The sequence below is a fragment of the Benincasa hispida genome, chromosome 11 (genome assembly GCF_027475165.1).
Source record: "Benincasa hispida cultivar pf3 chromosome 11, pf3_genome.v1.1, whole genome shotgun sequence".
Lineage (NCBI taxonomy): Eukaryota > Viridiplantae > Streptophyta > Magnoliopsida > Cucurbitales > Cucurbitaceae > Benincasa > Benincasa hispida.
In genome coordinates, this window is record NC_143488.1 from 16,004,251 (window position 1) to 16,076,339 (window position 72,089).

The following is a 72,089-nucleotide window of genomic DNA, read 5'->3' on the forward strand; positions in this document are numbered from 1 at the left end:
GCATGATAGCCTGCAATATATTAAGAAGATTGGAGTGGAATTGAGGCATGCAAATATAGAGTTTTGCCGGAAAAATCGTGTTGAAGAAATTGTTCTTCAAGTGGTGGTAATAGTGAGCTCTTCTCCAATTTCCCTTCATTCAAACTTATTTTGAGTTCCACAACTCAATCTAAAGCTCTAAGAGAATAGTGGGGAAGATCTTGAGGTGGTCTACAACAAGATTTAGAGAAGTTTATAGTATCAAGAGTTGAAGAAGTTCTACAAAGGTATTGCTTGAAATCCTCTTGTTTTAATATGAGCATGCTTTAGTTACTTCCAAAATTAGGGAATTAGAGTGTTTATTGATCCTTGTTGCTTCTACTGTTGTTAATACATTCCAACATATAGATACTTCAAGAATATTCTAGAATATTTAGCTTCTACTACAACACTCCCCGTCAATGCTAACTATTCTAGCTCTTTCCATCATCTCCAGCTATTGGTGGAACTCTACATTCTTGGATGCTCTCAGCCTTCTGGCACTATGTCACAACTTCAATTCCTTCTTAATGCATCTACTTCTTCTTCCTCAATCGTCGATTCGATGTTTATTATGCTTCTTCGCATGTTGTTAGTTCTTTAGATACTTTGCTAATGTTGCATTTACATTCCTGAAATTTGGTATTCTTTGTCTTATTGATCTTCGTAATTGTGATTCTCATCATGTACACCACTTTGCCAAGGACTTTGTATATTCTAAATTGCTCTTCTTCGTCTTCATTGTTTTCTTCTTCTTCTTCTATTGGAGCTTGTTGCACTTGAATTATCTCTTCTTTTAATCCTTCTTTGAAAGACCTCTCATCCTTGAGTGCCTTTTATGATTCGAGTGCCCAACAAGATGATGCTTTATATCAAATGCAATATTTGATGTATAACATTGTTAATTGATAGAATCGTCGTACTCTGTTGTTAGGTGACTTTTCTTATTCTCGTAGGTGCCCTTTGCTCACATGACATAGATGGAGTCCATTCCTTGTTCTTATTAATAACATACCACACTTATTTGAGATCTCAATACACCTTGACACCATCAAGTTTAAACACTACAAAGTTTCCTTTTGATGTTAATTAAGATACTAATACCAAATTCTTCTTCATTCTTGGCATATAACACATGTTATTTAGTCCCGCTTGATTGGAATTGGAATGAGAGCTATTGACAACTTCGAGTTGTTTGCAATTACGAAAATTAAACTTCCTTTGTACTCTAATGTGTTATGCAGCTTCTCTTATCTCCTATCCTATGGTTAGAGTAATTTGAATGGACAATCCAATCATTTTCATAATTTATCTCTTTCTCAACTACATTGGATGTGGACTGGGGGTTAGTGAAGGAAATCTCAATAGAGATCTCCATGAGTGGAAGAAAGATCTTTTCAAGTCCATTGTGAAAGAATAAAGGCATTCACAAACATACATAACAGTTATGCATCTTAGAACATATTACAGCATGCTTTCTTAATCAAATACAAAAGGAATGAGAGACATACCTTTGAAGAACTTTTCTTCTAGAATTCTCTCGCTGTCCTTCAGATCACTAACAGTCTCCTCCTTGAATAAGCACCATTAGACACTACCACTCGGCAACCTTGGTATTCTCAGAGTAAGAATCCAGAAGGTGTAGGCTATGTGTGAATTTTGTAGAGGGAAGGAGGAAGAAAACGACCGAACTACACAATTAAGTAAGTGGGAGAATGTCTATCGCATAGACAGAAAATACTTGATCATTTAGTAAATCTCGCTCTTGTGAGAATCGTCTAAACGATCGCCTAGTCTCTCGCTCAATCGTTTACACAATCGCTTAGTAAATCTCGCTATGTGCGATCGTTTAATACATCTCGCTAGATCGTTTACACGATCATTTAGTAAATCTCTCGTTGTCGTTTAGTTTCTCATGCAGGCTATCGTGTAGTCTCTCGTGAATAAATAGTTAGTTATTCACTAATTAAACGAACATCTTGTAAAATGAAAACTCTTTTCATTTTATTCTTCAGTTATCAAAACTGAACATAACCTCCCATTTCATGCACGATTAAAGGAGAAACCAAACGATAGTAAACTAATTTATTATATTATACTTATAATCTATAGTTTTAATATCACATCATATGTAATATTTAAACCATAGTTCATTTCTCCTTTATTTAATATAAATCATTTTTATATCTAATTCCTTCAATAATGTATCTTATACATCAAATCAATTATATCTGAACCAATTTAGTTATATCATATACAATCAAATTCTCTCTTGTTAATTTGAACACTTCAAACTAACCTAAAAACTTATTCTCAACTTAAATCCATTAATCTACCAAGGGGACCTTATAGACCTGTAGCTTGAAGCTCCAACTATACGTGAATAACTGAGTAAATTCTTTAATCATGAAATCCACCATTCGTTAACTGTCGGGCATTCCACTAAAGTCGACAACTGCACTCTTCTCACTACATATATATTTCTGTGTCCATTGGATATAACCAATCAATAGTACGTTAACGATTCATAGATCATTCGTAAGTACAGCTGGACCAATTTACCATTTTGCCCCTGTAGTTACATTTAACTCCTTAAGTACCACTGATTCCTCTAATGAACAATACATCATAGTCTTACTACGAGTGAACACCTCTCGGGCCATGAGAAAGTGTGTGGTGCCGCATCGTTCAAGCCCCGGAATCAGCCCTTAAGGGAGCAATCTATCTACTTACCCCTGCATTGAGGAAAGAGTGAATTTCATCTTGTGTAACTGAGTTCCTAGCTCTTCAATCAGACGAATCCCAAAAATGGTTGGTTTGAGTCAGCAATCTGGACACTCACACCCATGCAAATCAAAGGACCACTCTCATAATCAGGAGTTTCCAATTCACTCAGAATTAAGGTCATGTTACCCATGGTCATCCTAGTGAAATGAAAGTCTCTGTCATGAACCGCGTTATATAACGAGCCTAAACATTTCGTGGTCCAGTCTTATAAAAACTCTTAAGTATAGGATACCCCCGCTCACATGTCGCCATATGAATGATCAGGATCAGACCATCTATAGCACTTTACAACACTTGTAACATCTACAAAGAAGGTCGTATCCGTAGTGTCACAAGGATAAAGTTTTCCTCCTTTATCCATATACTACAAACCATTTATGTTATCATTTATGGCATGATCCACTTATATGTCTCCATATACATGCTTAAGTTACAATGATAACTAGAGATCTTAGTTTATTGGTTTGTGGTAAATGCAACCAAAATATCTCATATTTCATATACAATAGTGAAAAAAATATCTCATATTATTACATCACAAGCGTTTGTTCATATAAATGTTTACAAACTACAAGGCCCAACGAGATTTAAGGCATCAACCCCAACAGTTAGGATATGTTGTCAAAGAACATGCGTCTGCATCTCACTCTTCTTCACAAATGCTCTCAGCCTAGAAGGTGACCGCTTGCTTTCTATTGCCCTTTTCTTTCTATGACAGTCTCTTGCATAATGAATTATCTTTCAACAAGTATAACATTTACCCCGTTTTCTATGCTTGTATTTTCGATTAATTTTACTAACTCTTCCTACTTGAGAGCATTTTTGTGATTCTTCATCTTCTTTCGATCCTACTTTTTTTTAATATATATTTTGAATTACCTTTTCTTTGGTCATTAAATAACGATTCTTCATTATTTCTTTTTAATGTGATATCTGGCATTGGCTTGGCCAATGCTTCTTGACTAGCGAACATATTTTTTAGGTCAATCAGAGAAGGTTGGACTGACCAATCTCGAATAGAAGCAATAAAGCTTTTATATATATATATATATATATATTTAAGTCCATGGATAATAATTCTCCTCATTGTCAATACTGAAACAGTGGAAGTAAGATCTAATTTAGAGCAACTGACATGAGCTCATTCCATAGAAACTGCAATTTCGCATCATTTTTCTTTGAGAAAAGTGACACAAACGTGTCCCATGCTGTAACAACCCAAATTTGTACGTATACACTACAGAAAATTAAATGTCAAATGTTAAGCAGGACGAAATTTTATTTAAAGGGGTAGTAAATGTAATACCCTAACCCTCATTTAGAAAGCAGGAAAAACAAATAAAATATATAATTAAGAATAAAAATATATAAACTTAAAAGGAAAGTCGGGTGGAAATTGAGAATTGGAAAAAAATAAGAAATTTATTAATTATCCAAAAATAAAAAATAAGGAGGCAGAATCAGGGAAGATTAATTAGAAGTTGGACACTAGCAAATTCAGGAGACAAAGGGCAGTAGATAACCTTTTGTTTGGGCACTGTTCATTGGGAGAATTGGAGGCGAATTAATTGACCATATACATTTAAAATTTTAAAGAGTTAAAACGGAGAAGTGGAATCCACAAGCAGTGAAGGCAACCCATGCGTGAAAACTAGCGAGATTGAAGAGAAAATTGGAGAGAGCGAGATTCTCAACTAGACAGTGGGAGAGAGTGGGAGCGAGAGCGAGGGCGAGAGGGAGACCAACGAGTGCGAGAGCGAGAGTCACGAGAGCCAAACCAGCAAGAAAGCTGGAGAGAGCAAGATTCTGAGAACAGAGAGAGCGAGATTTGGACAGAAGCGTGGATTATGCATTGAATTTGGCCACGATCTTATAGATTATACAGAAGAACCCTAAAATTGAATATAAACAGAGGTTGAAGACGTAAGAGCAAACGTTAGCCAAAATTAGGTGTCTTATTAAGAGAAATTCTTAAACCTAAGTAATTTTAAAGAATCCATTTGTAGGATGAGTTGTCACATAGAGAAGAGCTGGAAATAGCTATAAATAGGAGGCTTTGGGCTGGAAGTTAAACTCATTCTCAAACAAAATCTCAGTAACAAAGAATCGTGTGAAAGAGTAAGTGTGAGTGAGGAAGTTCTGTGAGGTTAGAAGAAATAAAGCTCAGGTGAGGTGCTGCCCAAATTTTCTTCTAGTTTAAGAGGGAAAGCTCTACTGATCAAACCATAAGGAATAATAAGGAATAATTAGGATCGCAGTCAAGGTAAGTAGTTATCTCACTAGTGTTTCATGGTAGTGTACATGTTGCATAATTATGTTACTGTTATGTTGCATTACATGTTTAAAATACGTTTATCGACAAGGGACCCCATGCATTATGTTTGTTCATAAGATTAAATTTTAATTAGATAAAGGTTATGCTTCTAGAGCTAGCAGGGTATGCATGGTTGCACTCCTCTAGACCAATTCTATGTCAAGATTATTCTAGGGCTAGCAGGGCATGTATGGTTACACCCCTCTAGACCCAATTCTATGTCAAATTTATGCTAGGGACTAACAGGGTATATATGGTTGCACCCCTCTTGTCCAATCTTACGTTTATATTAATGGTTGATGTTAGATGCGACTCAGGACATGTTGCATATGATTGTGCATTTGGTCACTACCTTATGTGAGAACTACTTACTGGGTATATTATATACTCATCCTAATTTTACAGACTTTGTAGGTAAGGACATAACGTAGGTGGCAGAATTGGATGTCGCTCAAATGGCCAACCATCAAACTCACTATTATAGGCATATGCATTTTTGTATCACTAGTGTTTTATGGATCCTGATGTTTTGTAAAATAAACCTTTTATATAGTTTTCTACCTAATTAATAAAATCCTAGATATGATTTTTTGAGATTTTTACCAAAACTCATCTCATAATAGAAAAGTCTAAGCATGCATGTCGTAGCGGTCGGACCATAATATGTAAGGATCCGGTCGTTATAGTTTGGTATCAGAGCATTTGAGCCAATTAGGCTCTACTAATTTGAAGAGTCGTGGTGTTTGATGGTTTGTCCCGTTAAATGATGCCCACAGTTATGCCAAATACGCTGGTAAGTGGAATTTTCAAACAAGTAATTTAGTAAACATAAGGTATGAGTTTAAAAAAATTAAAATTAGATTGCTTCCTTATTATGAAAATAAAATGTGTGTAATAGATACCACCACAAAGGGCTCCAACACGATGAGGTAGACCTCGAAGTGAATCCACAAGGGATCAAAATAAAGGACATGGACAAACACCTTACGTGTTACTTACACTTAAAGCGTTACAAATACTAATACAAAATTTGAGTAATGGAAACACAACCTCATCCACCACACCAATAACCAACAATACAAATGACTCGAAGATCATTCGAGAATGCATGAAGTTCAATCCTTCAACATTTGATGGATCATCTGTGGATCCAATTATAGCAGAGAATTGGATAACAAAAATAGAAACTATTTTCCGCCATATGAACATCCGAGAAGTACAGAAGGTAAATTGTGCAACCTTCATGTTAAGAGGCGATGCAAAGTTCTGTGGGAGTCCACACAAAGAACAATAAAAAATATAGTCTCATGGCAGCAATTCAATCAGGCTTTTTACAACAAGTATTTCCTTTTGACAGTGAGATATCAAAAGAACATGTCGATGGCAGAGTATGAACGAAAATTTGATCGCTTGTCCCACTTTGTCTCTCAACTAGTGGACACAGAAGAGAAGAATGTGGAAAGGTCTATTTGGGGATTAAGAGAAGGCATTCGAGGCATTGTTACTGCTTTCCGACACAAAGAGTATGCTCTTGCCCTCGAGTCGGCCTTACTCATGGAAGTAGATCTTGCTGTCAAAACCTCAACTTCTGAACAAGGATTCATGGAAAATAAAAATAAAAAAAAAAGGAAATTCACCCAACAAGGCTTCCAACATTCACAACGGCAAGCAAAAATTTTCCAAAGCATTCAGGGCGTACAATCACAACAGAAGAGTCAAACATACACATATCCTAAGTGCAGAAATTATGGAAAACACCATCAGGGGCAATGTTTCGGAACTTAAGGGTGTGTTTCAACTGTGGCCAGACGGGTCACGCAAAGGCTTGCCCAAAGCTCATCAACCAAGCATCAACTACCTAGACCACCCAGCCTACTAGTAACAAGGTTACCCAACAACAGAAAGGATAGGTGTTTGCTGTTACACGTCAAGAGGCAGAGGATCAAGATGCAATTGTTACAGGTACATTACCCATCCTCGGGTATTATGCCTTCACTTTATTTGATTCGGGCTCTATTCATTCATTCATCTCTACAACATTTGCACAACATGCTCAATTAACATCAAAGCTCTTAGGCTACATTCTATCCGTAGTTACTCCTGCCGGAGTATCTATGTTGGCCCACTCAGTAGTAGAAAACTGTGAATTGTCAGTATTAGGACATAAACTAGTGGTGACCCTTATCATCCTGGACATAAGTGATTTCGATATAATACTAGGTATGGACTGGTTAGCAGCAAACTATGCAAGCATAGATTGCCATAATAAAGAGGTCGTATTCATCTTTCCAACGGGAACCAAGTTTAAGTTTAAGAGTTCTAATATACCATCAGCCCCAAGAATAATTTCAGCCTTAAATACTAAACATTGCTCAACCATGGGGCTTGGGCATATTTAGCAAGTGTAGTGGATTAACAAAACCAAAAGGATTAAATTAAGGTGATTTCTGTAATAAGAGAATTTGAAGATGTATTCCCGGAAGAGCTACCAAGTTTACCACCTAGTCGAGAAATAGAATTTTGTATAGATCTAATTCTCGAAGCTGAATCAATATCTAAAGCACCATATAGAATGGAACTCGCAGAATTAAAAGAACTCAAAATACTATTACAAGAAATTTTAGATAAGGGATTTATACGCCCTGGCGTGTCTCCATGGGGAGTACCTGTCTTATTTGTTAAGAAAAAGGATGGATCAATATGTTTATGTATAGATTATCGAAAGTTGAATAAGTTGACAATAAAGAATAAGTACCCACTTCCAAGCATTGATGACCTATTTGACCAATTACAAGGAGCCTCAGTATTCTCCAAAATAGACTTACGATCTGGATATCATAACTACGAATCAAAGAGTTTGATATACCCAAGACTGCTATCCGAACAAGATATGGGCATTATGAATTCGTTGTGATGCCCTTTGGATTAACGAATGCCCCAGCAGCCTTCATGAACTTGATGAATAGAATTTTTAAGGACTATCTTGATAACTTTGTTATTGTATTTATAGATGATATTTTAGTCTATTCCAAGTCTAAGGCAGAACATGAAAAACATCTTAGGGACGTTCTTTCCATATTAAGAAATGAAAAGTTATATGCCAAATTCTCCAAGTGTGAGTTTTGGACGCGACAAGTCGCCTGCCTAGGGCATATTGTAAAGCAAGAAGGAATCTCAGTGGATCCTGCTAAGATTGAAACAGCTAGCAAGTGGCCTCGCCCAACAACAGTCAGCGAGGTGCGAAGCTTCCTTGGATTAGCAGGATATTATAGACAATTTGTGAAGAATTTCTCAAGTATAGCATTACCCTTAACTAACCTCACCAAGAAGAATAATCCTTTTGTTTGGAATCAAGCATGTGAGCAAAGCTTCCAGGAACTAAAAGAAAGGTTGACCACAACCCCTATTCTCACTATACCTGACGAATCAGGGGGTTTAACTGTGTACAGTAACGCATCGAAGAAGGGGATTGGTTGTGTATGATGCAACATGGAAAGGTAATAGCATATGCTTCAAGAAAACTAAAACTTTATGAACAAAATTATCACGTTCATGACTTGGAGTTAGCTTCCATAGTCTTTGCCTTAAAGATATGGAGACATTACTTATATGGTGAAAAGATCCAAATTTATACAGATCATAAAAGCCTTAAGTACTTCTTTACCTAGAAAGAGTTAAATATGAGGCAACGAAGATGGTTAAAATTAGTCAAAGATTATGACTGTGAGATCCTCTATCATCCAGGAAAAGCTAACATTGTTGCGCTTAGCAGAAAGTCAGCTCATACAGCAGACCTAAGTACCATCTTCAAACACATAATGGATGACCTTGAAAGAGCTGAGATCTCACTAATACCAGAAACCTTCATAACTCGAATAGCACAGTTAATTGCAAGACATACATTAAGGCAAAGGATAATTGATGCACAACAGATAGATAAATACCTAAACAAACAACTGCAATTAGAGAATGGAGAAACCAGTCAATTCTCTACAGCCCCAGACTTTGCACTTCTCTACCGTGGAAAATACGTGTATCGATACTTCGAAAATACGTGTTTGACCCATCACATGTAGTTAATTATGAACCTCTAAAAATAAGTGAAAACTTGGAATATGAAGAGACTCCAGTTTGCATCCTAGCAAGAGAAAAGAAGTCACTTCGTGTGAACCTCGAATCCCAATTTTAAACTTAAGTGTGTTTTCTTACTTAAATTGTCTTAATTTTCCATTTAATTGTGTGTCCTTATTTAAATTTGTATAAATAAGTTAAGTAGGTTGATGAGAAAGTTAATGTGAAATGGTGAAGAAGGAATGGGGATTTGAAAAGAAAAATATGGAAATTGAGTTTGGAAAATTTGGGAAAAATTGGCTAAGTATGGAAAATTTATGTGAAATGCGTGTGGTGCACAAAGCACTGGAAGGCAAGTGACTAGTGGCACAATCATATAGAAATTGCACGGAGACAAACAATATTCGCAGTAGCTAAAAGCGAGATCGTTGAGAGTGAGATCAGCGAGATCGTTGAGAGCGAGATCATTGAGAGCAAGACCAACGAGCAAGCTGGAGAGAGCGAGAGTGGAGAGAAAAAGAGAAAGCTGGAGAAAGCGAGATTACAGAGAGCAAGACTAGCGAGATTGCTAGAGAGAGCGAGAGTGACGATAATGATATTTTGAGCGAGAAAGGGGTAGAGAGCGAGAGTGGAGAGAGCGAGACCAGCGAGAAAGTTGGAGAGAACGACACTGACAAGAGTGGAGAGAGCGACACTGCCGAGAGCAGAAAGAACGAGAGCGCCTATGCGTTAGCCTTGCTTTGTCCGATTCGAACGTCATGCCCACGCCTTGCCTATGCGTTGAACGGCCAAGCAAGCTTTTGGGCGATGTATTTGGACGCGTTGGGGTGGATTATGCATGTAAAAATCCTAATTTGAATACAAACAAAGCTTGAAGATGTAAGGGCAAACATCAATTAAAATCTAGTTGTCCGATTAAGAGAAATTCTTAAACCCTAAGAAATTGTGTTGGATGTGTTTGGGAAGAACACATTGAATCAAGGTAAAGTCAGCTTACGTTGATAAAGGAAGGATTAAACATTTGGCCATGCAGCCAAGTAGGTGCTGTCAATCCCACGAGCAATTTGAACGCCTATAAATAGGGAGTTGGGATTTCATTTTCAAATCACACAAAAATCATAAATTTCGTAGAGAAAGTAGAGGGCAGTGAGGGTTCAGAGGAATGTGTAAATTTTGGACGAGGAGATCTTCCAATCTACTCGTGCGTTTGGAGTGATTCCAAAGCCATCTGAAACCTCTGAAAGTCTAGTTTCCAGAGTAGGACCGCCGAAGAAAAAGGCTCAAAGGAACTAGGCTGGAGGTTGAGAAGAAGGAAGAAGGGTCAGACTGTCGGATCAGTCTGGGCCAGTCTTGAAGATTTTGAGATTTCGGCCAAACCACGAGGAATTCTGAGCTGAAAGTTTATGATAATATTCTAATAAATTTTAGAATAAGTTTGTAGAAGGAAGTATTTTCAAATAAGGTTCAGAACTATGAGTAATCTAAGTTGTGAATTGAATCTAGATTCTAGGGGTAAAAAAGGAACCCGAGGAGCTACTAGAGTGAAAAGTTCCTAAGAGTTCGAGGTGAGTGGCTAAAATGTTTTCGAATTAAAACGTTTTAAACTGGTTTGAATACAAACGTTTTGCAAAAAACATGTTTGCAAAAATATTCTCATGCCTACTAGTTTTATAAAGTGGTTTCCAAACAAGTTTGAATTGTGATTTGAACGCATGCATATTGTTGAAAAACTATTTACAGATGTATATGTATTGATTTTATCCAACATGCGTTATCATTTTTAAATCCATGTTGTATATGTATTATACTGTACATGCTTTAAAGAGAAAAGTTGATTATAAATAATTTTGGTAAAATGCGATGCCGAAGTACAAGGAGAAGGCATCCACCCAACTAGATACTGAAGTACAATGAGAAGGTATCTATTGGTACTGAAGTACGTTGAGAAGGTGCCAAGCCAACGGGATACTAAAGTACATTGGAGAAGGTATCCTAGTAATTTGATACTGAAGTACAAGAAGAAGGTATCTGAGCAGTAGTACCTAATGTGGCCACAGGTGAATAAAGTTAGAGATTGAGCAAAAGGGTTCTCTCTAGACTAGAAGTTGGTGTTGGGATTATTTTACCAGTTAAAAAGTACTTTTATTTGAGAAATGCTTTTATTGTTTTATGTTTAAAATAGCTTTACATGTTTTACGCTTGGAAAACGTTTATGTTGCAGTACAAGTACTGTAAAATTTTATGTTTCAGTTAAAAACTCATTACTGAAATCATGCATGAGAATTTACTATGTTTTCTCAGTCACTCACTGGGCGTAAGCTCACCCTATTTTCAAATGTTTTTCTTTTTCCCCCCCCACAGGTAGCGGTCAAATCCTCTGAAGACAGCTCAGTATCTACTCTGCCACTAAAGGACCAAAAGACTTGTAACCGTTTGCTAGGTGGATTCTCTTAATATTGTACACATGTTACTATTGTTCATATAGGGACTAGAGTTTGTGGGTTTTGGGACTTATAAATCTAATGTTGTAAATACTCTAAACATATTAAGTTTCTAAGTTAATAAATTATGGGCCTACAGCCGTTCTGTTGCATATAATTTGTATTTGGTATCAGAGTTATTTCACAAGAGTTTTTAGGCAGTAAGTGTCAGCCTAAGGGTTGATAACTGCTGCAATCACGCCTTTCTTTTAGGCTAAGAGAGTGGTCTGGGGCGGGGTGTGACACTTCGTAGTCGGGAAATAAGTTTAGTGAAGGTTCTCTGGAGAAATCAGCAAGTTGAAAATGCTATATGGGAATGAGAAGAAGAGATGGAAGTCAAATACCCTTATCTGTTTAAGAACCAATAAACTTTCGAGGACGAAAGTTCATAAGGGGGGAAGAATGCAACAACCCAAATTTGTACGCATACACTACAGAAAATTAAATATCAAATGTTAAGCAGGACGAAATTTTATTTAAAGGGGTGGTAAATGTAATAAATACCCTAACCCTAATTTAGAAAGCAGGAAAAACAAATAAAAAATATAATTAAGAATGAAAAATATATAAACTTAATAGGAAAGTCGGATGGAAATTTAGAATTGAAAAAAATAAGAAATTTATTAATTATCCAAAAATAATGAATAAGGGGGCAGAATCAGGGAGGATTAATTAGAAGTTGGACGATAGATAATTCAGGAAACAAAGGGCAGTAGATAACTTTTTATTTGGGCACTGCCCATATACTCTTAAAATTTGAAAGAGTTAAACGGAGAAGTGGAATCCACAAGCAGTGAAGGCAACCCATGCGTGAAAACTAGCGAGATTGGAGAGAAAATTGGAGAGTGCGAGATTGGAGAAAGCGAGATTCTCAGCGAGACAGTGGGAGAGAATGGGAGCGAGAGCGAAGGTGAGAGCAAGAGCGAGACAAGCGAGAGCGAGAGTGAGAGCGAGAGCAAGAGTGAGAGCGAGAGCAAGAGTGAGAGCGAGAGCGAGAGTCACGAGAGACAAACTAGCGAGAAAGCTGGATAGAGCAAGATTTTGTGAACAAAGAGAGCGATTTGGACAGAAGCGTGGATTATGCATTGAATTTGGCCACGATCTTATAGATTATACATGGAGAACCCTAAAATTGAATACAAACAAAGGTTGAAGATGTAAGGGCAAACGTTAGCCAAAATTAGGTGTCTTATTAAAAGAAATTCTTAAACCTAAGTAATTTTAAAGAAGCCATTTGTAGGATGAGTTGTCACACAGAGAAGAGCTGGAAACGGCTATAAATAGGAGGCTTTGGGCTGGAAGTTAAACTCATTCTCAAACAAAATCTTAGTAACAAAGAATCGTGTGAAAGAGTAAGTGTGAGTGAGGAGTTCTGTAAGGTTAGAAGAAATAAAGCTCGGGTGAGGTGCTGCCCAAATTTTCTTCTAGTTTAAGAGGGAAAGCTCTACCGATCAAACCATAAGGAATAATTAGGATCGCAGTCAAGGTAAGTAGTTATCTCACCAGTGTTTCATGGTAGTGTACCTTTAATATGTTGCATAATTATGTTATTGTTATGTTGCATTACATGTTTAAAATAGGTTTATCGACCAGGGACCCCATGTATTATGTTTGTTCATAAGATTAAATTTTAATTAGATAAGGGTTATGCTTCTAGGTCTAGCAGGGCATGTATGGTTGCACCCTTCTAGACCCAATTATGTGTTGGATGCATTTGAGAAGAACACATTGAACCAAGGTGAAGTCAGTTTACGTTGATAAAGGGAGGATTAAACATTTGGCCATGCAGCCAAGTAGATGCTGTCAAACCCACGAGCAATTTGAATGCCTATAAATAGGGAGTTGGGATTCTATTTTCAAATCACATAAAAATCATAAATTTCGTAGAGAAAGTAGAGAGTAGTGAGGGTTCAGAGGAATGTGTCAACTTTGGACGAGAAGATCTTCCAATCTGCTCGTGCGTTTGGAGTGATTTCAAAGCCATCTGAAAGCTCTAGAAGTCTAGTTTTCAAAGTAGGTCTGCCGGAGGAAAAGGCTTAAAGGAACTAGGCTGGAGGTTGAGAAGAAGGCAGAAGGGTTTGACTGTCGGATCAGTCTGGGCCAGTCTTGAAGATTTTGAGATTTCGGCCAAATCACGAGGAATTCTGAGCTGAAATTTAGGGTAAGATTCCTAAGAAATTTTAGAATAAGTTTGTAGAAGAAAGTATTTCCAAATAAGGTTCAAAACTATGAGTAATCTAAGTTGTAAATTGAATCTGGATTCTAGGGGTGAAAAAGGACCCGAGGAGCTACTAGAGTGAAAATTTCCTAAGAAATCGAGATGAGTGGCTAAAATATTTTCGAACTAAAACATTTTTTAAACTGTTTTGATTACAAATTTTTTACAGAAAGCATGTTTGCGAAAATAGTTCTCATGCCTACTAGTTTTATAAAGTGGTTTCCAAGCAAGATCTGAATTGTGTTGTGAACGCATGCCTATTGTTGAAAAACTATTTACATATGTTGATTTTATCCAGCATGCGTTACCATCTTTAAAGCCATGTTGTATATGTGTTATACTGTACATGCTTTAAAGAAAAAAGTTGTTTATAAATAATTTTGGTAAAATGCAATGCCGAAGTACAAAGAGAAGGCATCCACCCAACTAGATACTGAAGTACAAGGAGAAGGTATCTATTGGTACTGAAGTACGTTTGAGAAGGTACTAAGCCAATGGGATACTGAAGTACGTTGGAGAAGGTATCCTAGTAGCTCGATAGTGAAGTATAAGGTGAAGGTATCTGAGCAGTAGTACCTAATGTGGCCACAGGTGAATAAAGTCAGAGATTGAGCAAAAGGGTTCTCTCTGGACTAGTAGTTGGTGTTGGGATTATTTTACCAGTTATACAGTACTTGATTTGAGAAATGATTTTACTGTTTTATATTTAAAACAACTTTATATAATTTACGCTTGGAAAATATTTATGCTGCAAAAGTTTATATTTCAGATAAAACTATTTTCTGAAATTATGCATGAGAATTTACTATGTTTTCTCGGTCACTCACTTGGCGTAAACTCACCCCGTTTTCAAATATTTTTGTTTCTCCCCCCCCCCCCCCCATACAAGTAGCGGTTAAATCCTCTGAAGACAGCTCAGTATCTGCTCTGCCACTAAAGGACGAAAAGACTTGTAACCGTTTGCTAGGTGGTTACTGTTAATATTGTACACATGTTACTATTGTTCATATATGAACTAGGGTTTGTGGGTTTTGGGACTTGTAAATCTAATGTTGTAAATACTCTAAACATATTAAGTTTCTAAGTTAATAAATTATGGGTCTACAACCATCCTGTTGCATATAATTTATATTTGGTATCAGAGTTATTCCACAATAGTTTTTAGGCAGTAAGTGTCAGCCTAAGGGTTGATAACTGCTGCAGTCATGCCCTTCTCTAGGCTAAGAGGGTGATCCGGGGCGGGGTGTGACACATGACCTTACTTGCCTTGATATTCCTTTTCTTCAAAACATTAGCATCCTTTGGTAAATCTGGGAAAAGTTTGGATACTTGCTATCAACTAAACACAAGATTTAAAAAAGAGAGAGAGAGCTCTACAATTTGGAATGAGATGATACAAATGAAGAAACAAGTTGCTATTTATAAGTTAGTAATATAGCACTTGTTTGGTAGAGAATCAAGATTTTCTTTTATATTTTCAGATTCGTTCTATTCAACACATATGTGTTTGAAAACTATTTTTAGATTCTATGATTTAAATAGTACAAATTATGAAAATAACATCTTTATGTTTTCACTATATCGAAATTTTGAATTTTAAATTTTAAAATACAAAATTATAATAAATAAAGATTAAAAGACACTTAAAACTACAACATGTAATGTTATAAACTCAGTTTATTTTTTGAAAATTAAAATATATATTATATAATTGATTAGAAATTATATAATAATTACAAAATAATAATTATACAAAAAGTTAACATAAAACATGTTCATAAATAAATTAATAATAGTTTATAGTCAACTAATATTTAGTTTGGAAACTACAACAAGTTTTATGATTTAAAAATATGATATCAATCACATTTTAAATAATTATTTAAATTAAAATCTAACTTCTAAATATGCTGCCAAACACATATACGAAAAAAATGAAATTCAACTATGTTTTCATTGAATCCATTGTTTTTAGATTTTTGTTTTCAAATTTCCTACCAAACACACTCTTAGTAACTCCCAAAAATTAAAAAAAAAAAAAAAAAAAGTTAAAAAATACAAAATCGAAATATTTCACAAATTTAACTCACTTGAGTTCTTACTACCAAAATCAAACATAAATCATTGAGATTGAAGAAACTACAAATTTTAACTTTTATATATATTGAATTTGTACATTAAATATTATCTAATTTGATTGGTTTCAATTAAATTTGAAGTTTTACCATGAATTTAGTCTCCGTATAATTAGATTCACCATTACATTGTGGTTCTCTCCAATGGCACATTTAGCAATTTTGTTGATGGTGAGCTTTATATAATTTAGTAAAAATAAAAGTAATAAGTGGGATTGGAACCTAGGTCTAAAAGGGGATAGAAGGTAGATTTACTATTTGCCTAACTAGTGATTTTGATATTATGATAGTATATATATATATATATATATAAAGGGCACAAAGTTGAGAAGGGCTCGAGCCCCTAAGTCCATACTAAATCCACCCCCGGTGGTCTCACAATATCATTGAATGTAATTCTAATAATCTGCATGTCCATAGTTTGAGAGATACTTCTTCATTTACATGCATCCAACAGATAAAAGCAGGGTAAACCAAACACATTAAGGTGGCCTAATCAAATAATTCTTCGATGTAAATAATTTCACATTTACTTTTATCATGGATTGTATTTGAAAAATTGTCTTTAGCTTTTTATTGATATGTGTCCCTTTAATGAGGTTTCATATACTTGGTAATAAACTGGGGTTCTCATACTTAAATGATTAGTATGAAACACGTTAGTTCTTATTGTTATGAAATTTAGAGGAAGGTAAAAATGGGAGAAATTTGAAAGAATGGATAAGATTTAGTTCCCTAATAGGTACATATCTAAGAACCTAGTTGCACCAAATAAGATTTAATTGTACTATCTAGTTACCTTAATATATCAAAACATAATTTGTAACGACCGGATTCTTACATATTATGGTCTGACCGCTACGACATGCATACTTAGACTTTTCTATCATGAGGTGAGTTTTGGTAAAAATCTCAAAAGAACATATCTAAGATTTTATTAATAAGGTAGAAAACTATATAACAAGTTTATTTTACAAAACACCAGGATCCATAAAACATTAGCCTAGAGATACAAAAATGTATATGCTTATAATAGTGAGCTTGATGGTTGGCCATTTGAGCGACGTCCAGTTCTGCCACCTACGTTGTGTCCTTACCTACAAAGTCTGTAAAATAGAATGAGTATATAATATACCCAGTAAGTAGTTCTCATATAGGGTAGTGACCAAATTCACAATCACATGCAACATGTCCTGAAAACATATGATTGAGACCGAAAATATATAATAACATGTGATAGTCGGTTATACTTCTAACGTATATTCTCCGTCTTGGTAGGAAGATGAGGACTTAAGCGGAAACTAACCCATCTGATGATTACGTGTCATACAGTCAGTAGGGCCAGAGTCGCATCCAACATTAACCATTAGCATAAACGTAAGATTGGACTAGAGGGGTGCAACCATGCATACCCTATTAGTCCCTAACATAAACTTGACATAGAATTGGATCTAGAGGGGTGCAACCATATATGCCCTGCTAGCCCTAGAAGCATAACTTTTATCTGATTAAAATTTAATCTTATTTCATCGTTGTGAACAAATATAATGCATGGGTTCCCTTGTCGATAAACGTATCTTAAACATGTAATGCAGCATAACAATAACATAATTATGCAATATATTAAAGGTACACTACCATGAAACACTTAAAGAGAGGGTGAGATAAACTACTTACCTTGACTGCGATCCTAGTTATTCCTTATTATTCCTTATGATTTAATCTGTAGAGCTTTCCCTCTTAAACCAGAAGGAAATTTAGGCAGCACTTCCCTCGCGTTTCCTCCTTCTAACTAATAGAATTACTTCACCCTTTCCACATGATTTTTACTACTGAGTTTTGTTTGAGAATGAGTTTAACTTCTAGCCCAAAGCCTTCTATTTATAGTCGTTTCCAGCTATTCTCTGTATGACAACTCATCCTACAAATGGCTTCTTTAAAATTACTTAGGTTTAAGAATTTCTCTTAATAATACACCTAATTTTGGCTAACGATTGCTCTTACGTCATCAACCTTTGTTTGTATTCAATTTTAGGGTTCTCCATGTATAATCTATAAGATCGTGGCCAAATTCAATGCATAATCCACGCTTCTGTCCAAATCTCGCTCTCTCCAGCTTTCTTGCTGGTTTGGCTCTCGTGGATCTTGCTCTCTCCAGCTTTCTCACTGGTTTCTCTCGTGGCTCTCGCTCTCTCCCACTTTCTCGCTGAGAATCTCGCTTTCTCCACTCTCACTCTCTCCAATTTTCTCTCCAATCTCGTTCTCTCTAATCCCGCCAATGTGGCTCTCTCCTTCTTTCTTTCCATCTTTTCTCTCCAACTTTGCTCTCTCCCAGTTTTCTCTCCAATCTCTCTCTCTCTATTCTCAGAATCTCGCTTTCTCCAGCTTTCTCGCTGGTTTTACTCTCGTGGTTCTCGCTCTCTCCCACTTTCTCGCTGAGAATCTCGCTCTTTCCAATTTTCTCTCCAATCTCGCCAGTGAGGCTCTCTCCTTCTTTCTCTCAAATGAGCAGTGCCCAAACAAAAAGTTATCTACTGCACTTTGTTTCCTGAATTAGCTAGTGTCCAGCTTCTAATTAATCCTCCCTGATTCTGCCCCTTATTCATTATTTTTGGATAATTAATAAATTTCTTATTTTTTTGTCCAATTCTAAATTTTCACCCGATTTTCCTATTAAATTTATATATTTTTCATTCTTAATTATATATTTTATTTGTTTTCCTGCTTTCTAAATTAGGGTTAGGGTATTACATTTACTACCCCTTAAATAAAATTTCGTCCTGCTTAACATTTGACATTTAATTTCCTGTAGTGTATGCATACAAATTTAAGTTGTTAAATAATTCAAATAGGAAATAAATCTAACTCAAATAACATAATGTGATATACTTTAACATTTGTATTCTAGAGATCTGGATCTCTTAGATAGTTGATCTAAAATTAGAAATTTGAAAAACGATGGATTCAATAAAGGGAAAAAAATCATATTTTCATATATGTTTGTAGTAGCGTATATTTAAAAATTGGATCTAAACTTAAACAATTATTGTTTAAAATAGTTTGATATAATATATTTATAAATCATAAAATTAGTTGTAATTACCCACTAAAATATCTTGTTGTATAAAATATTAATAATTCACTTTTAAACATGTGTAATGTTAAAAAAAAACTGTAAAATAATTATAGGGTAATTATTTTAAGGGTAATTGCCATTGGTAGCACTTTTTAGGAATAATAACCAAGTGTATAATATCATTTAAAAAAACTTGAAAATATAGACACTATCGTTGATAAACTCTTGCCTGTGATATGTTCTATTACTGATAGACTCTTACCAATAATATGGTCTATCATCGATAAACTATTTAAATTTGGTCAGGTTTGTAATTTTTTTTACATTATGTTATATCTGCTAATACTTTGGGTCTAATGTCTATATTTACAACTGTCCCTTGTTTTAAATAGTAAAACTGCTAAAAATATTTTCAAGTATAACAAAATGTCACTGCCTATTAGTGATAGATCGCCATAGACTTCTATCATTGAGTGATAGAAGTCAATGATAGAAATCTATCGCGGTCTACAGTGATAGAAGTCTATCATGAACATTTACTAATAAATAGTAACATTTTGTTATATTTGTAAATAAGTTGGCTCATTATCCTTCATTTGAAAACAACCCTATTATATAAAAACTATAGAATTATAATATATAATATTATAATTTTTTTAATTTAATAAAAATGAATTGAGTTTATTACATTAAATACTATATATATATATTAAACTTATTACCTTTTTAACTGTAAATTACAATGGAATGAGGATCAAATCTTGGTCATCCCATATTCCAGCATGGTTAACAATGTCACATTTCTCAATCTCCAAATAAGCAAGGTCAAAAACCCTATCATCATTGATCAAATGTATTGCCTCAACTCTTGCGGTTCAAATGATGAAATGGTATATATAAGATAATTTGAGAGCATTATGGTTTTAACAAAATGTTGAATATGGTAAAATATATGATATATGTGTGACTCTAAAGCAAAATTGTGATTGTTTGTTGGCAGAGTAAGTCAAGAGTGCAGATTAAAGATGTGAGATATGAAGGCATAAGGGGGACTTCAAATACCCAAGTGGCAGTAAATTTTGAATGCAGCCAAGTTTTTCCGTGTCAAGCCATAGTGTTGCAAGACATTAACCTGAAATATTAAAGATGTACGAAAAGTTTCAAAAAATGAGGCGCCTTTTTTCAAAACCGACATCATATAGTCAATCTATCATCAATTTAGAAAATGTCAACTGATATGTAAAGCCAAAATTGTTGTAGTGTTCGCATGTTGTTAGTTCTTTAAATGCTGCTAACGTTGCATTGACATACCTAAAATTTGGTATTATTTGTCTTGTTGATCTTTGTAATTGTTGTTCTGGATCATGTACGCCACTTTGTCAAGGACTTTATACATACTTAATTGCTCCTCTTTGTCTTCGTTATTTTCTTCTTCTTCTTCTTCTATTAGAGCTTGTTGCACTTGACTTGTCTTTTTTTTTAATCCTTCTTTAAGATACCTCTCACCCTTGGGTGTCTTTCATGATTTGAGTGCCCAACAAGATGATGGTTTATCAAATGCAACATTTGATGTATAACATTGTTCATTGATAGAATTAATGCACTCTATCCTCAGGTGACTTTACTTATTCTCGTAGGCGCCTTCTACTCACATGACATAGATGAAGTCCATTCCTTGTCCTTATTAATAACATACCACTAATTTTGTGATCTCGGTACACCTTGACACCATTTGATCCAAACACAATAAAGTTGCCTATTGATGTCATTTGAGATACTAACACCAAATTCTTTTTCATTCCTAGCACATAACATATGTTCGCTAGTTCCACTTGATTATAACATTTACCCTTTTTCTATGCTTGTATTTTCAATCACAATTTTACTAAATCCCCTTACTTCAGAGCATTTTGGACTTTCTCCATCTTTTATTGATCCTACTTTCTTTTGATATTTTAAATGACTTTTCTTTGGCCATTAAATAGCACTTTTTTATTATTGCTCTTTAATGTGACATCTGACATTAGCTTAGCTAATGCTTCTTGACTAGCAAGTATATTTTTTAGGTCAATGAGAGATGATTGGACGGCCGAACCTCGAATAGAAGCAATAAAGCTTCTATATTCAGGTCTATATCCATGGATAATAATTCTCCTCATTCTCAATTATGAAACAGAGGAAGTGGGATATAATTCAGAACAACTGACAAGAGCTCACTCTCTAGAAATTGCAATGTCGCATCATTTTTCTTTGAGACAAGTGAGACAAATATGTCCCATGCTACTTTTGGTGTCTCCACTCTATTGATGTACTCCAACATTTCTTCATCAACCATAGTTTTAATTCCAAACATGACCTTTCCTGCCTTGATATTCCAATTATTTAAAGCATTAGCATCCTCAGGTGAATCTAAGAAAACTTTTTGATACTTACTATCAAATCAACTCAAGATCAAAAGAAAGAAAAAAAATGAGAGATCTCGTCAATTTGGAATGTGATGCTACAAATGAAGAAACAAGTTGTTATTTATCGACTATTAAAAATATAGCACATGTTTGGTAGAGAATCCAAATTTTCCTTTATATTTTCAGATTTACTAAGCTCAACAAATACGTGTTTGAAAACTGCTTTCAGATTCTGTGATTTAAACAATACAAATTCTGAAAATAATATTTTTATATTTTCATTGTGTCCATATTTTGAATTTAGAATTTTAAAACGCGAAATTATATTAAATAAAAATAAAAACACTTAGAACTACAGTATTTCATGTTATAAATTCAATTTATTTTTTGAAAAATAAAAAATATATTATGTAATATATTATAAACTATATAATATTACAAAATAATAATTATACAAAAAATTAATATATAACATGTTCATAAATAAATTAATAATAATTTATAGTCAATTGTAGTTGGAAAACTACAAGAAGTTTTATGATTTAAAAATATGATATCAATCACATCTTAAACAATTATTTAAACTAGAATCTAATTTCTATATCTGCTGTCAAACACATATATGAAAAATATGAAATACAACTCTATTTTCATTGAATCTATTCTTTTCAGATCTTTGTTTTTCAAATTTCCTACCAAACATGCTCTTGGTAACTCTCCAAAATTTCAAAATAAATAAAATAAGTTAAATAAATACAAAATAAAAATCTTTCACAAATTTAACTCAATTGGATTGTTACTAAAACATAATTCATTAAGATTGAAGAAGCTACAAATTTAACTTTTCTATATATTAAATTTGTACATGAAACATCATCTAATTCGCGTGGTTTCAATTAAATTTGAAATTTCTACCATGAATTTAGTCTTTATATAATTAGATTCACTTTTTATGTTTAAATATTCAAGAATGCTTTACTTTTCCCTACATTATAAATATCTAAGAACTAGACTTCTCTTTCTTCCGGGATTTTTTAAAATTAAACTATTATATTGTGGTTGTCTTATAATATTGTTGAACGTAGTTTCAATGGCATGTCCCTAGTTTGATAGATGCTTCTTTACGCACATGTATTCAATGGATAAAAGTATGGTCAGCCGAACACATTATGGTGGTCTAACCAAATAATTTTCAATGTATGTAATTTCACATTTACTTTTAACATGGGTTGTATATATTTGAGAAATTTTCTTTAGCTTTTTATTGATATGGGTCCCTTTCATGAGGTTTCATATACTTTGTAATGACCTCAGATTCTCATACTTAAATGATTAGTATGAAACACCTTAGTTCTCATTGTCATGAAAGTTAGAGGAAGGTAAAAATGGGAGAAATTGGAAAGAATGGATAAGGCTTAATTTCCTAATATGTACATATCTAAGAACCTATTTCTACCAAATAAGATTTAATTGTAATATCTAGTTACCTTAATATATCAAAACATAATTCAAATAGGAAATAAATCTAACTCAAATAATCTAATGTGATATATTTTAACATTTGTATTCTAGAGATCTCGATCTCTTAGATAGGTGATCTAAAAATAGAAATGTGAAAACAATGGATTCAATAAAGAAGAAGAAATCATATTTTCATATATGTTTTTAGTAGTGTATATTTAAAAATTGGATCTCAACTTAAACAATTATTGTTTAAAATATGTTAGATATAAGATATTTATAAATCATAAAATTAGTTGTAGTTACCACTAAAATATCTTATTGTATAAACCATTAATAATTCACTTTTAAACATGTTTAATGTTAAAAAAAAATTGTATAATAATTATATAGGGTAATTGTTTTAAATAGTAAAACTGCTGAAAATATTTCCAAGTATAACAAATGTCATTATCTATTAGTGATAAACTGTCATAGATTTCTGTCACTGAGTGATAGAAGTCTATCGCGGTCTATAGTTATAGAAATCTATCACTATCTTTTACTAATAGACAGTAATATTTTGTTATATTTGTAAATAAATTGGTTCATCATCCTTCATTTGAAAACAACCCTATTATATAACAATTTATAGAATTATAATATATGATAATGTATATTTTTTAATTTAATAGAAATGAATTGGGTTATTACATTAAATACTATATATATATTGAAATTTTTACCTTTTTTTAACTATAAATTTTATTTTAAAATTTCAAATATAAATCTGAAAATCTAAAATTAAAAATATATATATATGTTGAAGGCGTATTCATAGAAGAATTTAGTAAAAACATAATCAAAATTTCCTAACAACCATTAAGTTAGGTGTACTAAAAAATGTTTTCTTTCTATGAAACATATCTCCTCCTTAAATGGTTTTTTTTAATCTAATAATACCCTTTTTAACTCTTGTTAATAGATGTCATCATCTATGAATGTTAAAAAATAGCAATGTCACTCTTCTTGAAGGGGTAGGCAGTAGACTAATTTCAGGATGACTCAATTATTTGAGACACATATATCTTCAATCAATCGATTAAAGCCTCAAATATAAAGATAGTGCATGAATGTCAAAACGAACATGATTCAATTGACATTTAGATGTTTTAACGGCCAAAATATCTATGGTTTTCAAATTCTCTTTACTCTCTATTATACCAAAAAAAAGAAAGAAAGAAAGAGTATGGAACAATAGTGTAACTGTTATGACATGATTAAGAAGAAAATTATACTACTCGTCACAAATACTTTTATTTTTTTATCAAAAGAATTTAAACAAAAATGATTTTTTTTAAAAAAAAATACTTTTTTTCTTGTCATTACAAACAAACCCTTAAACCCCAATTGCCATGCATCTTTCCTTCTATTCAATAATACACATAATTTATTTTCAACTTCTCATTATGTAATGGAGTTTAGGGCTTAATTTCTAAACTCTTTTTTCTGCAAGAGAGATCAGAGATATAAAAGAAATTTGAGGAAGGTAAGACTATTTTTTTTCCATTAAGAGTTAAATCTCATTAATCTCATTAGGTCTCAATGCCATGGTTTATCAATAAAATCATTATAGAGATTTTCTAACCAAATAAATTGACCTATAAAAGAAACCAAAATCTCAGTTTTGAGAGTTTTTCCATTTTTGGTTGTTAAAATTCTGTTATAAAAATGAAAAAAAAAAAATGAGAGCAAAAATCAGCCATCCTTGAGAAAGAAACAAAAGAAGGGGAAAAACTGGGTTTGAGTTATTTAGCAAATGGATGTGTAATGTTCATTATGATATTACTTATCATCTGTAAATATTGTAATGCTCAACATAAAGTGTTCGATATCATGCAATTTGGTGCCAAACCTGATGCAATAACCGATAATAGTAAGGTAAAAAAAATTCATTTTAATATAAAACCACAAATACTTTAAAATAAAATCAATTCAACTATTTCTTTTTTAGTTTTCAGTATTTATATATATGGCATATCTGGTAGTAATTTATAAAATTAATGATGATAAAAAGATGTTATTTGGGGAAATTTGTATTTTTGTTTCTTGTTATATTTATATATATATTGACAACGAATGTATGTATATGTATATTTTCGTTTCAGATTCGTTTTTCTGTTTTTATTTTTCGAAATGTGATTTAAAAAATGATGTAAAAATTTTGGGAACAACAAAATTGAAGTTTATCAAGCTTCGATTGATAATTATTTTACATTTTCTTAGAATCGTACTTATTGTCTTACCAATTTTTTAGAATGGAGAATGTGCTTGTTGTCTTGCCAATTTTTTAGAATGGATTTCATCTCTTCCTATGGAAAAATTTGAATTTAGAGTCAAACTTCAAGGGGAAAAAAAAAATAAAAAGCTACTTTTTAGAAACTATTTTTCCTATCTCTCGTTTGATTACTATTTGTATTTTATTTTTACTTTTGAAAATTATATACTTATTATTCAGATAATTTATTTACAATAGTTTTCTTCTTAAAAAAATACAAATTTATAGCTAAATGCCAAAAGAAAAACAAACAAAAGAAATTCTTAAAAGCTACCTTCTTAAGTTTTTAAAACCTAGACTTGTATTTTCCCTATAAAGTAGATTAAAGAAAACAAATAAATTAAATCCTACATAGAAATACTTATTATTATTATTATTATTATTATTATTATTATTATTATTATTATTATTATTATTTTAAAAAAGGTACATAATCAAATCAGCTCTTATTTCTTTGATCATCTAAAACATGTCATCATAGCACTCATGGTACATAATGTTCTTTTGTTTTCATTTCTTTTTAGTTTGAAAACAAAATTTATGCAAAAGTGATGTTTTTTCTAAAATTTTAAGCTATCATTTTGTTGAATGATAATTAGTATAAAAGGTTAATTAGTTGATTTGTATAATAGGCATTAAGTAGAGCATGGAGTGAAGCATGTGGAAATAATGGAGGTGGTGTGGTTTTAATACCAGCACTAGGGAGGTTCTTAGTTTTGCCATTGCTGCTTCAAGGTCCATGCCATGGCTTCATTCGTATACAGCTTGATGGCGAACTGTTGGCTCCAACGGATAACCATTTCGCCACCGGCAACTACTGGCTTAGTATCAACCAAGTCAACAACTTGTTCATCGATGGTTTAGGTCGCTTGAATGGTCGTGGTTCTACCGCTTGGTATTACAAATCCGCTAATCGTCCTATCGTAAGTTCATCTTTTCGTTTCCTTCCCACTAATAGAAAACCTAACATTACATTTACTATATGTTTGGAAGAACTATAAATTTGTTTTGAGTAATTTTTTTCTTAATTTGAAGAAAAGTTATTTGTTATGTTGATAATGAAATATTTATATGATCACATCTCCTACAATTATTTTAAATGCAACTCTAAAACATATACTCATTACAATATCTAACGATTTTATATTACTCTATGTAGTCTATGAAACTCAATAATATCAACACTGCAAGAATCAGGAACATAAAATCGTACAATAGCAAACTCTTCCATTTCGCTATGCATGGATGTCATGATGTCACATTTGATCACGTTACAATGATAGCTCCAGCGAACAGCCCTAATACAGATGGAATCCACATTTCATCGTCGAGTGGTATCAACATCATGCATTCAATGATTGGCACAGGAGATGACTGTATCTCCTTAGGTCCTGGAAGTAAATTCATCAACATAACCAATGTCCGGTGTGGTCCTGGCCATGGAATCAGCATCGGTAGCCTCGGAAAGTACCCAAACGAAGAAGACATCTTTGAAGTCACAGTAAGAGACTCCACATTCATTGGCACGTCCAACGGTGTGAGAATAAAATCATGGTTGTCTTCGTATTCAAGCATGGTTAGCAAGGTCACATATATGAATCTCCAAATGAATAATGTCAAAAACCCTGTCCCCATCGATCAAATGTACTGTCCCGACTCTTGCGGTCCAAATGCAATGGTATGTATATGACAGTTTAAGAAAATTATTAGGGTTTTAGCAAGTATAAAAGATGGTAATATAATGAACATATATATATATATGAGATTCTAAAGAAAAATGTGGTTTTGTGGTTGGCAGAGTAAGTCAAGAGTACATATTAAAGATGTGAGATATGAAGGCATAAGGGGGACTTCAAATACCCAAGTGGCTGTAAATTTTGAATGTAGCCAAGTTTTTCCATGTGAAGGCATAGGGTTGCAAGACATTAACCTTCCTTTCAATGGTGGTGGAAATTCAACTTCTCGTTGTCATAATGTTAGGGGTTCTACTTTTGGGCAACAATTACCTCCCTCTTGCCTATAGTTACTTGGTATATTCTTTTTATTCTTCAAAAAAAAAAAAAAAAAAACCAATGTAGGCTTCCACACAGTAATAATAATAATGTTTTTTTTTTTAATGATAACTTGAGAGAATGAGTAATAGTATATATATACACATGATGATATATACATACATACACATAATAATGTGTAAAATGGATTAAATACGTACAAAATGTTTAATTCATTACAAGAAAAATCACTTTTAGTAATGAAGAAAACAAGTTGTTACAAGCTGGAAAATGTCGCTAAAAGTATTAGTAACGCATAAAAGTGTGTCATAAATGTTGCAATAACCACGATGGAAACTTTTAATGACAGATTAATTGGCTACACACCGCCAAAAGACAACTTTGGCTGATGTTCACACGTTGCTAAGAGCCGTAGTATGTCACAAATTGTTTGTTACAACAATGTTGTAGGCTCGTAGGAAAGTCTATTTTTAATAACACTGCTTAATGTATCTCTATAGTAAAAATGAGAAGCTTTTTTCTGAAAAAAAAATCTAAAAGAATAATGTTATTTATTAATCTCAAAGCTATACTACAGAGAAAAAGGCATGTGATAGGTCCGAAAAAACGCTATAATAGGTCTTTTATAACATTTTTTGCAAAGCCGTGACAACCCAAACCATTAAAAATATGAGGCTTTTTATAACATTTTTGCTATAAAAAATCCGATTTTTTAATAGCATTTAGCAATACGTTGTGAAATACTTGACTTTTTATAACATTTTGCAAACCATATTTGATCTTTGTAAAATGTAATATAGCATTTTGAAAAAGCTTTAAAAATACTTATATATTCAAAATATGAGGTTATTGTTTGTCTATTAAAGCATTTATTTGCAATTAACTATTTGTTTAATGGAAGATATAATAAGCCTTCAGATGTTCAAAAAATTTCCTTTAACTTTTATAAACATTTTATAGGTTTTTAAGGAAGAACTTTTTGAAGCTTCTCAATTATGTTTCTATTTCTATTATTGTGTTTTATGCATTGTAAAGTGAAATAAAAAAAAAAAAAAAAAAGTATAATCCACATCATCAAAATAAGCATTTATACAAGATTTATATGGTAAATAAATAAATAAAGATATATAAATGAGTATCATACATTTGAGGATGAACAAAACATAAATTTTATAAATTACAAAATATTGATATAAAAAAATCCAATTAACTTCAGTTTTGTATTTGTTGTCTAGGCGTTGTATGCATTGATAATCCTTCAACAATCTACAAAAAGTTATTAAGTAATAAAAAGTTAAGTAAAATTATTGAAATAAATAACAAAAATAATAAATAGATAAATATACAATTTAAAACTTTATACTTGTCTTATGATGACATAATAAAATAAGGATGGAAAATAATAAAGATGGAAGAAAGATGGAAGAAGCAAACCTACCAATATCTAAAAACAAATCTGTAAAGTAATTTCTATATGTCATATATATAAATATTCAAAACTTAAAAAAAAAAAAAAAAAAGGTTATTTGTTGATTTTTAAAGTATTTTGGTTTTATTTTGCATGATATTGAACATTTTATGTTGGGCATTACAATATTTACAAATGCAAAGTAATATCATAATGGACACTATACATCCATTTGCTAAATAACTCAAACCCATTTTTTTTCCCTTTTTTTTTTTTTGTTCCTTTCTCAAAGATGGCTAATTTTTGCTCTCTCTCTCTTTTTTTTTTTTTTTTTTCTTCATTTTTATATCAGGATTTTAACAACCAAAACTGGAAAAACTCTCAAAACTGAGTTTTTTTTTTTTTTTTGGTTTCTTTTATAGGTCAATTTATTTTGTTAGAAAATCTCTATAATGATTTTATTCATAAACCATGGCGTTGGGAGATTAATAAAATCAACTTTTAAAGGAAAAAAAAATTGTCTTACTTTCCTCAAGTTTCTTCTATATCTTTGATCTCTTGCTGAAAAAGAATGTAGAATTAAACCCTAAACTCCATCACAAATTTAAGTGGTTGAAAATCATCTTGAGAAATTCAATTCTTTTAAAAAATGATGTGTATTATTGACTTATAGGAACGTTGCATGAAAAATTGAAGGGTTTAATTAAAAAAAAAAAAGTGAGTTTCGCTTTTACAAAGACATCAACTTTAATTGTTTAGCCGAAATATCATATTAACCTTTTTTTCGTGTATTCCTCGCAATTGCGAGAGTGGAGATGAGACTATTGACTTTTGAAATAGTAGTTTGTACTTATCTACAATTTCACATTTGGTTTACAACATATTCATGAGGGTATACAGTTATAATTTTTTTTATCACATCATTACATATTTTCTTTTCATTGAACAATGTACGTGGATATATTTGAGCATTTAATCTCTTAATCAAGGATATATGTGACTCAAGTTATTGAACTATTCAAAATTGGTCTACTGTTAAGACTTCTAGAAGAGTGACACTCCTACTTCATAACATTCATGGATTTTGGTATCTCTTACAAAGAACTAAAAAGGGTATTATTAGATATCAAAAATCATTATTAGATATCAAAAATCATGTGGGGAGAATATATGTTTTATTAGAAAAGCAAACATTTTTTAGTGTAGCTAACTTAATTTGTTGTTAGCCAAGCTAGATCTATTATGTTTTATGTTTTTGTAGATTCACTAAGTTCTTGGTTTTCTTTTTTAAAAATGAGACATCTTAGTTTGTATTTCAAGAAAATCAAGAATGATCCATTCATAACAGTTTTTTATTGGAAAAATCAATCAAAACCAAACAAATTACCAAAGGCATATGTACCCTTAAAACTAAACTCTACCCTAGGTGCATTTTAGTATTTTAATTATATGGTGCATGCATATTAGTTGTTGAGGTAAAAAAAAACTAATTCTTATGATGTATGTATAATTATTATGGTGTATGTATGTTTGTTATTTAAAAAAATGTCCAGAACAAAAAAAAACAAAAATGTCAAATTTCAATCTATAAAAAAAGAAATAGCTTCATTTGAAAATAGCAAAAATTAAAGACTCATCCAAAACCAAAGCAAAAATAAAAAATGGAACAAAATAAATTAAGAACCAATAGTATCAAACCAATAATAAACCGCATCGAATAAAACCCAATCTATTGGTTTTGTTCTTTATTAAACATTGGTTTGATTCCTTTTTTATAAAATCGATCAGTTTGGTTGATTCTTAGTTGGCTCCAAAACTGATAAAATTGAAGCGACTATCACCTCTAGTTTTTATTGTATCCATATCTATATTTGAAATTTCAAAATACATATTTATATTTAAAAATGTAAAATTTATAATAAATATAGTATTTCATGTTATAAACTCAATTAATTTTTATTAAATTAAAAATATATAATATAATATACTATAATTTATATGATATTATAAAATAATAAGGGTTGCTTTGAAACAAAGAGAAATGGGCCAACTTATTTACTAATATAATAAAATGTCAATGTCTATTAGATAGACTGCAATAGACTTCTATCGCATTGAGTGATAGAAGTCTATGGCAGTCTATCGTAGAAGTCTATTGCAGTCTATCATGGTCTATGACTGATAGATGGTATCTTTTTGCTATACTTGAAAATATTTTCAACAATTTTACTATTTAAAACAATTATCTCAAATAATAATTATATAAATTTTTAACACTAAACATGTATTTACGATTTAATTAATAATAATTTATATAACATAATAAATTAGTGAGTAATTATAACTCATTTTAAACTCTTTTAATAAAAGCTCTTTAAAATACATGAGGAAACTATTTCAAAAGGCATTTTGAGTGGAAATACTTGACAAATTAAATATACCGAGACCATGACAATAAAAAGCCTGAGAATTTACCTCAAATATCATCACATGCTAAAAATAAATACGAAATTTCTTAAATAGAAAGAATTATTCAGAAAAACTACCACAATGTATGCGGCCTAATAGGTGTTCTTTTTTTTTCTTTTTTTTTTCATGTTAGATGTAAAGATAGAAGCATCTCTCATACAATGAATATATGGATGAGACAGACACAATGTGATGGCTTCATTTTCAAAAGTGTGGAAAGAAAGAAAGACTATTAATTAAAAACAACAAGGAGGCAATTGAGGGCCAAAAGAAGAACCCCTAACATTTTGACAAATGGAAGTGGAGGAGCCAGTGCCATTGAAGGTCAGGTTAATGTTTTGTAGCACTATCCCTTGGCATGGAGCAACTTGGCTGCAATTGAAAGTTACCGCTGCTTGGATGCTTGAACTTCCTCTTATATCTTCATACTTGACATCTTTAATTTGTACCCTTGATTCACTCTGCAACCACACACATTTTTCTTTAGAGAATCAACTTTGGTTAATAATCAAATAACTTTCAAGGGATTCATATATATATATATACCACTTTGGTTTGTTGGCAAGCATTGTGGGGGCAATAGTTTTGGTCGATGACAATAGGATTATTGACATTATGCATTTCGAGATTCAAAAACGCGACGTTGCTAAGCACACTTTGATACGATGACGACCATGTTTTGATCCTGACACCATTCATTGTGCCATAGAACTTGGTGTCTCTCACTGTGATTCCAGAAACATCTGATTCATTCGGATATCTTCCGAGACTACCAATGCTTATTCCATGGCCAGGACCGCAATGGACATTGGTTATGTTAACGGTATGGCTTCCAGGACCCAAGGAGATGCAATCATCTCCAGTGGCAATCAACGAGTTTTGAATGGTGATACCTGTAGACATGGAAATATGGATTCCGTCCGTGTTGGGACTATCTGATGGTGCAATCACTGTAACGTTATCAAACAAGACGTCGTTGCACCCATTCAATGCGAAATGGAAAGATTTGCTATGAAAGGATTTTATGTTCCTGATCCTTGCAATGTTGACTGATTGGAGTATCAAATTCTACATGTGTAATCGTCAAATATTTATGTTAAACCAAATATGTTTGGGAGTGCATGTAAAAGGTATATATGAGAAATGTTAATTAATAGACTTACGATAGGAAGCCTAGTGCATGATGCGTCTGTAGAGCAAGTGTTGTAAGGCCAAGCAGTTTGACCTCGGCCGACCAAGCGGCCTAGACCATGGATGGCTAAGTTGTTGACTTGATGGATTTGGAGCCAATAGTAACCGGAAACGAAAGCCTTATCGGGGGAAGCCAAAAGATCGCCATCGATCTGCAATTGAATGAAGCCATTGCAAGGACCTTGAAGCAACAATGGCAAAACCAAGAACCTCCCAATTGCTGGTACTAAAACCAGACCACCTCCATTATTTGCACATGCTGCGTTCCATGCCATACTCAAAGCCTACAAATCAAATACTCATAAACCACCTCTAATTATTTCCATATTTTGTTCCTACATTAAATATTTAGGAGCTGTTTGGACTAAGATTGTCTGAAAATAAAGGATGCATGTCTTAGAAGAATGAAAGATGATTGTGTTTGGTTATATATGAAAATGAAAACATGGGATGTCTCGGAATGTGTGATACTTTTTTATGCAATTATAAAGTATAAAATCAATAAAAATTAATTTCAATAATTAATTTTCATTTGTTAATTTATTTTTATTACATTAAGTTATTAAATCAATTTTAAGTCATTAAAATTTAACTAAATTTATCCACTCATCCTCCAGTTTAATATATTTATTATCAACTAAACATTTATATTGCGCATTTATATTACCAATTTTTATTAAAAAATTATTAGTAATATTGTTAATTGAAGAGTTAATTAACTAATTGTTTAATGTCAATTATAAGTTTTATATATATATATATATATATACAAAAAAAGTTGATATAAACTAATTGATTTTAAATCATCAAACAAAATGTTTTTAATTTTAGAAAAATAACTATGATTATAGATTAAAACTAGAATTACAAGTGTACAAAATTGTTTAATTGATAAAAATTAACTACTTTTATTATTAGTTAATTAACTAATATTTTTTAAAGACTAATTAATAATTTTAATAAATAATTTATGATGTTAATATATAGTACCAATAAAAAGGTATTTAAGCAAATATAATTATGATTATTCATATTTTTTAAAAAAAGATTATGATTTTTCATATTAATTTATAATAATAGAATGAATTATTATATTAGCATTATTAATAAAATTAATTATATATGTCAATTTAAACATATTTATAAAAGTTAAATAAATTAACCAAATAAAATAAAAAATAAAAAGTAAGGGAGAGAAAAACCATTGAAAATGGAGAAAACTCATTGGTTATGAAAAACCTCAATGGATATAAATATGAAATGCGTTGGAATAAGATATTCTCGTGCCCAAAATTAAAAACTTATACTAAACATGTAATAGAATATAATATCCCATTCTCATCCCTTATTCCCGTAAACCAAATGGGCCATTAAGGTTATGTGTAACAGATCTTTAATAAATCTCGAGATTGTATTCAATAGCTACCTCCAATTTTAGAAATATTCTAATAAATATAAGAACTTTTAGTATTGAGTCCAATAAATCTTTGACATATTTGAGATACTTTTTAAATTTTGAAAATATATCACGTGATATATATTATATTAAATTTTCATTAACATGTCAAAACATATTTTCAATGATCTTTATGTACGGTTCATGAATTTGATATTCACAAGTGAATCGACATTTTCCATTATATCATAAGATATCAATAAAATATAAAAGTATATTGAATAAAACTCATATTTATATATATATACTCTCATTAGGTGAAATCCTTATATATTAATATATAAATATCTTATATGATTTTTTATTTTAAAGATTTTATAAATATTATTTTCACATTCACATTAACATATAAACCCACGTGTGGACATATAATTATAATTAAAATTCAGAAACTTTCTCGGAAAAAAAATTCAAGAAACTTTATTTATAAATACATTTTAAATTTTAGTAACTTAATACACCCCACCTTCAAAGTTCAGGAAGAAAACAATCAAGGTTCAAAATATCGATATCTATAGAAATATCGAGGTTCTAATTTATGAAAATTTCATAAAAATATTGATATCGACTGAAATTTCAAGAAATTTTATGGAAATAGATGGAAATTGTTATAATTAGTTTATGAAACTTTGAATTTTGTTGAATTAGACTATAATTGACCATTTTTAATCATTATTTCTATAAAATAAGATAACATTTAGATGTATATTATAAAATATCTATGCAAATGTTGATGTGAGAGCGTAAATTTTAAAAAGAAGTGAAAAAAATATAAAATAATATCCAATATTTGTAATTAATTACAAAATTAAAGGACATGATATATTTGCATACAAAATAAATGTAAATTGTTTATCATAAAAGGGGTTGAATACAATAATGAAAAATCATAGCATTAAACTTGAATAACACATAACAAGTACATAATAAGGATATAAGAATTATAACATTAAATATAAGAGGGATACAAAAAGCATAACATTAAATATGACATGACATAATATTGAAAAAGAAAGAATAAAAGAAAACTTTACAAGTATATAGAGCTTCCAAGGAAATGAGAGGAATACTAGAGAACTCACTTCAATTTAAGTTGGAGGTGAAATTTGAATGATGTTAAAAGTAAATATATGTTATTTTTCTCAATTTTTATATATTGAAAATGAAAGCTTTTGGTAAAAGAAACAAAAACTCAAGTGAATTCAATTATGAGATGAAATGATATGAAAGTTCAATAAAAAGATTTGAATGAAGTTAAAAATAAATATATATGATTTTTCTCAATTTTGATTTCTTGAAAAAGAAAGTTTTGGATGGTAAAAAAAACAAAACTCATATCAATTTAATTTTGAGGTTAAATGATGTAAAAATTTAATAAATATTTGAACAAAGTTAAAAATAAATATATGATGTCTTGAAGATAAAAAAGTTTATGATAAATGAGAAAAAACTTCCATTTGGGAAAAAAAAAAAAAAAAAAACAAAGAACAAAGAACAAAGAACAAAAATTTGATCGAAAATTCGAAATTTCGAAAAATGGAGGAAAAATCAAAATTCTCTCTACCTAAATTTGAAGATTTTGACCAAAATGTTTCCTATAAATGTAACGTATTATTTAATTTTGAAAAACTAATACTAATGTCTTGTTAATCTCCTTTTGAGTATTAAATATGTCAAAATCAAAATTCTAATTTTTATAACCCTTGTTTTTTTTTTTTATCAAAATGAACATATTTCAACTAATACCAAATATGTACAATAATTTTGATATTGAAAATTCAATCCTCCACCCATAATTTTCAAAAAAATATATAAATAAATAAAACAAACCTTTATTTTTTCAATCCTTACCTAACTTAACGGATGCACTACTCTAATTTTAAATGTCGATTGGAAATTATTGTTAAAATCATTTTTATTCATGTGGTTAATTTTGAAAGTAGGAAACTAAAAAAAAATGTGAGGATATTAATCAACATTAAACATCTAATCTTTTTTTAGTACATCTGAGATAGTGAAATTTGAATCATAAACCTCATATTTTTAGCACATTCGGATACATATATCATCAACTAAATGAAAGATATGCTATGGACATAATATATGAAAATTATTCTTAAAAAAAAACTACAAAAAGAGAGAAATATATTTATATTTTGTTTAATAATGGTTTGTGTTACCTTGCTGTTATCTGTCACTCGATCAGGTTTGGCACCAAATTGCATAATATTGAACACTTTACTTTGGGCATAAGATTGACAAATGCAAAGTAACACAATAGTGAACATTACATATCCATTTTCTGATGAACTCAAACCCATCTTTTTCTCTCTAAAATGTCTGGTTTTTTCTGTTTCTACTTTGTTTTTTTTTGCATTTTTATAAAATAAATTCAACAACCTAAAAGAGAAATAATCTTACAATTGAGATTTTTATTTCTTTATAGGTCAATTACTTTTGTTATAAAATTACTATTGTAGTCGTATTCTTAAATGTTGACATTTAAATTAATGAGTGATATTTTTATGGAAATTATATCAACAGTGTTTCCTAATCATTCTTTTTTGTCTCTAATGTTAAAAAGGAAATTAAGATTAATTAGTTTGACAGAAGAGTTATTATGGTTGGGGGAAAATTATGCATATTGAATCTAATTAACTTTCCTATTTATTGTCCCAAAGTAGAATTGGCACGGGATATTTCTACCCACTTTCCAAAAATTGAGTTTGAAAGAGAGGAGGGAAATAGCACCATGCTAATATACATTCTACTACTACTACTATTATTATTATTATTATTATTATTATTATTATTATTATTATTGCATTCTTTGAACATAATATCAAATATTATGTGGTTGACAATAGTTATTTAAGTTCCACACATGTTATCTAAGTTGTCTCTACATTGGTGGGTTTCTGATAAAGGAATGTTCTACATGCAGGGATTAAAGCCCCGCGCAGCAGAAAACTGGTGGAGGAAAAATTTTGACCAATCACGGACCACCACCTCATTTGCTAAATTAATGGCGGAATTTTGAACTCGTCAAATTTGTACCAATTAAGAGTTGACACGTGTCTTGAATTGAAATTGAGGACAAATTCTATGTTTTTGTCACAGACGTCAATTGAGTAAAATTAATTTCGACCAATTTGACGCTATAATTTGGGCGTTGCTTAGTTACGCCCAAATATGGCCTTAAGGTGGGCTTAAAACATCAAAACAGACCTAAACCCAATTAATTGGGCCTAAAGGTCAGGCCCAAGTCCAATTAATTAGGCACAAAGGTAAGACTCAAGTCCACATAATTAGGCCAAAGTCCAATTAATTAGGCCCAAATGTCAGACCCAAGTCCAAATAATTAGGCCCAAATGCTAGACCCAAGTCCAAATAATTAGGCCCAAAGGCCAAGCCCAAGTCCAATTAAATTAGGCCCAAAGGCCAAGCCCATTGGCCAATCAAGGTCAGGCTCAAGCCCATGAAACCTATCAGGGAGCTCTATAAATAGAGAAGTTCCCTCATTTGCGGGTAAACATTTTCTACATTCAGAGAAGCTAGAGAGAATTTGAAGACACAAAGACTCTTCCAAGACTTGGAGAATTAGAGGATTAGATGATCAAGTACTAGAGATCAAACCACATCGTATTAAAATCAACCTCAATGTCAACACCAACTCAAATTCAACTTCATGAAGCCCGTTTCTCCGGAAATCTCGTGTGAATAAGATCTAACTCTAATTTAATATCAAACAAAATTAGCATTGAAAAATAAACCTAGACTAAACATATACGTTAAAAAATAATTAAAAGGAATTCATACCTTAAAAAAAACTTATTGGATATCAATGACATCTCCAAGAAGCGTATTTTCTCATGGACCTGACAAGGCGAGATTGTGGGATCCCCTCTTCTTGATCTTGGATTGAAGGAGAATAATGGGAGAGAAAAAAAAATCTAAGAGACAGATCTTTATTTTCGTTCACACACTAATTATTAGAGATCTAAGCCTCATACATGAGTATCATAGAGAGAGAGAAATCTTAGGGAGAAGACTCTCCCTCTCCTTGAAAAACGTAACTCCCTAATGTGGGGAATTGCATTTATTTATTTAATTTATTATTATTATTATAAGTATTAATTAAAATAAAAAAAATCTAATTTTAATTTATTTTAATTAAATAATAATAATAAATATATATTTAATTTAACTAAATAAATTAAATCAAATTAATTTATAAAATATAAAATAAAATAATTATTAATTAATCAAATTCATTAATAATAATTAAATATCTCCTATATTTAATTAAATGTATATTTGAATCATATTCTAATACATCCATCTCACATAACTTATAATTTTAATTCAATTAATTTAATTAAAATAAAATAATTAATTCTCCAATTAATTAATCACTAAATTAAATATCACATATTTAATTTAATCTTATAATTGAATCACATTCAATTATCTTCTCTCATATATTCTATAGTTTTAATTCAATTAATTTAATCAAATCATATTTGATTAAATATAATTAAATTAAAATAATTAATTCATATTACAATTAATATTTAAAATCCTTCAAATATTTAATTCTCCCATAAATTAATTTTCAAATCAAATTCAAAAATAAATTTATATCAAAAAGTTTAATTAAATTATAAAGTTTATATTATAATGTATCGACATACAACATATTATTTTCCCTTAGTTAATTTGACCAATTCAAATTACTTTAATTTCCTCAATACCCTTGAATGAGCTACCAATGGGACCTAATGGGCCTACAGATCAAAAGCTCTAACGATATGAGATTAATTAGCTAAACTCATTAACCGAGTTAATCAATATTCGTTAATTGTGGGTACAGTCCACTATAGACTCACAGTTGCACTCTTCTCACTGTAGATATATTATTGTGTCCACGGATATAGACCAATAACAATAAGTTAGTCCTTCATGAGTGTTCGTAACACCACCTGGGTCAAAATTACCCTTTTACCCCTAGGTTACTTCTACATCCTTAAGTACTAGTGCTCCTCTAATGAACAACTTGTTTGTTGTCCAACCAAAAACAAAAATCCCTCTCGAGCCAATGAGAGGACAGGGCCCTATATTCAAGACTCGGAAACACCACTTAAGGGAACACTCATCTACTTTCCTAAAGTAGGAAATGAGTGAATTTCATCTTATGAAACTACGTTCCCAGCTATCCACTCGGTTTTGTCCCCAAAATGGTAGGCCTATTGAGTCGCCGAATCAACCACTCTCACCCATACAAGGACAATCTCTCGTGAACAAGAGTTCATAACTCACTCAGGATTAAGACTAAGTTGCCTAGGTCATCCTAGTGAAATAGAAACCTAACTAGTCAATGGTGTTACAGCTAGGCATTACTATTTCGCAGTCTAGTCTCATGCAAACTTATTGCATGGGATACCTCCACTCACATGTCTCCTACACGAACACGTTGAATCATTGTGTTTGTATCAAATACAAAGTAGGTTGTATCCATAGTGTTACAGGATAAGATACCCAACCTTATCCTTATACTATAGACCCTTTAGGTTGTATCTTGAACAGTGATCCCCGTATGTCTCCACATACAGCTCAAGACCCATACAACAACCTAGGATGTTAGTTTATTGGATTAGAGTTATTTAGGCATGATTATTATAATATTAAACAATAATGCTCTATTGAAAAACATCGATAATAATTTATTAATGAACAGTCAAAAGTTACATTTACTATCTACGAGTTTTAGAGCATAAAATCCAACACTACGGGAATGTTGATTCAGCAAAATACTTTCTTTATCGAGTTTTTTTTTCTACAGTATTATTTATTGATCCCTTTCCTTTTTCAGTGTGTGACTGCTTTGGAAGTTAAGGGTTGCTCTTCCATGTATTCGTTGTGCATATTTAAATGACATTATTCCTTTGGCTAGGTTGGCCATTTTTTTTTCTAAGAGCACCATTGAGTAATACAATAGTTTGTATTTGGTCGAAATTGCAGATAGAAGAAATAGTTGAATTGCTTGGAGATGTATTTCAAGTTACTCCCATCTTGTGTGACGAGATTCATTTGAGAATGGATTCTCAAGCTTAGAGGGAGCCTAAGTTAATCTAGTAAAAGGGACTTTGTACTTAGGAGGAAAGATACAATTCAAGTGAGAATGAGTCTCACGACTTGAGGGGTCTAGAGTCTTGTAGAGAGAGAGTTTCTGTCTTAAGGGGAGCCCAAGACATTTTTCACTAAAACTATAACTTAGGGGGAACCTAAGTTACCATTAGAGGGAGTCTCATACCTAGGGGGATCCTAGGTAATCAATTGAGTGATAAAGTTGTACGAGAGTCATTGTAACCGTGTAATTGTTACAAACAAGTACTAGGTTGTAATTGCTCATCATTCATATTAGTGAAGCTATTTCTCGTAGGCACACTGCCCTTCAGATGTAGGTTGTTTACGCCGAACTGGGTTATCAATATCTTGTGTTCATTTATATGTTTATTATTTTCGGTAACTGTTCTGTGGAATGTTGTAACTTTATATGTAACATTGTTAAAATGCAGCAGACACCTCCTTACATTGTTTCAATTGGTATCCGAGTAGGTCACCATTATCTCGGGTGTTGTGATCTTGTCACTCCCTGATGGAAGAAGTAAAAGAAGGAGGATTTACCACATGTCCGTGTGTCCTAAATCTCATAGATTATAAATTACAAACAAAATTATTTATTTAATAAAATAAGATGTTAATTTCTTTTACATTTAGTTCTGTATAATTAAATCTAATAAACTAAGGTCCATGATTATTAATGTAAACTTGAACAGTGTGTGTAGACATATAAGGTAGATCATGTTCAAGTTATAATCTAAATGGTCTATAGTATATGGATAAGGTTTGGTACCTTATCCTGATAACACTATGGATATGGTCCACTTTCTAAGTGTTACAATTGTTGTAAGTGTTACAAATGAATTTATCCAATTTGTTCACGTAGAGATAAGCAAGTGGGAGTATTTTATGCAAAGAGTTTGTATAAGATCAGACCATGTAATAGTTAATCTTTCTTTATAATAGCGTTAATAGAAAAGATTAACATTTCATAGGATGATCATAGGTAACTCAATCTCAATCCTAAGCGAGTAATGAATTCCTATCTATGAAAGACTTGCCTTTGATTTGTATGGATGAGAGTGGCTCAAGTTGTCAACTCAATAAGACTATCATTTTAGAGACAAGTCTAAGTGGGGAGCGGAGAACATAGCTACACAAGATGGAATTCGCTCATTCCCACCCTTAGGGAAAATAGAGGAGTCGTTCTTTTAAGTGTTGACTTCAGGTCTTGAACAATGGGGCCCCTCCTTCTCATTTGTCTGAGAAGGATTTTATTTATGGTTGAATCATAAACAAGTTGTTTATTAGAGGATCAATGGGACTTAAGGAACATGAGGTACTTATAAGGGTAAAATGGTAATTTTACCCAACTATAATTATGAATGACTCGTGAAAGATTGACTTACTAGTAACGATTATATCTATGGACACAAAAAGATATCTATAGTGCGAAGAGTGTGATGGTGTTGACATTCAATAAGCAAAATTAATCAGGACTTTAAGCACTCTAACTAATAGATTAAAAGTATGCAAGGTCATAAATTCTAGATTTTAGGGTTTTAATGTATACCTTTAAAGAACCCCTTCAAATCAGCAACTCCTTGGTTCGATTTTCTTCTTCAAGATCTTGTAGACCACTCCTCAATTTTCCCTACTATCCTTTAAGCCCTTAGATTGGATGGTGGGATCCAAAATGAGAAATTTTTTAAGGGAAGCTAGGAGTTTTTTAGTATTTAGTGTTAGCATTGAAAGAAACTCTTTTCTCTCAATTCTTCTTCAATTTTTAGAGTTGCATGAAAAAAAAAATCAGCAGCTTTCTCATTTCTTTTGAAGAATTAAGACATGCAATCAAATTGCATGGAATTTAGACACCAAATCAAGCATTAACATAAGTGGGTTTAGGTGTTTTCAAAGTGGGAATTGTTGGAACAATCCACTATCTTAACTTTCATTTTACAATTTGAATTTCACAAAACTTCATATTTTAAAAGGAAAATTAATTTTTATATTTGAATTCAATTTTAAATTTGAATTTCACAAATTCAATTAATTAATTAATTAATTAATTTTAATTAAAAATAATTTAATATCAAATACTAAATTAATAAAACACCTAAAAATGAATCCACATTCATGTAATTAATATTTAAATCATATTTAAATATTATCCAACTCTTCAATTTCATTTAATTTGATAATTAAACGTTCAATTATATCACATATAATTAATAATTTCCTTAAATCGAATTTGAACATTTCAAACTCTCTCATCACGCTATTCTAAGGTTTAATCTATTTGTGAGCTAGTAGAGGGACCTAATGGACCTACAGATCATGAACTCTAACGATCTGAGATTAATTAGCTAAACTGTTCTAACTGAATTAATCAACATTCGTTAATTGTCGGGTCATTCAACTAAAGATCAATAGCTGCACTCTCCTAACTATAGATATATTTCTATCTACTTAATTTAACCATGATCAGTAAGTTGACCCTTCACAGGTTGTTCATATTAATCGTTGGGTCAAAAACCATTTTACCTCTATAATACATCTTGCTCCTTAAGTCTCCACTGATCCATTAATGAACAATTAGTTTATGGTCCCACGAATAAACTTAGTCCCTCTCAGTCATATAGAGGGCAGAGCCCATTGAAATAGTCAGTTTAACAGTAAACGACATTATAAAGAAAAGTGATTATTTCGTGGTCCAATCTTATGCTAACATCTTTTACATAGGATGCCTCCACTCGCATGTCTCCACATGAACGATTTCGGGATCACATTGTTTGTATCAAATACAAAACGGGTTGCGTCCATAATGTTCCCAAGATAAGGTATCCAACTTTATCCTTATATTTATAGATCGTTTAGGCTATATACTCAAACCTAATCCTCTTTTATGTCTCCACATAAGTTTAAGTATTCATGTTATAGCAAGGGGTTTATTAGTCCATTGGATTTAGTCTTTACAAGTGCAATTTACACAATCAATAATAATTTTATTGAATTAAGCTCAATAACATCTTTATTGAACAATAGAATATGTTTAATGTCTACAAACTGCGAGTTTTATGACATACAGCCCAACATGCTCCCACTTGGACTAAAAATCCAATGAGTTTACATGTATACAAATATATATCATGTTGGGTATGAGAGAATAAATATGAATACTATAAACCAGGGCATCAGATACCCATGAATTCTCCTACTTGCCCTAGATTTATCTATCTCGTAGTTCTAGTTTGACTATGTGACCCTCGAACATTTTAGTCATGAGGGCCTTTGTAAATGGATCAGCTAGATTGTCTTTTAGGGCTATCTACATTACGATCACATCTCCTCGATGTACTATCTTCCTGATGAGATGGTAGTTGCTGTAACGATCGGACCCTTACATATTATGGTCCGATCGCTATGACATGCATACTTAGACTTTTCTATTATGAGATGAGTTTTGGCAAAAATATCAAAAGAACATATCTAAGATTTTATTAATTAGGTAGAAAACTATATAAAAAGTTTATTTTACAAAGACCAGGATCCATAAAACATTAGCGTAGTGATACAAAAATGCATATGCCTATAATAGTGAGTTTGATGGTTGGCCATTTGAGCGATGTCCAGTTCTGCCACCTACGTTGTGTTCTTACCTACAAAGTCTGTAAAAATAGGATGAGTACATAATATACCCAGTAAGTAGTTCTCACATAGGGTAGTGACCAAATGCACAATCACATGCAACATGTCTTGAAAACATATGATTGGGACCAAAAACATATAATAACATGTGGTGTCGGTTATGCTTTTAACGTAAATTTCTCCGCCTTGATAGGAAGATGAGAACTTAGGCGGAAACTAACCCATCTGATGATTAGTGGGTTATGTATTCAGTAGGGCCAGAGTTGCATCTAACATCAACCATTAACATAAATGTAAGATTGGACTAGAGGGGTGCATCCATATATATACCCTGTTAGTCCCTAGCATAAACTTGACATAGAATTGGGTCTAGAGGAGTGCAACCATACTTGCCCTGCTAGCCCTAGAAGCATAACCTTTATCTAATTAAAATTTAATCTTATGAACAAACATAATGCATGAGGTCCCTTGTCGATAAACATATTTTAAACATGTAATGCAACATAAAAATAACATAATTATGCAACATATTAAAGGTATACTACCATGAAACACTTAAAAAGAGGGTGAGATAAACTACTTACCTTGACTGTGATCCTAGTTATTCTGTATGGTTTAATCAGTAGAGCTTTCCCTCTTAAATCAGAAGGAAATTTGGGCAGCACTTCCCTCGCGTTTCCTCCTTCAAACTAACAGAATTACTTCACCCTTTTCACACGATTTTTACTACTGAGTTTTTTTTTAGAATCCGTTTAACTTCTAGCCTAAAGCCTTCGCCGTTTCAGCTCTTCTTTGTGTGACAACTCATCCTACACATTACTTAGGTTTAAGAATTTCTCTTAATAAGTCACCTAATTTTGGCTAACATTTACCCTTACATCATCCACCTTTGTTTGTATTCCATTTTAGGTTTTCCATGTATAATCTATAAGATCATGGCCAAATTCAATGCATAATCCATGTTCCTGTCCAATTCTCGCTCTTTCTATTCTCAGAATCTCGCTCTCTCCAGCTTTCTCACTGGTTCGGCTCTTGTGACTCTTGCACTCGTTGGTTTGGCTCTCGCTCCCACTCTCGCTCTCTCCAATTTTCTCTCCAATCTCGCTCTCTCCACTCTCGCTCTCTCCAATTTCCTCTCTAATCTCGCTAGTTTTTCACACGTGGGTTGTCTTCACTGCTTGTGAATTCCACTTCCCCTTTTTAAATCTTTCAAATTTTAAGTGTATATGGGCAATTAATTCACCTCTAATTCTTCCAATGAGCAGTGCCTAAACAAAAATTTATCTACTGCCCTTTGTCTCCTGAATTAGCTAGTGTCCAACTTCTAATTATTCCTCCCTGATTCTGCCTCCTTATTCATTATTTTTGGATAATTAATAAATTTCTTATTTTTTTTCCAATTCTAAATTTCCACCCGATTTTCCTATTAAGTTTATATATTTTTCATTCTTAATTATATATTTTATTTGTTTTCTTGCTTTCTAAATTAGGGTTAGGGTATTACATTTACCACCCATTTAAATAAAATTTCGTCCCGCTTAACATTTGACATTTAATTTTCTATAGTGTATGCGTACAAATGTGGGTTGTTACAGTGGCGCTCGATGTGCTTCCCGCACTTATGGCTTCTAGGTTCCACAATAGAGTGTGATAGAGAGATGCATATTTGGAACCACTTCCAAATCAGTCAAGAACTTCCTTAGCCATACTGCTTCTTTTTCTGCTTCACATGCAGCTACATACTCTGCTTCCATGGTGGAGTCAGCAATACAACTTTGCTTTATACTTCTACATACTATAGCTCCTCCATTTAGAGTGAATACTGATCCTGAAGTAGATTTTCTAGAATCCACATCAGTTTGAAAATCAAAATCAACGTATCTTGTAAGGATTAGATCCTTAATACTATACCAAGCATATAGTCCCTTCTTCTCTTAAGATACTTAAGGATGTTCTTAACGGTAGCCCAATGATCATATCCAGGATTGGACTGAAACCTGCTGACTATTTCAGCTGCACAGCAGATATCTGGTCATGTACATAACATGGCATACATTAAAACGGCAACTACTAATGCATAAGGAATTCATCTCATAACCTCAACCTCTTGAAGTGTCGTAGGACATTGTTCCTTAGATAAATGAATTCCATGTCACTTGAAATTTTGCATTTTATATCTAGACAATATTTTGTCTATATAAGATGCCTGAGATAATGTTAGCATTCTATTTTTGCGGTTCCGAAATATTTGGATTCCAAGAAAATATTGTACATCTCCCAAATCTTTCATTTGGAATTGTGATGCTAGCCATCCCTTAACGTCAGCAAGAAATCCTACTTCATTCCCAATGAGTAGGATATCATCAATATATAATACCAGAAAAGCTATAGTCTTGTTAACAATTTTTTTGTTTACACAAGTTTGTCAACGTTCTGTTCAAAGCCTTAAGATTTAATCGCAGTATCAAATTTTATACTCTAGGATCGAGATGCTTGTTTCAACCCATAAACGAATCTTTTAAGCTTGCAAATCTTTTGCTCTTGACCTTGTTAAATGAACCCCTCTAATTGAGATACAAAGATACTTTCCTCAAGGTATCCATTCGAAATGGCTATCTTGACATCCATTTGCTATATCTCATAATCATAAAAGGCAGCGATGGATAAGAGTATTCTAATTGACTTAATCATGGCAACTAGCGAAAAAGGTTTCTTCATAGTCCACCCCATCTCATTGAATAAACCCTTTTCTCACGAGTCTAGCTTTGTAGGTTTGCACCTTACAGTGACACATTTTCAGCCTGACTTTGTTGAACACCTAGGTTCGTCCTAGAAGTGAGACTCCCTTTCTTGAACTTAGGCTCCCCCAAATATATGAACATTAGTGACGAAACACTTAGGCTTTCCATTTCACGCGATCATATCTTTCCTTCTACTTATGAACTCCCTTCACAAGAGAACATATAATCCCCCTATGTAATGAGAACTCCCTTCTTGATGCAAAGCAACTTAGGCTCCCCCTAAGGCTTGAGAAATCCTTCTCGATGAATAAAATCTTAAACTCTCTCTAAGACCAAACAATCTTTGTGAACTGTAATGAAAATTAATGAAGAACACACCACCATAAATGCAACATAGAGAACTTCGTCTTCACTACAAAGAGAAAGCTCTTACTGAATAAAGATGACACACAATATGCTCAAACAATGAATGTAGTGGCAACTCTAGCATAAACGATCTTCTTGAGCATAAATCGCATAACAGAAACAATGAAAATAATCCCACAAAAAATCTTTAGCCCATCAGAAAGGAAAATATTTCATAAGAAATATTCTATAGAATATGATAAATGAGGAAAAAATATTCTGCAGAGTCAGCAACTGAAAAGGCAACTTCTGAGACAAGATCCATCTGGGACTAGAGAAGAGACAACTCCAAAAAGCTCAAGAAAGTGCAGCTAAGGAACTTAAAGAAATATATTTAGCCAATATAATATTTCTGACACACCTCAAACACAACCATCTAACTCAACAAATGATTTAACTTCCCAAATAATTATTACCAACTCAACTCAACTCAACTTTTTGTGTCAAACACCTCCTCGATTATTTTTATGCTTATTTTTGCAGTAGTAGGAATGGTTTTTTCAGAAACATTTAATTCTTGAGTTTTAAGTTCCGTTTCAATTTAGTCCATAGTTACAAATTTTACTCTTGAGATTTGAGTATGCTTTAATTTAGTCTCTAGATTTCAAGATTTACATTTTTAATCTTGATTTTCACTAAATATTTACTTTTCATACCAACTGCCTAAAACTTGAGCTTAAAATGAAATATATCCTATCTTTTAAATTTTAAGTTGTTTTTTTTTTTTTAGCTTTTTCTTATGTCATATCAAGGTGAAATTACTAAAATGGGCTATTTTGCATGTAGAATACGATTTCACTCCTCATCGCTCAATCTCTTGCTCTCTAGCTCCTCTCTCTCCCATTTTCACTATCGTTCTCCTCTCTCTCGATTTTGTCTCTCTCGCTCTCATCCCTTACTTTTGGTCTTCTCTCTCTTGCTTTCCTCTCTCTCACACACTCTTGTCCCTTTCCCACCTGCTGATCCGACACTCAAAACTCACATCTCTCGATATCGCTTCAACACTACTTTTCGACGAAAAACACAAATTCAATTGAAAAATTAATCAATCCAACAAACCAATGTTCTAGTGAAAATCCACACATCCGACAACACTCCGTCGACCTCTTAGATCCCTTTCATTGACTCCACTTCCTCTCTGGTGAACACATGGTCGACAACTAGAATGAACAACAACTGAAATGTAGAGAAAGAAGAAAATCGAGAAGATATGAAAAGGGCAAAAATGATTAAAGATATTTTGATAATTATTGAAATAGAAGAGAAAAAAAGCGACACAAGGAGTTTACGTGGAAAACCCTAATTCAGGGAAGAAAAATCATGATAGAAAAGGACTTATTATTTTAATATCATGTATACAATAGACCTCAACCTCAGATATAAATAGAATGAGGTGAAACCCTAATTTAGAAAATATAATATAAATTACAAAAATGCCCTTAGGGCTAATTCAACGTATTTCAACACTTCCCCCTAAGTTGGGACATAAATGTCGGCAAGACCCAACCTGTTAATAGAAGCTTTAAACGTCTGTCTCGATAACCCTTTCGTAAGAACATCTGCAACCTGTTGGACTGAAGGTACATAGGGAATACAGATAGCTCCACGTAACTTTTCTTTAATAAAGTGCCAGTCAATTTCCCCATGTTTGATTCTATCGTGTTACACGGGATTATTCGTAATACTGATGGCAACCTTATTATCTCAATACAGCTTCATGGGCCCCGGACTACTCTCATGAAGATCAGATAAAATTTTCTGCAACTAGATTTCTTCATACATTCCCAGACTCATAGCTCTGCCTCAGTACTACTTTTGGACACTACATCCTGTTTTTTACTCCTCCAAGTTACCAAATTTTCTCATACAAAGGTACGGTACCCTGAGGTTGACTTTCTATCAATCACAGATCCGGCCCAATCTGAGTCAGTATATGCCTCGATGCTCCACGTGTCGTGTTTTTTGAACACCAAGCCCTTCCTAGAGGTGGATTTTAGGTATCTCAAAATTCGAGTCACAACTTCCATGTACTCCTTATATAGACTCTGCATGAACTGACTTACCACACTCACAGCATAGGAGATGTCGGGCCTAGTATGAGATAAGTAAATCAGTTTTCCTACCAAGCGTTTATACCTCTCCTTATTCACAGGAACTCCTTCCGAAATGCTTTTCAGTTTGGTATTGACCTCAATAGAAGTTTCAATGGGTTTGCATCCAGTCATTCCTATTTCCTTCAACAAGTCCAGAGTGTACTTCCGCTGAGATACAGATATTCCTGCTTTTCATCTTGCCACTTCCATCCCGAAAAAATACCTCAAACTACCAAGATCCTTGATTTCAAATTCACCTGCCATCCTTTGTTTTAGCTTAGCAATTTCTGTCGTGTCATCTTCTGATAGGATGATGTCATCAATATATACTACCCAACAATCTTTCCTAAGGGTGATTTTTTGGTAAACAAGGTATGATCAGAATGCCCCTGAACAAACCCTTGGGACTTAACAAACACGGTGAACCTGTCAAACCATGCTCTAGGGGGTTGCTTCAACCCATATAAAGACTTCCTGAGTTTGCAAACATGATTCCCAAACTTAGCTTCGAAACCTGGAGGTGGACTCATGTAAACTTCCTCTTCTAACTCACCATTTAGGAAGGCATTTTTTTACATCTAGTTGATGTAGGGGCCAATATTTATTTACAGCGACAGACAGAAGAACACAAATCGTATTTAACTTAGCCACTGGGGAAAAAGTTTCTGAATAATCAATCTCATACGTCTGAGTGAACCCTTTAGCAACTAACCTGGCCTTATATCTCTTGATTGTTTCGTCAGACTTATACTTCACTGTGAGCACCCATTTGCAACCAACTGTTTTGTGACCTCGAGGGAGAACTACTAACTCCCAAGTCTTATTTGCCTCGAGAGCTCTCATTTCCTCCATTACTGCTGCTTTCCACTCCGGAACTTCCATGGACGCATGTACACTGGTAGGTATTGCTAGAGCATCCAGCTGAGTAGTGAAAGCCATAAAACTAGAAGATAAGTTACTATATGTCAGAAAACTATGCAAAGGGTACTTTGTACATGACCTGGTTCCCTTTTTCAGAGCAATTGACATATCCAGAGTGGTATCATAGTTGTCAATTTTCGTCTGTCTCTCTTCAATATCAGACTTATGAGACAATTCTGCATCTTTTTGAGGATCTTTCAGCACCTCATTACCTCCTGGAGTTTCAACCTTCTCTAAGCTCGTCTCATCATTTTCTATGTTCCCAGACTTCTCTTCAAGAATCTTCTTTGAAACAACGGGATCTTGAACCTGAGCTCATTTCGACGCTTGGACACTTTCCGATGGAACACTAGGGGTTTTCTGAATTTCCTTTCTGAGATTCTTCCTATAGTATGTTATCCAGGGCACTTGACTAGTAGGAAGGACCGACATGGGAACAACAGAGTTAGGTTCAAGACTAGGTAGACTGGGTCCGGGAATATTAGGACTAGGCTCAAGATTGAAGCTAAAAGGTATGAAGTACATGGAACTATTAGTCTCTTCATTCGTGGTCTCCCCCTGAAGATGATTAATGGGAAAGAACGATCTATCTTCAAGGAACATGACATCCATAGTGACAAAATATTTTCTGAAATATAGGTGAAAGCATTTATAGCCTCGCTAATGAAGGGGATACTTGAAAAACACACATTTTTTAGCTCGTGGAGCAAACTTAGTCCGGTGTGGATCATGAGTATGAACAAAGGCTGTACACCCAAACCCACGAAGAGGAACCTCAGGAATAAGACGGGTAGACTGATAGGACTCTTTAAAGCACTCAAGAGGAGTTTAAAACTTTAGAACTCGTGAAGGCATTCTATTAATGAGATAAGCTGCGGTAAGAACCGCATCTCCCCACAGGTACGAAGGAAGAGACGCTGGAATCATCAAGGAACGAGCAACTTCAATGAGGTGGCGATTTTCCCGTTCAGCCACCCCATTTTGTTGTGGAGTATATGCACACGAGTTTTGATGGATGATCCCCTTTAACGTTAGGAATTCCTGGAAGGTGTGATTGACAAACTCACAGCCATTGTCACTTCGAAGAATGGAAATCTTTGTGTTGAACTGTGTTAATATAGTGGTATAGAACTATTTGAAGGTAGATAAAACCTCAGACTTATCAGCAAGAAGATATACCCATATAAGTCGTGGCTGAATAGAGTAAAGGTTTCCAATTTGTGGTTCCATGCTACTAATTAACATTGAGCGGAGCAAAGAATCTCCTACCTTCCAGACACGCTCTTGAGGATCCCCAGGATTCGGTCGTGGTATCTCTCCAGTCAAATATCCAAACTTATGGCGTCCCTCAAGAACCATTTTAATTGTTTGGGACCAAGAGAAGTAATTTTGCCCATTTAGCTTCTCTCCCGTGATCATTCCTGCAGAATTTCTTATAGTTCCAGATAAAAAATTAGTAGTAGGAAGAGTAGGAAACATTGATACCGGATTTTCTAAATACATCGGGGAAGAATCATGGCCATTCAATCTGGCTCCAAGGGTGGCCATCTATTGCTGGAGACTAACCAATTTTTGTTGGAGTTCCCCATGAGATTCAGATCTGGAATTTTTCTATCCAAAAGTCATGGGATTTTCTTCAACGGAATCACCCATTCGAAACTGAGGTTGAACTGGGTACACATGAGGTAGAGGCTTTCCACCACTGTACCGTGAAGAAGCTACTGCCGGAAGTCCACCGACGGTAAAATGTGGCAACCCGTGACTGGCGTTGCTCCCAGACGGCTACGACTGTTGGTAACGGACAGAAGGCTCGATGATCGGCTGTGAGGTTGAAGAAATTGCGCCGATCTGACCCGACCCGACAGCTGGAACAAACCCACGACCGTTTGGAGCAGATCCGATCCTGTGCGAAGTCGAGGGACCAATCGGCTGCGAGGGACAGAGTGCGTGCGTTGGAGAAGAATCACTTGCGTGCGAAAGCCGAGGGACCTTTATCGATGATTTTCGGCTGGAACGATTGAGTCTGAATGCTAATCGACGCGCCGGCTGGAGTAAGCCCACCACCTGCCGGTTGCGCTACCTGGGATGATGGTTCGAAGATATCGATCAACTGCTACTTGAATCATAACCTCATTAGTCAGTGTACCTTCACCTATCAAGTTTGATGACTGAGTTTCTTCTATCGGGGCTAGGGCTTCATCACCTTGCTCTGATACCATATTGAAATAGAAGAGAAAGAAAGCGACACAAGGAGTTTATGTGGAAAACCCTAATTCAGGGAAGAAAAATCACGATAGAAAAGGACTTATTATTTTAATGTCATGTATACAATAGACCCCAACCTCAGATATAAATAGAATGAGGTGAAACCCTAATTTAGAAAATATAGTATAAAGTACAAAAATGCCCTTAGAACTAACTCAATGTATTTCAACAATAATATTGGTCGATGATAATGTAAGAAAATATAAAATTCTTAAGTTTCAACGAATAGGCGAAAAACTATTTTGGACTCTTTTGAGGAGCATCTATACAATTAACTCTTATTTTGGAGCTTAGTACTAAAATGTCGTAGTTTTATTAAAAACATAATAATAATGAAGATTGGAGCATCCTTGGAATGTAGAATAATACTGCATTTAGCTAAAGTGGATTGCATGCTTCCTCAATTAACCTTGGCTCACTCTTTCCTTTATTTTATTTTTTTTCGTTTTTCGTTTTTCTATTTTTACTTGTTGTTTTTCTTTTCTCTTTCTTTTTTTTTCTTCTGATTTTCTTTTTTGTTTTTCTTCCTTTATTATTATTATTTTTTTTTTACATTTTTCAATAATGTAATTGTAGTTTTTTTTTTTTTATTCTCCTTCAATATAAGGTTTGTCTTTATTTGGTTTCTCAGCTTTCAGTTTTGAGTATTTTTTTTAATTACTTTTTTTTAATCAATTTTTGGAAATATATTTGAATAATTAATGGGTGAGTTTGGATTGGATTTTTTAAATAATAATAAATATTATTATTATTATTATTATTATATATATTTTTTTCATTGAGGATTGATATTGAGCATCTCTTCAACGTTGGAGACTTGTTTATTTGATTTGTAAACCTAAAGATTAATTTGACACCAAATTTAATCTTTAGAGATCAAAAGTATAATTTATCCAATATTTAAGTTTGTTTATGAATTTAAAGTTGATGACCTAAATTTGTAATCTAACCATTTCATTAACTATTTAAACATATATTAAAAAATTGATCCAAGAAAAATTCAAAATGTTAAAATTAAAAGTTGAGGGGCATATAGAGATAAACTTTAACATTCAAGGAAAATAAGAATAATAAACTTTAGTTAAATTGTTTAAAGTTTGTAAAAACTAAATAAATAAAAGAAAAATGAAGATCAAAAGATTAAAAAAAAACACAACAAATAAAATATGAAAGAGAAAAATACCTTTCTAGTCTCCAGGTTTTTAGTTTAGTTGCTATTTAGACTTTGGGTTTCAAGATACCTTTTAACCTCTATTTTTCACTAAATACTTACTTTCTGTTTTTAGAATTAATTTATGTTAATAAAGTAAAAGAAACATAAAAAGAATTATAATTATTTAAATTTCATAATTTTTATCACTTTTAAAATTAAATTTAAAATTTTAATTGTAATTATTTGTAATTAATTAATAGAAATTGACGTCAATGATTGAAAATGGGTATTTAATGAAAAATTAAAGTTAAAAAATGTGAAATCTTAAAATCTATGGACCAAATTGAAACAAAACTCAAATCTTAAAAGTAAAATAGTAGGATCTTAAAATTTAAAGTTCAAATTAAAACAAAATTTGAAATATTACATACGTAACCTTTTAAAATTTAAATACTAACTAGAAACTGGAGCAAAAATTTAAAAACCAAAAACAAAAGCAAAAACAAAACAAAGAGCACATTAGAGGTTCGAATTCCAACCTCAACATTAATAAATTCCAATTTTTGTGTCATTTTGCATCCTCATCTGCTCAAATTTTTATTATTTTAATAAATTTAATTATTCTTGTATCTCGAAGAGACAAGGATGAGTGAAAAAGTTATACTTTATGAGAATGAATAAAATAAAATTATAATATTTATTATAAATATGTTAGATTAGGTGTAATATAGATGTTCCTTATTAATATCTATTGGTCATGTGTTAGTTATCTATTACTTCATATGTTATCCATGTGTCTCAAGATTACACATTATTAGTTTTCATGTAATTCATTTCCTGCTTGCCAAATTGTCTTTTGTGGGTTTTGAAAGCTACACATATCCATGAAAATTGTAGAAAGTAGAGAATTTAGATAAATTTTTTATTTTTTATTTTGTTAATTTATTTTATTTTATTTATTTATATGTTATGTTTAATTTTTTAATATTTATTTATTTTATTATTATATTATATTTTCTTCATATTCGATTTCCGAGATGGGGATGGGGAATCCCCCTCCCCCACCCCGCCCTAGCCTGTTGCCAACCCTAATAATAATAACAACAATATTATGTTAATGATTTGACATGCATGTTAGACATATTTTGGCTAATTAAGTTGACACACATAGACAAATTAATGGTAGTATAACTTCACAATAAGAACTAAATAAAAGTATAATAGAAATTTAGTAATGAAGTTAAAACTTTTTTAAAGTTTGGAGACAAAAAAAAATATATTATCACAAATAAACTTTCAAATTTTCAGTCAATTTCATTTATTTAAGACATGTCTGACTAGCCATTTGAAAGTTTGAAGCTTATATGGTATGCGTTTCAATTAGCAGCTACTTCTATGGTATGTATTTCAATTAGCTAGAATCACGCCAAACTCGAGCAAGAAACAACGGTAACACTTCTACGGTTTCCTTCAAATGCCCTTAAAATATAGTATGTTGGACATCTCATTTATACACTTATAGTGTAAACTTCAAAAAAAAAACAATTGACAAACTAACAGATTATTGAGATTTGAGTTTACATAATCAAAGTTGAAGTAGATGCCTGGATTTAAGTCGACAATAAAATTAGCAAATAACGAAAACTAAAAAAACAAAATTCATATATCACACACATATTCAAGATCTATTTAAGTTAAAGTAGGCATATATTTTATTTAAAGTAAAATCATCATTGATGTACATATTTAAAATATTACATCACATATAGTGTGAAAAGATTTCAACCTACAATGAGAGGAAGTAAAATATGACTTTAACTACTAAACAATGTTGTACTAGTAAAAAAAGAAAACTACTAAACAATGCTAAATAAGACATATTTAGAAATAATTTTAAAAAAATAAAATAATAATAGTAGTAATAGTAGTAGTAGTAACAACAACCACAACAATGTTAATGATTTAACATTCTTGTTAGAAATATTTGACTAATTAAGTAGACAAATATAGACAAATTAATGCTAGTATTGCTTCATAATAAGGACTAAATAAAAGTATAATAGAAATTTAGGAATGAAATTAAAATATTTTAAAGTTTGGAGATGAAGCAAATATATACTATTATCATAGATAAACATTTAAATTTTAAGTCAATTTCATATATTTAAGGCATGTCTGACTAGCCGTTTAAAAGTTTGAATCATATATGGTATGTGTTTCAATTAGTTGGAATCATGCCAAACTCGAGCAACAAACGACGATAATGCTTTTATAGTTTCCTTAAAATGTCTTTAAAATGTGGTATGTTGGATACCTCATTGATACATTTATAATATAAGCTTCTAAAAAAAGCTATTGACAGAAAAATTGATTATTGAATTGACATAATTTAAATTCAATTAGATGCCTAGATTTAGGTCGACTGTAAGATTAAAAAATCATAAATTAGACAAACAAAATTCACTATATCACACAATATTCAAGATGTATTGAAGTTAAAGTTAGTATTCGTTTTATTTAAAGTAAAATCATCATTCATATACATATTTAGAATATTACATCACATATAGCGTGAAAGGATTTCAATCTACTATTTTTTTTAGAGGAAATAAAATATGACTTTAACTGTACAATGTTGTATTAATAAAACAAGAAAACCACTAAACAATACTAATTAGGGCATGTTTACGAGTGATTCTAAAATAGTTAAATTCACTCATAAAATGCTTTTAATAATTCAAAATCAATTTTAATATTATGAAAAATTTGTCTAAAAGTATAAAACTAAACATTGAATTGATTTTGACTGATTGCATATTTTGGTGTAATTTTAAACATAAAAAATGTAATTTTAATTATGTTAAGTGTAATAACGTTTAATAAAGTTTCTATGACTCTAAAAATTTATCATTAATACATTTCTTTACTCTTATTTTGTTTAGTGTTTGAATCCCCCATCAAGAAAAATGCATCGAGGATACATGAAAAACATGTCATTAATTATTGTTTTATGACTTTCCAATGTAGTCAACAATAAACATATATTGACATTTAAGATGTCATGACAAATTTTCTATGACAATTTTTCATTGTCAATAAATGATAAAAAAAAAAGTTGACTTTTTCTATCAATCAAACATTTATATTAGTATTGAAAATCTGTCACAAACATGAATAATGACACATTTACAATGTCAATAATACTTTAATCGTTACACTTTCTAAACGACACATAATTACATATATTGATACTTATTTATAATTATTGGAGTTTTATTGATGGTAATATTCTAATGTCAAATTGATACATCTTATGACATGTGAAATATAAAAAAAAAAAATGTTTATAATGACGTATAGTTATTTGTTTGATATTTGTCATTACACCAAAGTTCACTCTAATTTTGATAAGAAAAAATACATAAAAACATAAATAACTTTTATATATAACAATAAGGTTGATAACATTTATACAAAGAAATTGGTAACCAAAATTTGGTTAAGTTATATACGAAGAAATTACTAAACGTGAGTTGCTAAAAAGGTGTTGGCACTATCCTAACAAGAAAAACACATATAAATAACTTGTTCGACGATCTCTCTACTTCAACGACTTTGCACAAGACTTAAAAAAAAAAAAAACAACAGTCATTTTAGAATTTAAGTCAATACATCAACGTTAATAACAATAAAAATACTCGTAGGGTATATATACCTTCTTAATGTTCACAATCTCTCTTTGTATACGCTCAAAATAATCAAAACCACACTTTAACAAAATAAAGAACATTAATAAATAAATAAACTTGAAGTATAATCACAAAATATAATATATAACAAATCGAATAACTAGAGCATCATAAACAACCAAATCAACCCATAACCAAAAAAGAAAATTTAGGAGGCAACAAACATAAAACAATTAAAATTGTAGGTTGAACAAGTTTCGTCCAAAGTTTCCATTTCCAATTGGGACACCCTTTGGCATCTTTTCTTACCTAATGAAAAGAAACAAAGAGGCCATGACAACATACCAAGTTTAAAGACACTGCCAATTTAAAATCAACGGTCTAAATTAGAAGAATTAACTTGCCAAAATTATGAAACCAGACAAAAACTAAAGTCAGACTATAACCCTAAAATTTCTAAGTAATCATAATCATTTCTCAATCTCTAGATCATAAAATCTATATAAAAAAACCAAACTCATGGAAAACAAATAAGAACTTTAACAGAGTGAAACCACATAAAGAGTATTGCAACTCGTCAACATGAAAGTTATTACAATGTAACAGTATCAAACATTTAGTTATAAACAATAAACATAATATAGCTAAGCACAAAACAAACAAACTCCTCAGCTCGAATTACACTTACCTAATGTGCTCCTAAAATAATTTCATGTGTCCCTTCAAAATGGCCTCAAGACTTAACTCGAACAATCCAAATTAACATCAAACTACAAAAGAGTGTTTCAAAAGTTATAAACTAATATACGGCATTTATAACTCGTTGAAAAAGGACAAAAAATCGACTTGGTGCTTCCTTGAAAGAAATATTTTAAAGAGTTCAAAACCAATCCAAATCTGCTAATAAGGGTTTCAAAGAATTAGAAACCAATCTAACCATTTCAACTATGTTTGAAAAGGCATAATTTTAATACTTAAAACTCACATAAACATACTTAAAATTTCGCTAGAAAGTGCTCTAATTAGATCGAAATCAGGTCACTGCTACATAAAGAAAGGTTTAAAGTTTAGAAACTAAGCTACAACATTTAAAAAGTTTGATAGGAATTTAAAGTGTTTTATATCTATGGAATTTTATCCAAAAAGATTCAAACACTTGCTCGATGGAATTTAAACAAGCTTAAACTTTCATATTTGAAGCCGAAAGGAAGCCGGTAACCTTAAACAAAGGCAAAAGGGAGACTATGAGAAAGTCATTGAATCAATTCTAATTGGAATAGAAACATTAATAAGCAAGATTCAGATTCTTACTAATCATTTTCTTCAAAATCATCCATGATAGATCCAAAATTTGTATTAACTTGCACTGATGGTTCCCCCACTGGTGGTTTCTTCATGGATCATAAAAGAAAATGTGTATTAGTAGCTTGAACAAAGAAAGAAAATAAGAGTTATTGCTCCCCATCATTAGAACAATTTTGAACAAATAGCAAAAGTTACAAACCCAGAGGTACTATGAAAAGGAAAAAATATGAGGAGCTTAATTTAGAATTATAAAGTTAAATCTTATTTACCTTGAAATCTCACATAATTCCAATAAACACATTAAAATTTTAACTAATGAGCATTGGTTAGATAATGTTTTATAAAGTAAATGATAAAAACTTTCATAAAAATGACAGAGAAAATTAAATTATGATGACCATGAGGCTCTCCCAATGAAGTGTGTGTACTCACCAGTCAGCACTCTTTACGTAAAGTTGGAATGAAAGAAAGAAGAAATCACTTTTGAAATAACCCCTCATATATCAAACTATAACAAATTAGTGCCAATAAATATATGAAAGAGGTTCCCATAATTATCAATTTGGTTCTACATTATAATTCATAAAACAAAATAGCAAGAAACAACACTGGAATTAGTTATATATAAAAGTATGAAAAATAGACAAGATATTCAAAATGAAAACTAATATTTATTCTTACACCTCATATTCTAGGAGCAATTTTCTTCATCCTACACTTACACCAGCACTTCAACATGCTAGTCATTCCAATATCACTACAATAATAGCACAACATACTCAATATCCATAACATATACAATTCAAGAATATCGATAATGTAAATAAAAAATCTTACGTAATTAAAGTACTCAAAATATTAGCACACAACAAGCAGATTCGATAAGTAGAATTTTACTTACTAAAGTACTTTCAAGAGAGTCCAATTGCTCCTAAACAATAAGCACAAGGTTTTATAGTTCAAATTTAATTCAAAAACCTTAATCAAACCAAATAATGCTCAAGGGATATGTTTTTGTCCCAAACGTATCTTTAAAGTTGAATCCAAACACTCTAAATCGAGTCCAAATTATGAAAAGAGAGCATATAAGGGTTAAAGACCAATCTAGATTATTTTAACCAAATTCAAAAGGCTTGAACATAACTTTTCTAGTCCGTGTTGAAAAGCGTTGGAGTTGGTTCGATGTCGATCTAAAGCAAAAAAAAAAAAAAAAAAAAAAAAAAAAAAAAAAAGAAGAGAGAGAGAGAGAGAAAAAGATAGAAAAGTTCTAAATTTTTAATCTTCTTAAAAAGAAATTTTAATTTTTTTATCCACATCACATAAACTAATTCAAAAGATTTGATTCAATATTAGTACTAATATTTGGATTTAGATTTGTTGGTTCAAAAATTTGTCGAGGCTGGGACCTAACCATTGATGAGTAGCAACAGTAAATTTATTTCACCAAAGAAGAAAATTAGCTCGCAAAACAAAATGAATTATCTTCACACAAGTATGGCAATTGTCACATGTGTTCCGGTTCTTAAGTTACAAGAAGTTCAGAATTTAAAAGCTTATTTGGGCATCGACTTTGATCTTTGTACTCTTGGGACTCATCTTATTTTAATTTATATTCTTTCTCAAATTCAATCTTTTTAAGAAAGATTTCACAAATTCAGATTTAGTTTTTATATTTTAAATAAATTTTTTAATTGTTTTCTAGAAATTTTTTTAAAGAAAAGGTAATTTAATTAGATCTTAGCTCCATATTAGCATAAGTTGTGTACGTAGTTTAATTCCCCACTTTTCTTACATACTAAGAAAAACTAAATAATTTAAACTTTCATAATAAAAAAATAGATTCTTATGTTTATAATGAAACTTTTTATCCTGATTACCTTACCTAATAAATAAAATTTGTATTCATTTAATAAATTTAAATTTACTTATGAGATAAAAAAAACAGGTAAAATATAATGTTGATTTTTGTACTCTTGTTTAATTCATGTTCTTTCACAAATACATTTTTTTAAGAAAGATTTCACAAATTCAAATTTAGTATTTATATTTTAAATACATTTTTTAATTGTTTTCTAGATACTTTTTTATATAGAACTAGATGAACAATAATAATCATTTTTATCTTTACTCAAGAAAAGACACCTTGTTAATATGCTATCAAAATTTATAAAGTGAAAGCTAATAGACACCTTTATTCTGAAGCATGTATTATTGACAGTGAATGACTCCATCTCTTCACACATAGCTTGAATCCAAGACCTAGCATTAGGGAAGTTCACTACCTCTTCAAAAGTAGCTGGCTCTTGGTCATTAGAAGCTATTGTGGCATTTAAAACTAGGTTCATATAGTTAGTTTCAGTATACCTAGCTGGAGGAACTATCACTTTTCTTTGTCTATCCCTAGCCAAGGAATACTGACTTAAATCAGGTACCACTTCAGTATTCCCTGTATTCTCATTTGAAACATCCTCTCCTTCTTCTTCTAATTCTATAGGAGGGTTTTGGTTAGTGGAAGAAACTTTAGGTGACTCCACCTCAATCCTAGCAGTATTAGGGCTATTAGAAACTGCAAAAGATGTCTTTTCTTTTTCTCTGAAAGTGACATCTCTGCTTATAACAAACCTTTTCTCAATATGATTCCACATCTTAAATCCTTTTACTCCTTCAGAAAACCATATAAAACACTTTACTACCCTAGATTTTAATTTCCCCTAATTTTGATGAATATAACCAACACATTCAAATACCCTTAGGTTTTCTAGGTTAGGTGGATGTGTGGTCCATTTTTCTTCAGGAGTCAAAAAATTTAGGGAGGAATGTGGACACCTATTTAAGGTGTACACTGTGTAGCTTGCAGCCTCGGCCCAATATTTTTCACTCAGAATTGCATCTGATAAGAGACATCTAACCCTTTCCATGACTGTTCTATTTAATCTTTTAGCTACTCTATTTTGTTGAGGAGTGAATCTAACAATCCTATGCCTAGTAATTCCTGTTTTTTTACAGAATTTGTTAAACTCTTCACTACAAATTCCAGTCCATTGTCAGTTCTTAGGTATTTAATTTCTTTAGAAGTTTGTTTATCTATCATGAGTTTCCACTCCTTAAACCTATCAAACACTTGGTCTTTAGTTTTAAGGAAGTAAACCCAACTTTTTCTAGAGAAATCATCAATAAAAGAAAGTAAATACTTTGAGTCAGTTAGGCTAGGTGTAGGAGCTAGACCCCATAGGTCAGAGTGTATATAGTCTAGGATAGCTTTTGTGGTATGTTGTGCTTTAGTGAAACTTTGCCTTGTGGCTTTCCCTAAAACATAGTGTTCACAAGAGGTTAGATTTTCTGAGAGACCTTTAGAGAGAATCCCTTGATTAGATATGACTTCTAGGCCTTTAGCACTAATGTGAGATAACTTTTTGTGCCATACATCAGCCTTTATGATCTCATTTGTGGTGGCAACATATGCCCCTGTCATCATTTCAACTCCTTTGACCACAAATAAGTCATTTATCTTTTTCCCAACTAATATCACTTTAGAATCCTTTAGCACTTCAAGGGTTCCTTCTTTACCCCTGTACTCACACCCAATAGCATCTAGCATACCTAAGGAGATTAGATTTCTCTTAAGTAATGGAACATATCTCACATTCCTAAGAAGTTTGATGGTTCTATTCTTAAGTTTCATGGAAACAAAGCCAATGCCTTCTATTTTACAGCCTTGGTTGTTTTCCATATATCCCATTTCTCCTTCTATTTCTTTAAAGGTGTTAAACCAAGGTTTCATTGAGGTCATGTGATAGGTGCATCCGGAATCTAGAACCCAATCATGTTTTCCTAGAGGGTTTACATGATTGGAATTGTCTAAAGTTGAGGCTAAAGCATCTGAGTAAATGAAGGATCTTTCTACAATAGATGCTTCGGGCTGTTTGCCTTTAGAATCCTTTTCTTTCTCTTGATTCTTTCTCTTTAAGATAAAACAGACCTTAATTGGATGTCCCTTTTTCTTACAGTACTTGCATTTTATTTTCTGTTTTGACTTATTTTCTTCTGAGTTATGAGGTTTTCTGTCTTTTGAATGATTGTTCTTGAATTTTCCTTTTACAAACAGACCTTCACCACTAGGTTTATCCTTTCTATCAATCCGTAACTCAAGCTCTCTAGTTCTTAGGAATGAGATTATTGTGAAACCCGAAATCTATTTTCCCTTTCGTAGCAGGAAATAAAAGGAAGGCATGCGACCAAAGGAGATGCGTTGGTAGGTTACGGTGGTGAAAGGGCATATGGTGCAAGGGCATGCGGTGATGTGAGGGCATGCGATGACACAAGAATATGCAGCCGATGGTTTGCAGTCGAAGGGATGCGTTGATGACATACATGTGCTATGCGTTGATGTCATGCGACAGAGCTATGCGTTGATGACATGCGCGCTATGTGTTGATATCATGCGACCATGCTATGCGTTGAGGACTTGCGCACGGTACTATGTGTTGATGGTCTGCGGCGACCTTGCTACGCGAGAATGTGCGACCGAGGGCGTGCAATGGAGCGGCTTACGGTATGTGACTAAAGGTATGCGGCCAATGGTGTGCGCGTATGCGGGCGAGGGAATGTGTTGGTAGTATGCGATGGCATGCACTATGGATACGTTGGATGCGGCAGCCTTGATAAGGTATAAGTTATGCGATGTAACGAGCTAAGGTGGACGCATAGTGATTTTCCCTTGCATTGTTAAGGCTTGCGGCGACAAGGTAAATGAGGAGGGTTGCGTTGGTTATAAGAGATGCGTTAGCAAGAACCTAGGTGATGGTGAGCTATGCCTTGAGGTGTTGAGTTGAGAACCAAGGTGACCCAAGGATTGCTATGCATTGATGATATGTTATGCATTGGTGATATGCTATGCATTGGATATCTGAGGCTAGTAGTATGCGTTGAAAGGGGTGTTGGTCATCATCCTAGTTGAACCATATTGAGTTGGATAGGCGCATATGAAGGACATCATCCAGACATGTGGCTTGCTAGGAAGAAGTCTTAGGCTTTAAGGAAATGAGGTGGGTGCATGAGTAGACATGCAAAGTTAAGCCTCAAGTGTTGGCTAAGGAGGAGGAAGACACTTAAGATTATGTTGATGCAAGGGTTGCGTTAATGGTGTGAGGTGAAGACACCTCAAGCAGGAGGTGGAGAAGGTTGGAAGTTGGCAGATGCTAAGGAAAACACTTGGATGTGACCAAGGGAGAAGGTGTCGGGTAAAGGAGAAGGATTGAACGCCTATAAAAGAGGGAGAATGCCTCACTTCCACCCACACATCAATTATGTACTTAGAAACCACAAGAATAGAAAAAATAAGAGATCCCGAAGAAGGGAAAACAGTGCGCGGTCGGAGGTGCAAGCAAAGGTGCCAAAGGGACCAGGCCTATATGGACAGACGCATAGGCTAACTTCAAACAAGAAGTTTTTCCAAACTACTCGTGCAAATTAGGTGATTTTTGGACCAAAAGTTTCTAAATTAAGTTCAGTGTGAGGGCTGCCTCAATGCAATTCTAACTTTAAGACTGTCAAATTCAAGGAAAACCATGAGGTGCTCACCAGTGAGGAGACAGTCAGGCCAAGAGGAATAAACTTGAGACTCGAAACTTTCGCCAAGGAATTTCAAGGTGAAACTTTAAGGTAGTATAGTTAAGACATTTCCACACATTTTTGAAGAAGAGAATGTCTTGAGATAAGGCCCGAAAGCGTTAGTAATCTAAGCTTAAAGTTAAACCTGAAATAAGATCCAACGGTCGAACAAGGGAAACCGGGTGAACTGCGAAGAAAGTTCTCAACAAATCACTGTGAGTGGTTTATTCCTTTATTCTTTTAAGCATATTATGAATTAATATGTTGTAGGTTATGCTATGAGATATGTATGACGTTGGGATAGTCAGAGGGTCTAGGGACCTAGAACCTGAGCCCATAATAGATCTTTATAGTATGGTCAGGGGACCGAGGAGTCTAGTACCTGAGCCTGTGGGATAGAGAAACCTTGAAATGGGATGGTCAGAGGGCCGACGGGCCTAACTTCTGAACCCATGATAGGGAGAGCTATGTGCACATAGGTTGATATTTGAGTTATGATATGTTAACCATCTACCGTGTGTGTAGGTGGGTTTGTGAAAGCTTCATGGTATAGTGGGGGTTCGCATGAGAACCTCGTGATAATGCTTGTAAAAGACTTGTATTTGTTTTACCACTCACTGAGCTTTGTAAAGCTCATGGTTTGTCTCTGTGTTTCTCTTGCAGGTAGCTGACAAGTCCAGGTTGTGGTGTTGGTAAAGGTCTGCCACAAGTCTAGAAATAGTATTAAATGAGATTGGTTATCGGGATAAGATCTTTCTGTAAATGTAACTTGAGTTTGTAAACTAGTTTCTAATAAAAGCATGTAATATTTTCTGCTACTATTATAAGTAAGGTTATTAAAAGAAACTAGTAGGTTAACCAAAGTAGCATCAGTTAATATCACGCCTCACCTCAGGCTCAGGAGTGCGGGCTCGGGTTGGGGTGTGACAATTATAATGTTTGTGCTTATACTATCCCTTCCATACTTTAGAGCATTTTTTATTTCTATATACGGTTCAGGCAAGGAGTTTTAGAAGCACATAGGCCTCTTTTTCATCACCAAGTTTTTCTCCTAGAGTTTTAAATTCAGCAACAATTTTCTCGAACTCATCTAAGTTATCAGTTAATGTTTTAGATGAATCCATTTTAAATGTGAAGAATTTCTCCCTAAGATACATTTTGCTAGGAATATCTTTAGTAGCATATAATTCCTCTAGCTTAGTCCATATCCTGTATGCAGTTTTTTGATCTAAAACTTGTCTAAGAACACTATCACTAAGATTTAGAACCAATATACCATAGGCTGCCAGTTCCCAGTCTTTCTTTTCTTGAGTTGTCACAGTGGTAGAGAGTGTTGATGGGTCAAGGAAGGCTCTGTGAGCTTACTGCTGGCTGAGAATTGCCTTGATCTTGGCCTTCCATAGTCTGAAGTCTCCTTTGCCATCGAATCTCTCCACCTCAAACCTTGTTACTGACATTTTTGGATGAAAAACTTGTGTCTTGATTCTTCAAGAATTGAGATTTTGTAAGTCTTTTGCTCTGATACCACTTTGTTGGGCCTGCTTCTTTATATTTGTTGAATTCAGCCCAGATGATGAAAACTTGTATGGCCTTTCTTTGCTGATCCAAACGTGAGCTCAGTTCTTTTGCCCCAAAATTACTTTGGTTTGGTAGAAAACTTGGCTATTAAGCGCCCACGATTTTCCAGTTGATGCTTTACACGTGGTTTGAACCACTGCTCTTTGTCTGATGGAAATGAAAGAAAAAAAAAATGTTTTATGATGGGTGATTAATTCAAAATTAATTTTCTTTCTCTCTTTATTGCTCTCTGGTTCTCTCATTCTCTGCCTTCTGAATTCCTTACACTTTCTTTTAACCCTAATGTCTTCTTGTTTGATCCGTGCGACTACTTTGAGTAAACGATGGAAGAATCATGCAATCGTGTAGACGATGGAAGAAGAAAATGGAGAACGACCATGCAATCGTGTAGACGATGGAAGAAGAAAATGAAGAACAACCATTCAATCATGTAGACAATGAGAATAAAGGGAAGGAGATGCACACGATATACGTGGTTCGGCTTATTGAAACCTACGTCCACGGGAAGGAAAGAATTTCTAATTCTTCTTGAAGCTATGTATGTTGTATCTACAAAATTTGTAAATGATGAGTATTTATACTAATTTCTGATATAAGTAGTTACAATAACTAACTGTAAAAGTTAAAGAAATGTGAAATAGTTCTTGAATGTTGAATGTTTGAGCTTATATTCTTCATTGGCACTTCCTAGTCCACAACGAACATGATATTCTCTTGATCCAATGACACCCTTGCTGATCCAATGGCCGCCCCTGACTTACTACGCTACTACTGCCATGTGAGCGGTGTGGAGAGCGAGCGACAGAGGAAAAGAGGGCACCGTGGCCAATTTTTTAAATTTCATATTTATGGCCATTGCATTGTGTAGATAGTCTCATCCCTACACTTAATTTTTCTATTTTACTCTTCAATCTTAGGGTGACTTCAAATAAGAAGGGTGAATATCTCCCAAAAATCTAGGTTTTTTTACTTTATCATTTTTAAATTTGTTAAGTAGATTTTGTTGGGATTTTGTTATTTAAATTTTTGTTTTAAATATTAGGGCTGGGTTAAACACAAATCAAAAGTTCTGTGTTGTTTTTGCTTTTTTCTAAAAAAAAATTGGGATAAATTCTGTCATTGTTTATGATGGATTATTTGAAAAAAAAAAATATATCTTAATATGAGTGTTTTTTATTAGGGCTTATCGATTGATTCGGGGTGTTTTTACATATTAATTTGAGAGATTTCTAAATCTTTGACGATTGGAATGAAAAATGAATTGGAGATTTGAAAAAAAAAATTGATATTTCTAAGGAAGAGTTGTAGTAGGTAGGCGACATGAGAGGTTGTAAAGGATATGGGGTGTGATTGTAATGTGCAGGGTAGGCACCATAAGAAGTTAAGAATGTACCATAAGAAGTTAAGAAGGAGAATAAGTTGTTTAAATTTTGGTCTAGACTTTTTTCAAGTTTTTAGTTGATGGACTTTTAGTATATAGTATTTGCATTTTCATGATTGAGTTCTAATTATTATAAGATATGTATGTGGGGTTTAAATTATTTTGAGTATAAAAGTTGTAACAAAATATGAAAAGATTCTAGATATTACAATGTATTTGCATGGTATAGATTAACAAAGATTTCAGTTGTTTTTAGTTTATGTGGCAACATGCAACATTTTAATTGTTTATGAGTAGAAGATATTTGTGGGGCTCTACTCATTTGTTAGTTATTTTGAATACCATGTATTTGCTTATTTCATATCTAAATTTCGAGTTATAACTTGTTGATCGAAATCAGATTCTTGTAGCTCTAAGTAATTTTTATGCTATTAGTTTTTTATAACTAAAGTTAGTTTTGATATGTTATTTGATTGAAATAGTTTTCTTTTATTGGCTTCACAATAAATGTATATTCAAATCTCAAGTTTATGAGATTTTGGGTAGTTGAATTTATTGGATCTAGTTTTAGGTTGTTAGACTTTTTTTAAACACACCATGACTTTAGAGATTTGTTACCAAGGGTATTTTGGACTATTAATAAATTTTAAATAGTATTAGAATTAATTGTTTGGCCATTTTCTCCGACAAACTTGTTTATCCATTTTTTTAAAATGTTATTTTGTTTTACTGAATCAACCTGAACTTATTATTGAATTCAAAAAGACTTTCTCGTACAATAAAACCTATATATACATATTTTTAATTTTATTTTTTTATTTCATGGTTAGGTTAATTGGTTTTATTATTTAATAAAGATAGTTGTGTATTCGACAAAATGAAACTAAACTATTAGTAACAATAGCAAAGCTTCAAACTATTTGTAAATATAACAAAACTTTCAAGTGAAAAATCTAAAAACCCTTCACTATCATAAATAGTACACAATTTCAATCCAAATCACTAATACACAAATTTAGCCCAAATCGATTTCTCTTTCCAACTATTTGCATGTTTTATTTTTAATTTTTTTCTTCGTAGGTTTTTCTTCAATGTTTCCGTCTTAGTAGTTCTACTTTTTGTCCATTTAAATAGGTCCAATAATTTTTTATTAGTTGCATTTTTTCATAAGTCGTTTTTCTTCGATGCATGTTATATTTGACTGAATTTTTTTATGAACTAAGTTTTTAATTGGTTCCTACCCTTGGTCTAGCAGTATTGGTCTTTATAGTACACTTTTTTTATCAGCTATGTTTCTTTTTCTATCATTGACTTTTTAGAGCCATTTTTTATCAACTGAGTTTATAATTAGCTTACAACCTTAATCTAAATATGGTCTTCGTAGTTTGTTTTTGTAGCTTGCGTTTATAGATTGGATTTATATTTTTATTGTCACATATCACTAATAGACTTTAATAAGTGAGAGAATCTTTTTATTAATATACTTGGACTGCAAGGAGGTGTTTGATAAATGGGTACGAGTTATTGGGTTAGGTGGGTATTTATTACACATGTTTGTTAAGCCTATAAAGAAAACTTATAGTTTATTAAACCCTTTTTTACCCACTCAAAACTCCCATTTTTTATCCCCTCAAAACTAACCCTAAAAATCAATATATTTTCATTTCTTTCTCTCTTCCCTCATATTTGCCGTTTGGATACAGATCTGATTTTTTTTTGTTTTATCGTCAAACCTTTGGATTCTATTTTCATTTCTTTCTCTCTTCCCTCATCTTTGCCATTTGGATCCCCAAATATACTATCCATATTATATAAAAATAAACGGTATGATATGTGAAATAATAAAGTTAAGTTAGCAAGATTCAATATATATACATACAATATACCAATTAGTAATTGGGATAATTACCTTCAATATATATACATACATTCAATATATATACATACAATATACAATATACCAATTAATTGAGCAGCAATATGAAATATATTTTGTTGGTATTTTTTATCGATTAAAGAGAATTAGAATTATTACAGTTTTTGAAAAGAATATATGAAAAATAATATATTATGTTCTACAAATTGAGAAAAAAAACTGAGATTGTCCAGTTTATGTCATAAATGATTTGAAAAAATGCATGTATATTTGAAAATCAATCAACAATAGCAAAGCATAAAACTAAAAAATAAAAGAATGAAATAAAAAAAAACCAAAAAAAATAGAACTAATCTCATTCACAAAAAAAAACTGCATCAGATCCTCTAACTCAACTCAACTCAACTCTGCACTGCACAACAAACACAGACAATAATTACCAACTCAACTCAACTCTGCAAACAAACACAGACAATTTAACTCCCCAGATAATTTAACTCTCTAGATAATAATTACCAACTCAACTCTCTACTTTTATCACATATCAAACACAACCTAAATGAAAACTATGAGTAATTAACTTTTATCATTCACTGAATTCCATTAGTGATAAGAGTCTATTTTCTATTGAAATTTATCACAAATTTTGTGTCAGTATTAGAAATTTATCATTGTTTGAAGTATATCATTGATAAGATTCTATCTCTAATAGATTAACTGATTGTTTGGTGATAGAAGATTATCATTAAGATAATCGGTGTGGGTGTGGTTGTGAGTGTGGGTGTGGTTGTGAGTGTGGGTGTGTTTAACTTTTTGTTTAAGCACACATATTTCCCAAATTTTTAACACTTAATTTAGATGTCAACTTAAAACCTTCACTTATATTTTACAATTTTTTACATGTGACCATTGTATTTGAGGTAGACAAAATACTCTTATTTCATACAAGGAAAAAAATGACAATATACATTTTCATATTAGTTGAATGTATTAGTGTAATATAAGAAAAAAAAAATGTAGGTCATCAAGGGGTTTAGGGCTTTTTATACCATCTTATACCAAATTGTAGGTTAGGATTTATTATACATATATGTTGGTGTTAAAATTGCGATTTCAAAGTTCCACATTGGCTAGATAAGGGAATTGTCATGGGTATAAAAGAAAGGACAACTATCGCCAATGGCATGAGGCTTTTTAGGCGAAACTAAAAGTAAAGCTATGGGATTTATGCCCCGAAGTGGAAAATATCATACCATTGTAGAGTCTGTAGGTTCGTTATTCCTAACAAGTGGTATCAAAATGGTGCTAGGCCCTAACTTAACCATGTTGGTAGAATCATCGAGTATTGAACAAAGAAGTGAATAGCCTTAGAATATGCAGTCATGGTGGTATTCATCATGGTTGGCACTAAAGGTGGTAGTCCGTGGAGTTGGACATTAGTTGCTATTGCTAAAGTTAAGTTATTTTATACCAACTTTGGGTCAAACATTGAGTTGAGTTTTAAACTCAACTCAACCCATGCCAATGCCCCAAATGCCCCCTAATAGACTTGATTGATTATTTATATTTTCCTGTTGACTTTATTTGGTTATGGAAGTCCATCACTAATATTTTTATCAATGATAGATGATAACTTGTAGAAATACAGATTATTGTTCTCTCAAAGTTAGAATAATTAGGATCTTTAGTGATGTAAACACACTCATTACGAAGGAAAACACATGAAATTCCATATATGTAGTAAAATCATATAAAAGTACCATATTTAGTAAAAAGTTACTTCACTTAACATATTTCAACGCAAAAATAAGAGAAATTTACTAACTGTTTTAGTAAAGGCCAACGCAAGGGTATGCATCCTAGACTATTTGATGCATGAAAGATACAGTTGGCTCGTACATTTCATGTAAAATCACCACTTGCAAGCATGTGCATTTGACCGATGACGTCTCAGCAATCCAGATGTGGAAGGCGATTGTTCCTAGGAATGGAAATTGATGCAGTCAAATCACCAAGTTGTTGAGAGATTGCCTATAAACGGGGAAGCCACCTGCAGAATCAAGAGTTAGACATTTTGAGCTTAAATAGTTATAATTTTCATCAAAGGCCAATAGTTAGAGTTCTCTGTTGTTTGCAAGCAAAAAGTAGGAGGGAAGACCATCATTCCACCATTGATCAAAAGGAGCTGCCAGAGAGAAGCGCGAGAGATATACCTTCTTCAACTCCTCCACCAAGTTGGTCATAGCAAGCATTGAAAATAAGCCAAAGAGGACAAGAGATTGAACTCTATTGCTTGACTTATTCTTTTTCATCTTACATTTTTCATTCATCATTTTATTTCACTGAGCTGAGATTGTTTGAAAAACATTCGTTATCTTTAATTCAATTTTATCTTCAACCATTCATCACTTCTCCATCTGTTTACTTTCAAAGTTGTTGTGTTTGTGAACTTTTTAGCTTGATGAGAGCATAAAATCTATTGCTTAAGTCTTCTTGATCAGTTGATTAGAGTGGTAAAGTAGTTAAGTCATTTGAGAGAGTCGTTTAACTGCTGAACGCATCAGGTCAGAGCATGAAGTAATTTTAGAGATAGAATTCCTCATGTCTTTCGTCTGTTCTTTGTAACTAACGCATGCACTAATAATTTGTAGAAATACAAATTATTGTCTCTTAAAGATTGGAACAATTAGGATTCTTTGTGATAAAAATGCATTCATCTCAAGGAAAAACGCATGAAATCCATTAATATTTCACCAAGCATACAAAAGTCGTATTCTTGTTAGATTTGCTTCACTGACGCATCTGCTTGTAGGAAATTAAGAAATTTTACCAAGTGTTCCATACCCAACTAATGCAAGGACGTGCGTCCAAATATGTCCAACACAGAAGGGATTCATTGGATTGCGCTTTTTCTGTCAAATCATCACTTGTAGGTATGGACATCTAACTGGAGGCATCTGAAAAGCTCTGAAATGAAAGGCGACTGACCAGGGCATGGAATTTAATGCGAGTCTAGTCACAAGTTGCTGAAGAAAACGCCTATAAATAGGAGGTTTGCTACCAAGAAAAGAGAGATAGAAACATTAGAAATTTTAGAGAATTCAGATAGCCAAGAACTCTATCGTTGTAAGGAGATGGGAGGAAAAGGTCTATTTCCATCGTTGATCAAGAGAAGTGTTGGAGACCAAGCTCAAGAAAGAATCCTTCATCACATCTTTACCAAGTTGGTTGCAACAAGCACTTAGAACAAGCCAAAGAGGACAAGAGATTGAACACTACGGTTTGACTTCCTTCTCTTCTTTTACTTTTCACCTCCATTTACCAATCATTCAATTAAATTGAGAACGTTGTAGACATATTTGCTATCTTTAAATTCAATCTTATATTTGATCAATCCGCTCTTTATTCATCTGTTTACATTCAAAATTTTGTGTGGCAACCATTTTTCTGAGTCATTGCATACTTGAATTTCATGCTTTAATC

General features: G+C 32.3%; 2 protein-coding genes across 2 annotated transcripts; one reads left to right on the plus strand and one right to left on the minus strand.

Moving 5' to 3' along the window:
- The first annotated feature begins 24,840 nt into the window (after positions 1–24,840).
- LOC120090563 (exopolygalacturonase-like) lies at positions 24,841–27,305 on the plus strand. The gene is made up of 4 exons (XM_090306905.1): positions 24,841–24,885; positions 25,915–26,205; positions 26,442–26,960; positions 27,081–27,305. Exons 1-4 carry the CDS (start codon positions 24,841–24,843, stop codon positions 27,303–27,305), a joined length of 1,080 nt encoding a protein of 359 aa, XP_090163031.1.
- Positions 27,306–31,389: 4,084 nt separating this feature from the next.
- On the minus strand, positions 31,390–32,233 carry LOC120090564 (exopolygalacturonase-like). Its single transcript, XM_039048291.2, has 2 exons — positions 31,718–32,233; positions 31,390–31,632 (listed from the first exon to the last, which is right to left on the minus strand). Exons 1-2 carry the CDS (start codon positions 32,072–32,074, stop codon positions 31,408–31,410), a joined length of 582 nt encoding a protein of 193 aa, XP_038904219.2. The 5' UTR covers positions 32,075–32,233; the 3' UTR covers positions 31,390–31,407.
- Positions 32,234–72,089: the final 39,856 nt, after the last annotated feature.

Bases quoted from the DNA above. Each gene is read 5' to 3' on its own strand.
- LOC120090563 (XM_090306905.1), top strand. From the start codon at position 24,841: ATGCAATTTGGTGCCAAACCTGATGCAATAACCGATAATAGTAAG. The intron at 24,886-25,914 runs GTAAAAAAAATT...TTTGTATAATAG, and splicing joins CAATAACCGATAATAGTAAG to GCATTAAGTAGAGCATGGAG. The intron at 26,961-27,080 runs GTATGTATATGA...TGTGGTTGGCAG, and splicing joins CTTGCGGTCCAAATGCAATG to AGTAAGTCAAGAGTACATAT.
- LOC120090564 (XM_039048291.2), bottom strand. From the start codon at position 32,074: ATGTCTACAGGTATCACCATTCAAAACTCGTTGATTGCCACTGGAGAT. The intron at 31,633-31,717 runs GTATATATATAT...GTGTGGTTGCAG, and splicing joins CTTGCCAACAAACCAAAGTG to AGTGAATCAAGGGTACAAAT.